The 72,089-nt window shown below is 46.7% G+C and overlaps 1 long non-coding RNA gene across 1 annotated transcript; it reads right to left on the reverse strand.

Moving 5' to 3' along the window:
• Positions 1-24,676: 24,676 nt before the first annotated feature.
• On the reverse strand, positions 24,677-31,624 carry LOC120935248. Its single transcript, XR_005748375.1, has 3 exons — positions 31,583-31,624; positions 24,832-24,948; positions 24,677-24,715 (listed from the first exon to the last, which is right to left on the reverse strand). It is a non-coding gene; the product is annotated as an uncharacterized LOC120935248 (long non-coding RNA).
• Positions 31,625-72,089: the final 40,465 nt, after the last annotated feature.

The raw sequence follows: 72,089 nt of genomic DNA on the forward strand, positions 1-72,089 counted from the left end.
AGTGAGGATGGTGGAGAACAAACAAGATGAAGACTGGACTGATCCTGAAGATCACCATCATTGGGTTATTGACTCCTCCCTCATTTTCACTTTCTGATAATATTCTGATACAAAATGATTTATTATGGTATCAAAATGAGTATACAAAGTACAGTCTTAAACGAACTATATGGAAAAATTGAACCATTTAGAAGAAATGAATTGCCATAAACAAATATAACAGACAGGACTCACAGTAGACAACATAAAATCACGACACTAGTCTGAATGTATATGGGTTCAGTCACGAGGGGGGCAACTAATGAATCAGGGAAGAAATACCTGATAGCCCCATCTTAATTCTGCCAATAACAGTTATGGTTGCCACCCCTCCCAAAGGTCTGTATCAGAGCATAATCTACCAACAACCGACATGATCTGAAGTCCTGTTTGGATGATAACAGACGACAAACTGGTAATGTACAGACAGCAAGTTGCTAATGCATTTGCATCCTATCCATCAGTATTGGGATTTCTGTGGCTAATTGCGTTTATACACCATCTGTAAACGCTATGAACAGTTTTGACTAACCAATGATACAACACTTCCTTTACCAATATCAATGGGACTGTCCATGCATGGCTGAAATAATCTCAACGGACTAATTTTTCTTCCTTGGTACATACTAATGGATTTTATAGGAATTGGCCTATCAGGACTGCATTGATTAACATTACTAACCCATTTCTGCTGAACAACTCCAATTGACTGCATAGCTTCCCAGTTTTTTGTACTCAAAGACTACTACAGTTCAAATCTGGCCCAATTAGAGTATTCTCATGGCCTTCATTTTCTATATATGAAGATGATATAATCTATCAAGTTCTGTAGAATTACTTCTACTGCTCCCCACCCCTTCTCCTCCCTCCCCACACACTGGGTTCAGCCACCAGTAAAAAGCACTTATTGGCAGAATTAAGACGGGGCTATCAGGTTCCCTGATTCATTAGTTGCCCCCCCCCCTTTTTTCCTTAAATAGCCAAATGTATTAATTGATTGCATGCAGTGCATGTGACTCGTGACTGAACCCATATACGTCCGGACTAGTGTCGTGATTTTATGTTGTCTACTGTGAGTCCTGTCTGTTTTATATTTGTTTATGGTAATTCATTTCTTCTAAATGGTTCCATTTTTCCATATAGTTCGTTTAAGACTGTACTTTTTTTATACTAATTTTGATACCATAATAAATCATTTTGTATCAGAATATTATCTAGATCATTATTTGTTGCTACTAGTAACCCCTTTCAGGCCTTCCCTTAGGCCACTCCCCTTTCCCCTTGTTTCCCCCTTTTTTTAGTTATGATTATGTGGTTACAGCAACAAAACCCAATTGGGTGTGTGATCAACTATAGGTACCCATATTAGTTGCCTATATATTAGTGGTTACCTTGCGCCTCTTCCCCTTTCCCCCAGTTCCCTGTATATTTGATATGTGTATATATAGCAGTGGGTAGAGGGGAGAGAGCAGAAGTCAGGAGTATGTAATGTACAACATATTGTATAAGATACAACAGATAGGACTATATAGTATCAGAATGATGTAATGTACAACACAGAGTATATAGTGTAGGGGTCAGGAGTATGTAATGTACAATATAGAGTATATAGTGATGGGGTCAGGAGTATGTAATGTACCATATAAAGTATATAGTGCAGGGGTCAGGAGTATGTAATGTACAATATAGAGTATATAGTACAGGGGTCAGGAGTATGTAATGTACAATATAGCAGTGTTTCTCAACTCCAGTCCTCAAGGCGCACCAACAGGTCATGTTTTCAGGATTTCCCTCAGATGAAACAGCTGTGGTAATTACTAAGGCAGTGAAACTGATCAAATCACCTGTGCAAAATAATGGAAAGCCTGAAAACATGACCTGTTGGTGCGCCTCGAGGACTGGAGTTGAGAAACACTGCAATATAGAGTATATAGTACAGGGGTCAGGAGTATGTAAAGTACAATATAGAGTATATAGTACAGGGGTCAGGAGTATGTAATGTACAATATAGAGTATATAGTGCAGGGATCAGGAGTATGTAATGTACATTATAAATTGTACAGAGCAGGGATCAGAACTCATAATATTGGTATTCAGAAATCAGTGGAAGATGAAGTGTTTACATGAGACAAGTTGCAGAGATCCCACACCGCTGCCTCCCATCTCCTGAGACTGCACTCAGTGACTTGGGTCTGAGACTATACAGACATATCCCTCCACCCAGCACAGTCAGCAAACAAACAACAGAACAAGTAATCCTGGGAGAATTGTCCTGTCAGAGATCATGCTAGACCCGGGAATGGGGCAGAAGACCCAAAGCACATACTCCAGGTGCCTAGGTAGTGCAACACCTATGGTGAAAATCAACCTTTTGCTGATCCCCAGAATCTCCATAAATCCAGTCTAGAGACATAAATTGTGTTTGCAGCACAGAGAAGGAAGATTATCACCCAGTCCCCGCCCTACTCTGGACCAATCAGTGACGGACACAGCTCCTTAAATCTTGACAAGTGGGTTATGTTCCCTGTTTAGGCAGAAACATGTTAAATAGTTAAATACATGTTACATTAACAGAGTTGAACAGCCCCGCCCAGGGGGCGGTCCCTCCAGACATAACCCTCCTCACTGTAGCATGCAGCCTCAGTTCATAATAAGCAGTACAAACCTAAAAAGGAGGGGTGAGAGCTGTGTCCGTCCATGGACTCAGAGAAAAGGATTTTACGGTGAGTACAAAAAAAATCCTATTTTCTCTTATTGTCCATGGACGGACACAGCTCCTTAAATCTTGACAAGTGGGACGTCCCCAAGCAGTGTCAAAACGAGGGGTGGGAAATATATCAGTAAAACCATTTTTAATTTCACCCCAAAACAAGCAGGGCTCCTCAACGGAGGAGGTGCAACTTTAAACAGCCGCCTGCAAAAACTGGCGGGCGAAAGAAGCATCAGAAGATGCACTCACAGTAACCATGTCAATTCTGGGAAAAAAAAACGTGAACGGACGAGCAAGTCGCGGCCTCGCGTAGTGAAACCGACGCATGATGTCTGAAAAAAAAAAACAGGAAACACCAATTGCCCTGGTCGAAAGTGCCTTGACCGGAAAGGGAGCCCGCCCCTTAAGAGCATAGGCCTATGTAACAGCCTACCTGATCCACCGAGAAATGGTGGTCGACCAGACGCCAGGCCCTTTTGTGGACCAGACACCGACAAAAAAGAGAGTCAGAACTCCGAAACGGAGCCGTAGCAGGCTGGTACACCTGCGAAGCACGTACCACGCCTAAAGTATGAAAGACAACCTCCATAGGATGCACCGGCTGAGGACAGAAGGATGGAAGAACAATGGCCTTTATATCTGCAAATGGCCGAAACCACCTTCAGAAGAAAGGAAGGTCTCGGGTGCACCTCCACCTATTCCTTATGGAGGATCAAGCATGGCGGCTTGCAAGACAAGACCGCCGCCTCAGAAACCCCTCTAACTGAGGTAAAGGCCACTAAAGGGCCACCTTCTGAGATAGTGTCAAGAGAGAATCTCTCTGATGTTACCAAAAGGAAGGTTCCAGAAGAACCAAGAGCACCAGAGTCAAAACTCATGGGAGGAGAGATGGGCCAAGAGGGGAAAGTATATGACAAACCCCCTGCACAAACAAGGGACCCACCAGGGAATGGACTGCAAAAAAGGCCACTGAAAGAACACAGCCAAGGCTGAAATCCGCCCCCAAACGGTGCTTTAAGCAACTTTTAGATCCACTCCAAGCTGTAAAAAAAACAGCAGGACCCTGGACACCGAGTACGTCTGTGGACGTCACTTCATCTCTTCGTACCAAGAGATGTAAGCCTGCCAGGCGCGACGGTAGATCCCCCAAGGAAGAAGACTACCGTGCCCTCAGCATTGTGGAGATGACCGAGTCTGACAGACCCCGGTCTCTTAAAGTCCAGCTTCCAATAGCCATTTTGAGCAAGTCAGTGACTGTACAACAGGATGAACCATGGGACCTCGAGACAGAGGTACCCTTCCGCCCTGGTAGACGAGCCAAGGACGCAGAGGCCAAGCTGGAGCGATTAGAGGCATCGGGATCTCCTAAACCTCCACTCAGTGGAGCAGCCGAGGAAGCACTACAATGGCAGGACGGCAAAAAATGCCGATACAGACCCCACAGGGCCACCAGCGTGACTGGCACGTCTGTACCAGATCACTAGACCTAGCCACTAGCTTTGACACCCTTGCGGTGGAGGTGAGTGGCCAGGTGATCCATGCCCTGTGAGGCTCACCTGCAAGGGAGCCCAGCACGAAGACCAGACACCCTGGTCCAGCATCTGGCGAGTCCAGTAACCCGCCTGCTGGTATACCTGAAGATAGACTGAAGTCACTGCCATGGCATTGTCCGGCTGAAACCAGATCGGACGACCTTGCAACCTCCTCTACAATGAGAAGAGACATAGCCTGATCGCCTAAAATAGGACAAAGACCGGTAGACAGGGTCTACAACACCTGGTGAACCCAGGCGGTCACCCACCCAGGCACTAGCCAGGGCCGTCCCTGGTAACTACCAAGACCAGACGAGAGCGGGCACATACAGGGAGGTGTGGCCGCAGATCCACACAAGTCCAGCAACTCAGACCCAACGGGACCCCCCAGGCCCACAACCCTTGAGGCTGGCATCCATCGTAAATACTGACCACTGGAAGGAAGAAAAACTTCCCGGACCGAAGAGTCGGGGATCTCCGTCACCAACTCAGAAAGACTCTGACTAGGCGGCGCACCGGAATCTGATGATTTCAGAGACAAGCAATTTTTAACACCTGGACAGTATTTCCCCCAGAAAACCCAAGTGTGGAGCTGAGCATACAGTACCACCTCGAAAGGGGACTCACCACACCGGGGGAGACTGCTCAGCACTGCTGCCCGTGTCCTGCACACCTGCTGTGTGTGTGTGGGGAGAAAATCAGGAGGAAGCTGTAAGGTGCTGCGTGTGGAGAACGGCGCTGCGCGCCGTAGGAATCAACGCTAGAGGCCGAGCGCAGCATATGGAGCCTGGCACGCCACAGGAAAATGGCCGACTGCCAAAATATGCTGTATCATGGCGGGCTACAACAAAATTTCCGCCAATGGGATTTTCAATAGAAACTGAAAATCCACCAAAAAATGGTGCCAGCACCGTCAGAACGGTGGCAAAACACAGAATTTCAAAAGGGGAACACCTAGAAAGGCTGCCCAGCACCCCAAAACGTCCAGAAAAGTGGACCCCTAGCAGTAAAATACACATAGCCCATCCGCACAGTCCCCTCACCCAGGTGCCCCCCCTCACCCGACAGCAATTAGCAGAGGGAAAAAAGGGAGCAGGGAAGGGAGGATACCCAAACCCCAGGAATGCTCAGCGGTACCACCCCCCTAAGAGGGAGGGACTGTACTTACCCGTCCACGCGACGACTCACTGACGCATTCCAGACAGGCATACAACCGCAATGGAGGTAGCCGTCGGCCCGGTTCACTGTGAGTGAGACAACACCACAGCCCAGTCATGTGCGGACCTCGGAGCAAAGCTCTCTGGCCACCCCAGGAGTCATGGGGCATGTCGTGGCAGACCCAGCCTCTTTGCAAAGGTGTGCCCACGCTCGCTGACCGAACTAAGACTACAAGGATCTAGAATATCCAGCCTGTCTCTCAGCCGACAGTTGATAGAAGTCAAAAAGACAAAATAAAAATAAAATATAATAAAATCTTTTCCTCAGGGCGCTGGGCCCAAAGGGAGCCATACGTCCTTCTCCTTTAGTAGGCAGAACGAAACTGAGGCTGCATGCTTCAGTGAGGAGGGTTATGTCTGGAGGGACCGCCCCCTGGGCGGGGCTGTTCAACTCTGTTAATGTAGCATGTATTTAACATGTTTCTGCCTAGTCCTCTCCTGTAAACAGGGAACATAACCCACTTGTCAAGATTTAAGGCGCTGTGTCCGTCCATGGACGATAAGAGAAATATATTTAGCGTTAACCACTTAAAGACCGGCCCATAGCCGAATGACGGCTGCAGGGCAGTTTGTTAATTCTGGGAGGGCGTACATTGACGTCCTCCTAGAATCGCACCCCCTGGGAGGACGTCAATAACTGAAAATGGCCCCTGATAGCGGCCGTTTACCACATGATCGCTCCATCAGATGATGGAGTGATCACCTGTAAACAAACCGGCATCATGTCATGACGCCGGTTCCTCTCTCCCCTCTGTGTACCGATCGGTACAGTGTGAGAGGAGAGGGGAGAGATCGGTGGCAGCAGCACTGTGGGCTGGATCTGTAGTGCCCACAGCGCTGCTCAGTGACAATTGCAGTCACATTCATCCATCCATCCCTCCATGCTTAGCCATGCTCTGCTGTACTCGGCCATGCTCTGCTGTACTTTACCATGCTCTGCCATACCCGGCCGCACTCTGCCATACCCTGCCACATTCTGCCATGCTCTGCTGTACTCGGCCATGCTCTGCTGTACTCGGCCATGCTCTGCTGTACTCGGCCATGCTCTGCTGTACTCGGCCATGCTCTGCTGTACTCGGCCATGCTCTGCTGTACTCGGCCTCTATATGTGGCCAGGCTGTGGAAGTCTCACACATGTGGTATCGCCGTACTCAGGAGGAGTAGGAGAATCTATTTTGGGGTGTCATTTTTGGTATGTACATGCTATGTGTTAGAAATATTGGCCCAGATTCAGAGAGCAGTTACGCAGCGCAACTGCTTACTTGCACCGGTGTAACGAGTTCTCCTGATTCAGAGAGCTCGTTACGCCGACTGCAGCCTAAGATATGCGTGGCATAAGGCTCTTATGCCCGCATATCTTAGGCTGCATTCTTGCGATGGCCGCTAGGTGGCGTTCCTGTTGTGGTCAGCGTATAGTATGCATATTGCATACTAACGCCGATTCACAACGTTACGCGAGCCCTGCGTACGCAGTTTACGTCGTTTGCGTACGTCGGGTTTCGCGTAAAGGCTGCACATGCTAAAAGCAGGGGCAGCCAATGCTAAGGATACCCGTCGTTCCCGCGTCGCGAGGTTTGAAATTTACGTAGTTTGCGTAAGTGAATCGTGAATGGCGCTGGACGCCATTCACGTTCACTTTGAAGCAAATGACATCCTTGCGACGTCATTTACCGCAATGCACGTCGGGAAAGTTTCCTGACGGAGCATACGCTCTACGCTCGGCGTGGGAACGCGCCTAATTTAAATGATTCTCGCCCCCTACGGGATCATTTACATTAAGCGCCCTTACGCAGGGCATTTTTGAAGAGCACCCACGCAAATTACGTGGCTACTGCTTCATGAATGAAGCGTAGCGCAAATAATTTGCGTAGGCGCAGGGTAAAAAGGGTACACTGCGCCTCCGTAAGGAGCGCGCAGCTGTACCTGAATCTACCCCAGTGTATAAATGGACAACTTTGTGTTAAAAAAATAAAAATAAATCAGTTTTAACCACTTCCCGCCCGGCGGCCGTCATATGACGTCCTTGAGTTTGTGCGGGGATATCTGAATGATGGGTGCAGCTACAGGCATTATTCAGATATCAGCTTTTTCAGCCGGCGATTCCCTACACCATAAGAATGATCCTAGCGGCTGTTCCACTGCTTGATCGTTCTTACGGGAGGAGAGAGGGGACGTTCCCCCGTCCCACCACCCTCCGGTGCTTCTACCGACTCCCCGCTAAGATCAGGATCGTTTTTTTGGGGGGGATTTCAGGCTTCCCAGCCTAGAAGTGAGGTGTGGAGTCTTATTGACCCCCCCATATCTCACTGTAAAGAGGACCTGTCATGCCATATTCCTATTACAAGGGATGTTTACATGAATAGGAATAAAAGTGATCAAAAAAATAGTTTTGGGGAAAAAGTGTTGAACTAAAATAAAGTAAAATGAACAATAAAAAATAATAATAATTTTTAAGCGCCCCTGTCCCCGTGTGCTCTCATGCAGAAGCGAACGCATACGTAAGTTCCGCCCACATATGAAAATGGTGTTCAAACCACACATGTGAGGTATCGCTGCTAACGTTACAGCGAGAGCAATAATTTTGGCACTAGACCTCCTCTGTAACTCAAAACATGTAACCAGTAAAAAAATAAAGCGTCGTCTATGGGGATTTTTAAGTAGCATAGTTTGGTGCTGTAACGGGAGGGCCGTGGGACCCAAAAGCTCTTACACAGATTGAGCCAGGAAATAAGGGACATATGTTGGATTGTTTTAACCACTTAAGACCCGGACCTTTAGGCAGGTAAAGGACCTGGCCAGTGTTTGCAATTCGGCACTGCGTCGCTTTAACTGACAATTGCGCGGTCGTGCAACGTGGCTCCCAAACAAAATTGGCGTCCTTTTTTTCCCACAAATAGAGCTTTCTTTTGGTGGTATTTGATCACCTCTGCGGTTTTTATTTTTTGCGCTATAAACAAAAATAGAGCGACAATTTTGAAAAAAATACTACTTTTTGCTATAATAAATATCCCCAAAAACATATATATATATAAAAAAAAATGTTTTCCTCAGTTTAGGCCGATACGTATTCTTCTACCCATTTTTGGTAAAAAAATTGCAATAAGCGTTTATCGATTGGTTTGCACAAAATTTATAGCGTTTACAAAATAGGGGATAGTTTTATTGCATTTCTATATATTTTTTTTTTTTACTACTAATGGCGGCGATCAGCGATTTTGTTTCGTGACTGCGACATTATGGCGGACACTTCGGACAATTTTGACACATTTTTGGGACCATTGTCATTTTCACAGCAAAAAATGCTATAAAAATGCATTGTTTACTGTGAAAATTACAATTGCAGTTTGGGAGTTAACCACAAGGGGGCGCTGAAGGGGTTAAGTACGACCTCGTCTGTGTTTCTAACTGTAGGGGGGTGTGGCTGTAGGTGTGAGGTCATTGATTGTGTTTCCCTATATTAGGGAACACACGATCGATGACGGTGCCACAGTGAAGAACGGGGAAGCTGTGTTTACATACAGCTCTCCCCGTTCTTCAGCTCCGGGGACCGATCGCGGGACTCCAGCGGCGATTGGGTCCGCGGAGCTTCAGACCGGGTCTCGGGCGCGCGACCCACGGCTGGGCACTTAAAGAGGACGTACCTGTACGTGCTTGTGCCCAGCCGTGCCATTCTGCCGACGTATATGTGCAGGAGGCGGTCCTTAACCACTTCCCGACCACCGCATGTAGACATACGTCGGCAGAATGGCACGTACAGGCACATTGGCGTACCTGTACGTCCCTGCCTAGACGTGGGTCGCGTTCGCTCCCCGGAGCTGAAGAACGGGGAGAGCAGTATGTAAACACGGCTTCCCCATGCTTCACTGTGGCGGCTGCATCGATCGAGTGATCCCTTTTATAGGGAGACTCGATTGATGACGTCAGACCTACAACCACACCCCCCTACAGTTGTAAACACACACTAGGTGAACCCTAACTCCTACAGCGCCCCCTGTGGTTAACTCCCAAACTGCAACTGTCATTTTCACAATAAACAATGCAATTTAAATGCATTTTTTGCTGTGAAAATGACAATGGTCCCAAAAATGTGTCAAAATTGTCCGAAGTGTCCGCCATAATGCCGCAGTCACGAAAAAAATCGCTGATCGCCCGCCATTAGTAGTAAAAACATAATAATAAACTATCCCCTATTTTGTAAACGCTATAAATTTTGCGCAAACCAATTGATAAACGCTTATTGCGATTTTTTTTACCAAAAATAGGTAGAATACATATCGGCCTAAACTGAGGAAAATTTGTTATATATGTTTTTGGGGGATATTTATTATAGCAAAAAGTAAAAAATATTGAATTTTTTTCAAAATTGTCGCTCTATTTTTGTTTATAGCGCAAAAAATAAAAACCGCAGAGGTGATCAAATACCACCAAAAGAAAGCTCTATTTGTGGGGAAAAAAGGACGCCAATTTTGTTTGGGAGCCACGTCGCACGACCGCGCAATTGTCTGTTAAAGCGACGCAGTGCCGAATTGTAAAAACCCCTTGGGTCATTTAGCAGCATATTGGTCCGGTCCTTAAGTGGTTAACATGGGTCTGTAATCAACAATATATTCAAGAATGTCTGCAAGAACTAATTACAGGTTGTTGATTCTGAACCCAACAGGTCAATAGAAGAGTGATTCATTCATGTGGGAACACAGACTGTTAAGGTGTTTAATGTCATCTGCTACTGTCATGTAAATGAACCTTAGTCTGACTCTCAAGAACCTTTCATTGTGTGATGCCAATTGACACTGTATTGTGTGAATTTCTATTGATGATAAATGTGTATTGTATAGCAGTTGAAAAAAGCTTATCTCAGAGTCACCTTGTCTGGGTAAATGGTTAGCTCATGTAGATTATCCTGGTGCCAGAAAGTCTGACTAAAAGATGTGTATTGAGCTCATTGTGTCATGTTGTGGGTGGAGTTGGGTCATTGTTCATTGTGGTTTCTATTAGGTAGATTCACAAAGAGTTAGGCCGGCTTATCAGTAGATAAGCCGACCTAACTCTGAATCTACGCCAGCGTTTGTTTAAACAAAGCTAAGATAGAACGGCTTGTGCCGTTCTATCTTAGCTTGCAATGTTTCTGTTGTCCGCTAGATGGCGCTTCCATTCCGGCCGGCGTAGATTATGCAAATGAGGGGATACGCCGATTCACGAACGTACGCCAGGCACACACCGTCGCATTACGTTGTTTCCGTAAGGGATAGGCCGCCTAAAGTTATTCCACCTATGAGGTGGAATAACAATGTTAAGTATGGCCGCCGTTCCCGCCGCGAGGTTTGAATTTTTTACGTTGTTTGCGCAAGTCGTCCGCGAATCGGGATTTACGTTGTTTACGTACACGTCAAAATCAATAGGCCCGTACGGCCTACTTAGCCGCAATGCGCACTGGGAAATGTAGTCGCCCGGCGCATGCGTAGTGTCAAAAAACGTCAAAAAACGTGAGGTCAAGCCTCATTTCCATACAACACGCCCCCCTCCAAGTCATTTGAATTAGGCACCCTTACCCTCGCTCGTTTTAGGCTACACCGCCGTAGATTAGCAGGTAAGTGGTTTGTGAATCACTAGCCTAACTAATTTACGGCGGTGTAGCCTAAAAAGGCTAGGCTAGGCCGCCCTAAAGTTAGGCCAAAGTATGTGAATCTACCTATAACTGTTTAAGAGCCTGGGTTTTACCATTAAACTGTCTATTCGTTTTGAACCAGAGAACAGAGCTGTGTGTGTCTCGTTTCTGGGGAATCCTATGGGTCGTGTTCGTCTGCTGGATTGTGGAGTGTTGATAAGCTGTCGTGGGTTGGTGGAATGGAATATCGTAAACGGCGTTAACCCCTGACCGTTACACGCGCCATTCTACGAGCGTGTGCAATTTTGAAGGGTGACATGTTGGGTATCTATTTATTCGGCGTAATTTCATCTTTCAAATTATGTAAAAACATTGGGCTAACTCACGCCCCCTTGAAGACGTTAACCTAACGAAACGTACGTCGGCTGCGTAGCCTGGTCACGTGTACTCCCTACGTCCAATCCGGTGATCTGGCTTGAGCCCTAAGCAAGTGGAACGCACGCTGCCACGGAGGTGGAGGAGCTTGTGCTATCCTTATGAGTCTTCAGTCCCAGTGCCAGGATGGGCACTTTTTAATGTAAGCGGCCATTTGGCCTTATGTTATCTTTTTATCCTATTAAAATAAATGGTTTGCACTATGGAAGCTTGGGATTTGTGTTTCATATCCCATCTCTGAAATGGAGGACAAGAGGTACTACATTAATTTCCTGTCTATGGCAAGTTGTGCAGGCACGATCCTGTCTAAGCTTATGTGATCTTTTTTTAGTTAAAAAGATCCATAGAATCTGGTAAGCACAATCCCCTTCTGTGCACTTTTGGGTGTCGTATCTACAGTGTTTTGGTGAAGGAATAAGATTGCACTTTCTGTATAACAAGTCTACTGCAGCAAGAATCCTGTTGGTGGTGGCTGTTTTTTGAAATTTAAACACCTGTTTTTTTTGGTTTCTACAATTATTGGGACTTTATTTGATCATTGACTGTATCAGTTTGTGATAATTGGACTTTTTTTGATCAATCATCAAGATTTTCTCACTGCTACACATTTTTTTCACAGGGGTGGATCATTTGTTGTTTCTTTATATTTATTTTCATATTTTATTGTGCTTTTCAGTTTCCACAATATTATTATAATGCCCCCTTACCACTTATCATTGGGCTAACTTTACTGTTTTGTTTTTTTAAAGCATAAAACTGTTTTCTCCCCCCCCCCCCAAAAAAAAACACGTTAGAAAAATTGCTGCGCAAATACCGTGTGAGAAAAAAAGTTGCAACGACCACCATTGTATTCTCTAGGGTCTTTGCTAAAAAAACATGCATAATATTTTGGTTTTTTTTACATGTAGGAGAGAAATGTCAGAATTGGCCTGGGTGCTCCAGGATGCCTGAAGGTGCTCCCTGCATGTTGGGCCTCTGTATGTGGCCACGCTGTGCAAAAGTCTCACACATGTGAAGGTGCTCCCTGCATGTTGGGCCTCTGTATGTGGCCACGCTGTGTAAAAGTCTCACACATGTGAAGGTGCTCCCTGCATGTTGGGCCTCTGTATGTGGCCACACTGTGTAAAAGTCTCACACATGTGGTATCACCATACTCTGGAGTAACAGCAGAATGTGTTTTGGGGTGTAATTTGTGGTATGCATATGCTGTGAGAAATAACCTGATAATATGACAATTTTGTGAAAAAAAAAAAATTGAATTTTTATAACAGCTTACCTGTAAAATCCTTTTCTTGGAGTACACCACGAAACACAGAGCCTCTATTCATTACACAGTGGGTTGTATAGCTCACCAGAGGTGATTGGACACTGGCACAACCAATGAAGTCAAGTTCCCCTCTTTATAACCCCTCCCCTAAGGGAAGTAGCAAAGCAGTAAGGATCCCATGAGAAGGGGGGGGGGCCTCTGTGTCCCGTGGTGTACTCCAAGAAAAGGATTTTACAGGTAAAAGATGCACTGCCCATGAAGCACTTATTGCCCTGGTCGAATGCGCCTTAAAAGAAAAAGGAGGAATCTTGTTACTTAAACCATAAGCTTGAACAATTACTTGTCGAATCCACCTAGCAATGGTGGATTTTGATGCCGCCTGGCCCTTCTTGGGACCATCTGGCACAATAAACAAAACATCTGTTTTACGTATCTGAGCCGTTGCCTGCAGATGAACTTTTACTGCTCTCACTACATCTAGGGAGTGCAATAACTTTTCCCCCGCTGTCTGCGGCTCAGGAAAAAAGTAAGATAAAACAATGTCTTGATTTAAATGAAATGTCGACACCACCTTTGGTAAAAAGGTAGGATGAGGGCGTAGTACAATTTTGTCTTTGTGAAAAATTAAATAAGGCTCTTTACAAGAAAGAGCTGCTAATTCTGATACTCTCCTAGCAGAAGAGATAGCAATCAGAAAGGCCAATTTCCTGCTCAAAAGAATCAACGGAATATGGCAGATAGGTTCAAAAGGTTGCTTTTGCAAGACTGACAATACTAAATTCAAATCCCAGGGACATAAGGGAGACTTGACTGGCGGATTGATCCACACTACCCCCTGAATGAAAGCCCGAACTAGGGAGTGAGATGCCAGCGGTCTCTGAAAAAAGACTGATAGAGCCGATATTTGACCCTTGATGGTACTCAGGGCTAATTTCATATCCACTCCTAATTGGCAAAAAGGTGAGAATCCTACTTATGACATACTTCTGAGGATTCCACCCTCTGGATTCACACCAGGAAACATACGCCTTCCAAACTCTGTAGTTAGTAGATAAGCCTGAAGGCTGGTTTCTAGCATTAATAAAAATGGAAACAACTGGACCCGAGAGCCCTCGCTTCTTCAAAATGTAGGTCTCGGCAGCCAGACCGTCAAATTTAGCTTTTGTAAGGAAGGATGAAACACTGGACCCTGTGACAGTAAGTCGTGATGAAGCAGAAGCTGGTCTTCCTACCGCCATCTTTATGATCTCGGCGTACAAGGGCCTCTTGGGACAATTTGGGGCCACTAGAAGTACTGGTATTCCCTCCTTCTTGATCCTGCCCAGTAATCTCTGTAAGAGAGGGATCAGGGGAATGCATAGATCAGTGAAAACTGATTCCAAGAAATTTTCAGAGCATCCGTTCAGTAGGCCAGAGGCTCTCTCATCCTGGAAGGGAAAAGACAGGAGGATGTTTGCCGTGCATGTGCCCCTCGTGATGTCTGCATCATGGGGTCAGACAGTCATGCCTGACTCCCATGTCACTCACCAACCAGCCAGCTGTCCCCATACATGTTCTGTTCGAATTCTGTTGGGATGTTGCTTTGACGGTATATGTAGCTGTCGTGGCTGGCCCCTGGGTGTTTGGCACGGACGTGCCATATGAGGCCTTGGGCATCGGCTATCACCTGTATGTTGATGGAATGCCACTGCTTACGATTACGGTATATGTGCTCTGTGGCACGGGGGGGCCGTAGTGCCACATGTGTGCAATCAATGGCCCCCACGGTGCGTGGGAATCTGGCAATTCTGTAGAGTGTGAGGATTGCGGGGACAATTTGGTGTACGCATCTGCTCATGGTGGATTGTGACATCCCAGCCACGACTCCACTTGTACGTTGGAAAGATCCACTGGCGAGGAAATGGAGTGTTGCCAGTACCTTGACCAGTGGCTGCACTGCATGTGAGCATTCTGTCTGGCTGGTGATTTCATCATGCAGGGCTGTGGCTAATTCCAGGATGGCATCAGGGCTGAATCTATAGATGCGATACACCTCCGATTTCCCCATGCCAAATATGTTCATGCGCGTTCGGTTTATCCTCTCCTGTGCCCTCCTCCGTGCCTGTGGACGCAGTAGTGCTATGACCATGGCTGCCCCTGGCATGTTGGCATACAGATGTGTTGTCCTGCAAGTGTGGTTGCTCAGCTCGTCCGTAACGGTGCTGCTGCAGCTGCTCTCCAGCTGACCTGTGCACGTCTGTTGCGGAGTTACACCTCCTTTATGGGGAATAACTTTACGCCGGACGTACAACTTACGTGCACCGCGCGTAGCCTGTGACGGGCGCACGCACGTTTGTGAATCGCCATATTTCCCTCATTTGCATATTTGAATGCCTAATCAATGGTAGAAGCAACATGCGTCCAGCCCATATTTGCGCCCACGCTACGCCGGCGTGTGCAAGATTCGGCAGCGTAGGATGGCCTGTTTTTAGGCGTATGTTGGTTTGTGGGTCTGGCGCACACATATCTGCGTAAAGTGATTTACGCAGACGTAAATTTAAAAAATCCGTGAAAGTATTCAGCAAAAAAGAACCGTCATAAACCCCTTCCCCAAATCACAAATCCAATACCCACATAAAACCACCGAAATCAACTAACTTCTCCCTTAAACTCATTTCAATCAATGACACTAAAAATATCATCAGTACGCTGCGAAACAGCACATCACCCAATGACATCATCCCCACTAAACTACTGAAAGAATGTGCCGATATATTGGCACGAGCTATCACGCAGCTCATAAACCAATCGTTCAAGGAGAGCACGGTGCCTACTTTGCTGAAACAAGGTATAATAAAACCAATTCTGAAAAAAACACCCTCGACCCCAAAGACCCAAACAACCGTCGACCCATAACAGGCCTAAATGTCTTCTCCAAGGTAATGTTGTACAACAGTTACAACACCATTTAGACACCCATAAATTACTCAATCCGTTCCAATTGGGTTTCCGTCCAGGTCATGAAACAGAAACAGCGCTGCTTAAAATATGGGATGACGCCCTCGAGGCAGCAGACGAAGGAGAATCTCGTCTTCTGATACTGTTGGACCTAAGTGCAGCTTTTGACACAGTAGACCATGGATTACTACTGACTCGGCTAGCTGAAGTAGCCAGAGTCACGGAAGGTGATTTAGCTTGGTTCTCCTCCTTCTTGGAAAAACGATCACAAACGGTGAAACTGGGGCCTTTCACTTCTGAAAAACGTACAGTGTCTTGCGGAGTCCCTCAGGGATCCCCTCTGTCGCCCGTACTGTTTAACATCTATCTCCGCCCTCTTTTCGAAATCATTAGTAACCAGAAGTTACTTTATCACTCTTATGCAGACGACACAACAAAAAGGATCATTATCTCGGACTAGAGAAATGCCTTACTTTGATAGACAACTGGATGACACAGAGTTATCTTAAACTCAACGGTTCAAAAACAGAACTTCTCCTGTTTCACGCCAACCGCAAAAAGCATCCCGCAACAACATGGACACCTCCGCCCATTCTGGGTAAATCGATCACCCCTAGCACCAAAGTCAAAAGTCTGGGAGTCATCTTCGACTCCAACATGACAATGGATGCACAAATAGGGTCAGTAGTCAGCGGTTCGCACCATCTGCTGCACCTACTATGCAGACTCACCTCCTTTATCCCGAAAGAGGACATTCCAGTCGTGGTGGGAACAATTATTAATTCCAGACTTGACTATACGAATGCCCTCTATCTCGGACTCTCCAAATACCAAATCACTCGTCTGCAAGTCGTTCAAAATACGGCCGCTCGATTAGTGACCGGCAAAAAAACATGGGAATCAATCTCACCTTCACTGAGATCCCTTCACTGGTTGCCAGTAAAATACAGAATCACTTTCAAGGCACTCTGCCTAATGCATAAGTGTATTCAAGGAAACGCCCCCCAATATCTATGCGAAAAAATAAAAGCTCATATCCCCAATCGCGTTCTGCGATCCACCAATCAAAATCTATTCCAGATACAAGTCCAAAGGAGATCGAAGATTTGAAGTCCAGGGACCTCGTCTGTGGAACGATCTACCATCCACCATTCGGTTGGAGGTGAACCACTTGGCCTTCAGGAGAGAGATTAAAACCCATCTCTTCTGAGGTCAAATGGGGCTCTACGCATGGAATCGATTCAGCGCCCAGAGGCGATTCAGTTCACATGTGTTGCGCTATATAAGTTTCTCACTCACTCACTCTATGATCCATCCTAAATGCTCCAGGTATTCTACCATCCTTATCACAGCTTGAATTTAATCCTGCCACTAAATGATCTATCAAAAGTAGGTCCTCTAGATAGGTCATTACCGCTATGCCCCGTGCCCTCAGCTTTGCCCACAGAGGGGCCAGAACCTTTGTAAATACCCGGGGCACAGTTGCCAAACCAAAGGGCAGAGCCACAAACTGGAAGTGGCGATGTTCTACAGCGAACCTTAGGAACTTTTGGTGAGTGGGATGGATAGGCACATGTAAATATGCGTCCTTGACAAGTTAGGTTCTTATTTACACAAGAAATAGCTGCATCTACAGAGGGCAGACTCCACTTCTTGGTAAACTTCTCCTCCATGGGATAAAGAACTTCAAATCTCCTAGGAGGTGAAAAACGCTTATCTGGATGTAGCCAGTCTGTGTAAATCAGGTTCTCCAGTAAAGGATGAACCGGAAAAGAGCATGCAGCCTGCGGGAATTTTAATGAACCCAGGGAGGAGACAAGGGATTCAGTTAATTCCGAAGAGAGTAATGTAGAGCATACTGCTTCAGAATAGCATCGCACCCGTGATTTCAGAACCTGGGAAGCAGAAAAGGGTTCTTCTGATATCCCTAATCCCTCTGACTCCTCATCCATATCCCCTGAAGGTGTTACATCATCCTCCTCAGATCTTTCTGCAAGGAGATCTAAAACAACAGAAGGAGATCTGCTTCGCTTTTTGTCCTTTTGTGAGGACTTTGCAATTAACGTAGCGATTCTCCCTTTTAAGTTGTTCAGGACTGCCGCCAAAGTGTCCTCAGTGACATATGCAGGCACAGGCACCACAGGAGAGGCTGCTACTCCTGATAGAGGCAATGGATCATCCTGTATAGGTGCTTCAGATATTACATAGAGACCGGTCATATGTGTGCCATAGAACATGACGTTCCCCGGCTGCCCCTGGAGCAATGGGGCCTGTCGTGTACAACCCAGAGCTGAGCTGAGGGCCGGCACACGCTCGATGGCCAAACATGGGGGGACTACAAGAGTCAAGACCCAGCCTGTCACCCAGTCGGCAGTTGATAGAAGAATCACAGGATCCAAAAATGCAGGAACAAAAAAACAAAAAAAAAACAAAAAAAAAAAATCGCAAGAAAAAATCTCCAGAGTACAGGACTCCAGAGTGCCTGTCCTCTCCTGACGTTAGGCACAGAAAAACTGAGGCTGCTAGAGCGGGGTGTGGGTTATACCTGGGAGCCACGCCCCCTGGGAGGAGCTGCACTGAGGAAAGTGTTGTTAACACTTAAAGTGCTTTTTTTCTGCCTAACTCTCCTGGAAGGAAGCGGATATAACCCCAAGGTCAAAGGCTGCTGTGTCCGTCCATGAACGGAAGAGAAAAAGTGGCGTTTGGGAACCTGCCACAGAGGTACCGCACAAACTCACGGAAGGGGGCAGAATCTACCAACTGAAAAGGCAGCAGTTGAAGTTCTAGCAATTTAGCCAAGCTATCATTCAACCGCTGGTCATGTGGATGGCTGGGAGCGAACTTCTTTCGCTGGTGCAGCAGCTGGGGCAGGGAAATTTGCCTGGTACAATCGGACATTGGTGTACCGAAAGAAGATTTCCCGCAAGTACGTGCAGTGACACACCTAATTCTACACCTTCAGTCCTATCAGTGCAGGTTTCTGAGAGGACTGAAGGTATAGTGAGGTTTGAGATCCCAGCTGATGAGGAGCAAGGGGAGGTCTGCTTTGTTCTTTGGTGTGGATCTTTTATGTACGCTTGCCAACGAACTGCATGGCAGGTCGACATATGTCTGGTCAAGCATGTGGTGCCCAAGCGGGTGATGTTTTGGCCATGCGAGATACGCTTGAGGAGCTCTGCGGTGTGATGCAGTTGGTGTGCTGCCCTTAAGCTGGCCCCTGGAGGGCATCCTGCTTCGTTGGAGATGTGCCTCCTCCTCCTCTCAGGCACCCACGTGGAGTCAGTGACCTCATCATCCCCTCCCTCTTCATCGCTGGAGCAAACCTGGCAGTATGCTGCAGCTGGGGGAACATGACTGCCAGATTGCTGTCCATCTTGGACATCCCCTTTCTCTGGGCTCATGTTACTGCCTTCCTCTAGCTGGGTACCATCATCAGAGCCTTCAAAACGCTGGGCATCCTCCTGCAGCATGTACCAACACTGTGGTCAAACAGTTCGGGGGACTCCTCAGGGGGACTAGGAAAGGAGTGACTGATGCCATTGACCCGAGGGAAGAGACCGCTTTGGCAGCTGCTTTGGCAGACAAAGTACCTTGAGCCTGGGTGAGAGAGGATGAGGATGGCTTGGTCATCCACTCTACCAACTCTTATGCATGTTGCGGCTCAACATTGCCAGCTGCTGAAAAAAAGGACAAGCGTGTCCCATGGCCACGTGCTGATGAGGATGCACCGCTGGACGCATGTGGCTCTCCCATTGATTTTCTATTCAAATATGCATAAAGCAGGTGTAACTCAGCACCAGACGTGCACAGGTCAGCTGGACAGCAGCTGCAGCAGCACCGTTACGGACGAGCTCAGCAACCACACTTGCAGGACAACACATCCGTATGCCAGGGGCAGCCATCAGGAATTATGGGGCCCCTTACACAGCTTAAGGCATGGGCCTGGGGGGGGGGGTGCTGCCGCGAATTGAGAAGAAACAAAATAAAGAAAAATATATATAAAATATATATAAAAAAAGGAACTAAAAGGAATAAAAAAAAGAAATAAAAAAATATTATTATTTAAAAAAATAAAAAATAAAAAAAAAGTGACTTGCCATCTGGGGTCCTGTGCTCACACACACCACATCCACTTCACATTGGATTAGCCCAAGTCCACCGTGCAGGACTTGGGAGCAGCAACGCCACGCCAAGGCCCCAATGGTGTTACCACATTTACACGGTCGTGGGGATAACCTCTCCCCGACGATCCAAGGTGACACGCCTTGCTGGCAGGTATGTCACCCACACATTCACACACCAGTCACACTGTAGCCTGCACTCCTGACTTTGTGCAGTCACTACAAAAAACAAAAAGGGTTCATGCCATTGGCCGACATGGCATGCCCTTACTGGAGGACGGCACATCCTTCTGTGCACGACACTCCAAAATAAAAAATCTCATAATCTGAGCAAAAAATAAATAAAAAAAAGCACTCATTTGCCCTGTCGTGGGCCAGGCATGGTGCCACGGCTCCTCAGTTGTCTGGGGGGAGCCTCGGGTGGGGCATCAGGAGGAGGATCATCCCCAGGTCTGCCACTCCTGGCAGGTGCTGGCTGCCTGCCCTCCAACGCAAGGGCAATGCGGTTGAGGACCGCGTTCATCTGCGCCTGCATCCGCAGCTGGCGGGTGGTGGTGTGCCGCTGGTGGCGCCTGCTCTGCCATCCCTCCACCTCGATGGCAGCAGTGTTGGCCTGTATAGCCACTCCCAGGCTTTACACCTCTCCCACGAGGCCTGCTGTTGTGGCCTGCAGCTCCCCAATGCAGGTCACCATGGCAGCGCAGTTCGCACATCCTGCAGGCTGTCAGAGATTGAGGGGCTCTGATCAGCCTGCTGTGTGAGGCACTGCTGCACAGTGGCTGCAGTGCCCTGCACAGCCACTGTGCATTCAGCCTGGGTCTTGGCTGAAGAGGCCAGACTGTCTGCCACACGGCGCAGGTCACCGGAAATAGCACCCATGTGATGCGTCTGGTGGCCCTGTTCCCTCACAAGCCCGGGAACACCCCTTGTCTTCCGCAATGCCTTCCTGGGGGCAGAAGAGGCTTGGGGCCGTCTGTACAGGGAGGCCCTTGAGGGGCTTTCCCTGATGGGGGAGGCCCTTGAGGGGCTTTTCCTGATGGGGAAGGCCCTTGAGGGGCTTCCCCTGATGGGGGAGGAGGGTGAGGGGCTTCCCCTGATGGGGGAGGAGGTTTGGAAGGGTCCAGGGATGATGTTCTCCTCCTCGAGGTAGACACCTTCCTCAAGATCCTCCTCAACTTCCTCTAGAGGAGAGGTGTGGGCACACTCCTCTGGGGATGGCGTGGGTCATCCAGCAGCTGATGATTGCCCAGCTCCCTCCAGCACATCTGTGGATGACACAAAGCATTCACATGTTGGTGGACCCACACACTTGTCACATGTTCCCTTGCACCCCCTCACATGCTCCACACCGGATAGGGAATAAAACACATTTACCTCTCCTCAAGGCCTGGTCACCGGAGTCAAAGCCCTCCAGGCCCTCCACTTGCTCCCTCTCCAGACATCTGGCAATCACCTCCTCATCGGCAGTGAGCCTGATAGTACTGGCTGGTCCACCTCCCGTGCCTCCTCATCCTGGCCAGCTTGTCTCTGACCAGACGACACAGGTCATTGATTTTTTTTTACCAATGTCCCTTGAGGTCCTTCGCTCATGTCCAAGGGCATTGACCTCCAGGGTGACCTCCTGGAGGATCTCCTCCTTCCTGACCTTGCTGGTCATGCCACTCTGTGCCCTAAGGAGGTACACATCGTACCTTGAGAAGGCAGTGATCAGGATTGCCTTCTCCTCCGGTGAAAATAGTTTTTTCCTCCTCTCCCTCTCAGTCACAGGAGCAGACATCGCTCAGAACGCAAAAGTACCTACACCAATGGTAGAAAAGCTGCTGGTGTACTTTTGCGCTCGACGGGCGCATGTCTGGGCGTATTTATGCTCTGGGCGTAGGCGGTGGGCCGGCGTATCTTAGGGGTTACGCCGGGCGTAGTTGTGAGCATACGTCCACGTCACGCGACGCGCTCGGACCATCATTTGCATGGGGTCACGCCCACTTACACTTATGCTGGCCTGCGCCTTCAAAAATACGTTACGATGGCTCATCTTGGTGAGCAATGGTTTGCTGAATACAGTGCATGCCTCTCCGCGTTGCGCCGGCGTAGTGTAAAAAAGATACGCTATGGCGGCATAAATATGCGCCGATGTATGAGTATCCGGGCCATTGTATTTGATGTATTGGAATAGGTAGGTAAAAAAGGAATTGTCTACAGTCCGCTTTAGCTGCACACTGAGCCCAGTATACACTACACTGACTTAATATACTGCAGCGAGAATAACAGGAAAACTCTGAAGTGATATATAGCTAAACTGAATACAGTGTATGTATACATATATATATATATATATATACACACACACACAACTCCTAGGATGCATATATATACTAAATGCACTGACTGCAGCTACCTGAATGACCTGCCTGCTCTAACTAAAATTAAATGACACTCTGACTCTCTCTATCTCTCTCAGACTTTCACAAGTCACATTGCCGCAACACACTACACAAGGCCAACACGCAGGCGTCCTTATATAGTGTGGGGCATGTCCCTACTCCCCTGAGCCATGATTGGCCAAAGGCACCCTTCCTTTGGCCAATTATGGCTCTCTGTGCTGATGGCGCTATGATTGGCTAAAGCATGCGGGTCATAGTGCATGCTTGGCCAATCTTCAGCCAGCAATGCACTGCGATGACAGTGAATTATGGGCCGTGACGCGCCACTCGAATTTGGCACAAACTGCCCATAATGTTCAAAATTTGGCGAATGAGTGAACAGCCGATGTTCGAGTCGAACATGAGTTTGACTCGAACACGAAGCTCATCCCTATTGGCTACACATCATGGCTTTCATACGCAGGCTCATTTGGCGATCCCTACAGTTTAGGTTCCACATCCACTGCAGGTTTATTAGTGGGGTGCAGAATTTGGCAGCAGACGCTCTGTCTCGTTTTTGATTTCTCGTCCTTTTTCCAACAGCTTCCCGATGCAGACCTCTGTGCCACCCCGTCCCTGCATTAAACACGCACTGGGCAGGGGCATTAGGGTTGATTGACAGGTGACTGTCTATCAACACAAGGAGGGCTTACAGTACGGCCTGGAGAACATTTCAGTCTTTCCTAACTCGGTACCCTAAGTCGGATTGTTTTTATAATCACTACCTTTTGTCTTTTGTGGCCTACTGTCATTTTCAACTGAAATTGTCCCACAATACCATCAAGGGGTATTTGGCAGGTAGCCAACATTTTATTTCTCTACTTCATCCCGGTAGGCAGTCATTGTTTGCAGCTCATTCTGTTAAAGCTATCCTCATGGGTATTCAGAAGAGCAACCCCCCGAGCCCTACTAACAGGTTGCCTATGGCAGGGCACATCTTCCGGGCCATGTCGGATATTTTGTCTAGGTCTCCTTTTGGGCAGCTACCTAGCCTGGTGCGGAAGGCGGCTATTTAGCATTTTATGGTTTCCTTAGACCGGGGGAGTTTGCTTGTACGGGAGATAATTCCTATACACTGATTAATCAGTCGATCAGGTACCCTGACCATTTCGTGTTACACCTAGAGGCATGTAAAACGCAGCAAACTGGGGCTGGTACCGATATCAGGTATTTCAAGATTGAGGTTGGTTGGTGCCTGGTTTCGGTTTTACTCATGGCCCAGTTATCAGGGGAACCCAGGGCTAGTCCTCTTTTGACGGTTAACGGGGCCCCTCTGACCTCTGCACTTTTCATAAAGTATTGTTGCACCCTCTTAGGGAATCTGGGGTTGAATCCCATGTCCTGCTCAGGTCATTCATTTAGGGTTGGGGCCACTTCTGCGGTATTGCGCCAGGGTGTCCCGATTCACATTATTAAAAGGTTAGGCAGGTGGAGGTCATCATGCTACTCCAGGTACATCCCGGAGCCACTCATTGAGATGTCTCAAGCATTTGTTCATTTGGCCAATTAATTTGTATTGTTTCAATAAACCTCCTTTATATACTCATCCTAATGTCTTTTGTTTTTACCCCCTTTTAGGCATACTGACCACGGCACACCCCAGGTAAACTTTCAGCTTTCTTCTGTTTCCTTCCCCTAGTTCCACAAGAGGCTCTGAGTACAAATAAACTGTGTCTGCATCACAGAGAAGGAAGATTATCACCCAGTCCCCGCCCTACTCTGGACCAATCAGTGAGCAGTATGGGTGGAGGAATGTATTTAGTGTTAATGACCCACCTGTGCTGATCTCTGTAGGAGTGTCCTCCTCTATAAATGTCCCTGTTATTCCATCCTCCTCCATAGACTGCTGATCATCCCTCACATACGTCTCTTCTTCTTCTGATTTCACCTCAAATTCTATATCGATTGGATCTCCACTCTAAACCAAGACAATGAGAGAGAATATCATCAAGGTATAAGCTTTATTACTGTGACATCACATCTATAAAATCGAAACAGCCCTCCACAAGTCCATGTCTAGATGCTCCGTCCCACCAACCTTTAAATAAGGAGGGATGGTGTGACCTTCCTGTGTGGAATCCCGGGAATACAGAGGACGGGGACATCTCTCTGGTGGGTTCCTGGTATTAGGTGGCTCCATCATATCCTTGTGTCTTTCTGATAACTCCTCCATCACTCCATACTCCTCATCCTCCTCTTTTATCTCTTCTTTAACCTCAACTTTAGAATCTCTCAGGTCTCCACTCTGAATATAGAATAAAAATGACATCAATGGTAACAATGCAGATAATGTACAGATCCTAATGATACTATCAGTGATTGTTCCTCATCTACCTGATGATGGTGGGGGATGGTGTGACCTTCCTGTGTGGAATCCCGGGAATACAGAGGACGGGGACATCTCTCTGGTGGGTTCCCATTACTGGATCCATCTGTAGGAAACACACACACTGACTGAATACATTGTTTCTATGTGTTTATCAGATGATGGGGGATCTAGGTGGAGCCTCCGTACTGCTCTCTCCTTTACAATAAAGTCTCCTCTTACCCGGTGATGTGAGGGGCGGCTGATTGTCCATCATGATGTCCTTCCTAACACCGCTCATGTCTCCTGTCAGCAATTTGATGATCTCTATAGTGACTTCTAGAATCTTCTTTCTCTATTCTATCAAGGAGGGAAGTGGAGGCAATGTGATTATCATAGGATATCCAGATTTCACAGGAGTAAAACTCTAGATTTGAACACATATAGTAAAATCAAATGACATTCCCAGAATCCTCCTCACCTCACCAATCAGGTCTCCATTTTATTAAAGCCCCACTTCAGACGGAGATATAATTTACCCACACAGGACCCCCACACTATGCAGGATAAAAGCTTGTTGCAGGTATTCTGATGTCATTACATACAATGCAGGACCAACAGTCCCACTTTGCTAGTGAGGATGCCAAGGCTCTGCCCACATCCTAAGAGCATCAGAAAAAAAGCCAGATAGATGGACATTAGGAGGAGGAGCTGTGAGGTCAGTGATGTCATAGGATTCTCTGACTCTGGATGGAGGGACCGTGGGAGGAGGAGCTGTGAGGTCAGTGTAATGTCATAGGATTCTCTGACTCTGGATGGAGGGACATTGGGAGGAGGAGCTGTGAGGTCATTGTGATGTCATAGGATTCTCTGACTCTGGATGGAGAGACATTGGCAGGAGGAGCTGTGAGGTCAGTGTGATGTCATAGGACATATAGGCTTTGGATGGGGAGATTTGAGGGGTCCTCTATATGAGGCTCCCGTGCAAACCAAATCATTGTTCCTGGGTGTGTCCTACCTCTTCTAAACTGAAGAGTGAACTTTGACCTTTACCATACAGAAATCTGTCAGGAATGTGTGAAAATAAGCTCTCATGTGACGTGCGGAGGAACGGAGTGTAAATAGTGGACAATTTGGGGACTATTCTATCTTCCGGGTGAATTGAGAGAAGTCCAGCCTTTTCCCCTCAGACGTGGCTGTGACTCCCCAGATTCTATGCATAACTAATCTTTGCATAACTGATTCTATGAATCAGTCGCATAGATACGACGCTCATTCGGACTTACGACGGCGTATTTGGAGATACGTCGTCGTAAGTCTCTCTGAATCTGGGCCAATAAGTACTACTCTCCTGTGGAAGGGCGGATCCCCAAAGTGGCCCTCGAAACACTACGGTTGCCAGCACATTTGACAGGCTTGGCGTTTCCCAACTTCTTTCTATATTATGTGGCATCCCAGCTTGTGCACGTCCATGATTGGCTGTGCCCGGCTCTGGCTAATGCCTGTACCTCTACGGAGGGGGCCATCGCATCTTCCCTGGAAACTTTGCACAATATTGTAACGGAATGACCCGGGACAAACAGAGACTTTGGAAGGATGAGGGGTACTCCTGTGCCAGCGTCATTAATAACTCTTATGTCTAGGGTCACCTTATGTCCAATAGGGCCATAGGGTGACTGAGAAATTATATCCTAAATTACAGGACAGGGGACATTACTGATAGCTCATATTGCAGGAGATATTGCAAAGTGTTGGTTTATTCTATGACTCATCTCTCTGTGTAGACTGTTGACATGCTAATTGAGTCTGGTCCAGGATCTCTCATTATGTATGCTAAATACTGTTGTGTGTGTGGAATGGAACTTGTCAAGCTGTATGTGGAGACAGAACGTCTGTCTAAAGATGTAGATTGAGGGGTATTCATTGTGTGATGGTGTTTTGTTTGAATTCTGTTAATGAAGGAATGTGCAGTGAATAGGTCATGATAATTATAGTGCGTCGCCGAGATGTCTGGAATGTTTAGCAATTAGCCATCTGAAGGTGTATTGAAGCCCCCCCAGGGTGTGATGTGTGGGTGGAGAGTTTGATGGTTCCTTTCATGCTTGAACTGTATATAAACTTGAGAGCTAGCCATTAAAGTTGTCTTGTATTTGAAACCAGAACACAGAGCAAGTCTCGTTATTCTGGGAAATGGGATGTCTGATGTCTGTTGGAGGGTTGGAGTGTCAGATGAGCTGTCGTGGGTTGATGGAAGGTCGTAAACGGTGGTCACCATTACAAATATTATCTACAGTGGCCGGGTCTCTAACCCTGCCCTGGAACCTCTATACTTGCCACTCCCCTTTCCTCTATATTGTCACGAAGATAGTCAAACACACCTGGCTGAAGTCCCCCAAGAACCCCCTGTGGTTTAACCCTATTCTGCAGGAATTATACTCCCTTCCTGACCCCAATTGCTGGTACTCTAAGGGGGTTAAATATTTATGTCACCTGTACAATGCTCAGGGCTTTAAATCTTTCTCCCAGTTACGTTTAGACTTTAACCTACCAAGATCGTACCTATTCTACTACTACCAGCTCAGGCACGCTATTGGTGCCCAGTTTGGCTCCCTGGACGATCCCACTGACCTGCCCCCCATTGGAAAAACTGCTCAGACAGCCAGATCCCACTAAACTTGCCTCTACCTACTATGCAGCCCTAATGACTGACTTTAACCCCCCGGGTATCACAAAGCTCAGGTAAAATGGACCTCGCTGGACATCTCCCTGGTAGACGAGGACTGGTCAGAATTTAGTGATACGTATAAAACCTCTGTCATTTCTTCCCGGCACTGCATCATACAGGTCAAAATTTTCCATCAAACCCACCTCACTCCGGCTAGGCTACACAAAGTGGGTCTCTTGCCCTCGGCTGCCTGTTTTCTCGGCTGTGGCCAAGAGGCCCATTTTCTACACTTCTGGTCATGCCCGATAGTCCGGGACTTCTGGGAAGAAGGGGGTGCTTTCCTCTCATCAGCTTTAGGCCTCCCAAACATAATCCACCCCAAGAACTGCCTAATAGGCGTTTTTGGTGACTTACACAGGTCATCCCATGCCAAGAGACTGCTCCGCATACTCTATTTGTATGTTAAAAAAGCTATTTTACTGTCCTGGAAGGGCGCACAGACCTCTCTGAGGTCTCTCTGGTTAAAAGGTATTAATGATGCTATCCCACTGTATAAACTTACTTTTGAACTCCGGAAACGGAACAAAACTTTTCACAAAATTTGGGGTAGATGGTTGGCGAGTCCGCTAACCCTCTCCCAGCACTGATTGTATTATCCTTATTTGACCATTGAGGGGCCGTGCCTTGGGGATTCCTAATGTCTGGTCTTCTGCTATTGTTATGCCTAGATAGTGTACCTGCACCTTTTACCATTGTGCCTACTATATGACTTTTGCGCTGATAGTTATATATTTTTTTGTATTTGAGCATACTGCCTAATGTTTTCTACCTCTGTACGACCAGGTTGACTGGTGTTCTTGTTTTTATTTTATTTTTTGTGCTGTGTTGTATTTTTTTCCTGTTTGTTGGTTTATCTTAAACCTAATAAAAATATTGGCCCGGATTCACATACATCGGCGCATATTTATGCCGCCGTAGCGTATCTTCTTTACGCTACGCCGACGTAGCGCACAGAGGCAAGCAGGGCTGTGGAGTCGGTAGATAAATGTTCCGACTCCGACTCCTCAGTTTTATGTACTTCCGACTCCGACTCCTCTGTATTAATATGCGAATGTATTTTATACATTCCTTGAGGGAAAGAAACGCAACCTACCACAGGACTACTGGCTGGGAAGCCAACAGTCTACTGTATTGCACAGTTTAAGCAAAAGACAAACACAATGTAAGCAAAAGACAAACACAATGAAAACAATCAAGTGGCTGGATAGTAGCAGCAGGCATAAACATCAGGAACAGGATCTTTACCAGTTCAAAAATACAAACCACATTATTTGGTTGTTTTAGAACAAAAACAAAGCTCATCTATAATGAACCAAAAACAAAATCTGTAAAACCTAGAAATGGTTTATATTAATCTTGAAATGTAGTTCTAGGCTTAGCAAATGCAAATCAATTCAATGTAGAGTTCTAAGGAAGAGAATTGCCTCTGCCAGATCCTCTTTCATAGAGGCTCTTAAGTCAGACTTTATTATTTTTAGGGCTGAAAATAATCTTTCGACACTGACTTGGGTGGGTGGCATTGCAGTAACTATTCTGGCCACATCACTAACGATCTCTGGATAAACAAGGATGGCTTCTTCAACAGTAAGTTTTGATGAGCGATCATACTTTTCAACTTCTTTTAGTGCTTTATAAAACTCCTGTTGGAATTTTTTTATTTGGACACTTACTGGTTCTCTAACATGCGTTCCCTGTAAAAGCAGAACACAACACTATGGAAAGTATAAGTATTGCAGCTCCTAATTGTGCGTTGCGTGCCATATAGTGAAGCACATGAAAAGCATGCTTCTTCACGGTCACTTAACGTGTTCATTTTGCGGTTACGTGAGGCACTGCATGCATTGGTCTTTATTCTTACAGTAGAGAAGTCATTAATTATAACTTTTTGTGAATTGGGACATTTAAACTTGCTTTTTTTTTTTTTTTATTCCAATCTAAATTTAGTAGGAGTCGGAGTCGGAGTCGGTGCATTGTTTGCCGACTCCGACTCCAACTCCAGGTACCCAAAATTTCCCCCGACTCCGACTCCTCGACTCCGACTCCGACTCCACAGCCCTGGAGGCAAGCACTGGATTCACAAAGCCAGGGGTCCCAAAGTTGCATCGGCGTGCCTTAGATTTCGAAGGCGTAAGCAGGAAAAGGGTGCAGAATGGAGGATATGGGGTGCAGGAGAAGGGTGCAGAATGGAGGACATGGGATGCAGGGGAAGGGTGCAGAATAGAGAACATGGGATGCAGGAAAAGGGTGCAGAATGGAGGACATGGGGTGCAGGAGAAGGGTGCAGAATGGAGGACATGGGGTGCAGGAGAAGGGTGCAGAATGGAGGACATGGGGTGCAGGAGAAGGGTGCAGAATGGAGGACATGGGGTGCAGGAGAAGGGTGCAGAATGGAGGACATGGGGTGCAGGAGAAGGGTGCAGAATGGAGGACAGTAATACAATCCCCCCCTCCACCTGAGTCCTCCTGCATGTCCTGTACATCTCCCCCAGCAGTGTGTGAGAGCAGAGTGGATGGAGAGGACGTCTTATGTACATAAAGCAGCATGTCCCTCCCTGGCTCCCTCCAAGCCGCTGTCCTGCCCAGTCCTCCCCCGACTTCACAGGTTGGGTGCCTCCTCCTCCCTCCTCACCCTCCCACCTGGCCCCGCTCCGAGCCACATTCCTGTCTGAATAATGTGTCCGGGTTTCAGGCAGAAACATTATTCAGACCAACAGTGAGAATGGGCTGACAAGAGCCCAGGGGCCAGGACACCACTTCTAGTCACCATGGTGACCTGGGATTTGTGCCCTGACTTCAGGTGACCATAGATACATGGAAATTCAGCTGGTTCAGCAGGGATCGTCACATTTCCATCCATGTGTGGTCACTCCCGGATAAAAGTCACTCGATCAGCGGCTGCAGCCAATAGCTTCATCACTGATCTGTGTATTCTGAGAGTGGAGGAGCGCCCCCCATTGTCAGAATACAATAGTGCAGAGGGGAGGATTCCCCCATCCCCCTCCTATGTGTAGATGGGGGAATCATTAACTAATTCCCCCCTGAAGGTCTCCACACTATATATGTGTGCAGGGCCACTGATAAGCCAGTACAACTGGCCCTGTTGTAGGGGGCCCCGGGCCAGCAGGGGCCCGGATGGCAACCCCCTTTAAAAAAAAAAATGTTTTTTATTTATTTTTTTAGGGGTCCGGAGGTCCCCAGGGGCCCGGAGGCCCACAGGGTCCCAGATGACAACTCCCCTTTTTTTTATTTATTTTTTATAAAAAATATATATATTTTTTTTAATATATTTTTATTTTAATTTTTATTAAAGGGCCATTTTTTTTTTTTTTTAGAGGTCCGGGGGCCCCCAGGGCCCCGGATGGCAACCCCCCTTTTTTTTATTTATTTTTTATAAAAAAATATATATTTTTTCTAATATATATATTTTTTTATTTTTTATTAAAGGGACAATTTTTTTTTCTTAGGGGTACGGGGGTCCCCAGGGGCCCGGAGATCCCCAGGGCCCGGGATGAAAACACCCCTTTTTTTTATAAAAAAATAAATACATTTTTATATATTTTTTTATTTCATATATATATATATATATATATATATTATTATTATTATTAAAGGTCCCCCAGGGCCCCCTTTTTTTTATAAATTCTTTTTTTTTTTCATATTTTTATTTTTATTTTATATATATATATATATATATATATATATATATATATATATTAAAGGGATCATGAGGTCTCCATGTGGCAAACCCCCCCCCTTTTTTTTATAAATGTTTTATTTATTTTTTTAATTAAAGGGCCCAGAGGTCCCCAGGGCCCTGAATGGCAACCCCCCCACCCTTTTTTTTTATAAATGTTTATTTATTTATTTTATATATTTTTTTATTTTTATTTTTTCATTTTTATTAATAATTTGTAAAGGGCCCCCCTCCGCTTCTCAATTCGCGGCAGCCCCCCCCCTCACGCTTCTCAATTTCAATTTTAGACGGCAGCCCCCCCCCCCCCCGGTTCTCTGCTCCAGGTGCCTACCTATGCCGCCAATCCCGTAACGTGCTGCAGAGACAGTTTCAGGGGTGGAGCTAAAGGCGGGACCAGGGGTGGAGCTGAAGGGGGCCCCGTCAGGTAGGCTGTACGGGGCCCCATGATTTCTATCAGCGGCCCTGTATGTGTGTATCATCATCTGCTGGAGATAAAAGACGTCACAGTGACTATGGAGGAAGAGGACGGACATGACGGGGTTACTGGGTGTAAATAGAAAATAAGATCTTATTACCTCCTCTGCTGCCACTTCCAACGTCTTCTCTCTACTTCTTCCCGACTCACCTCTCACCCGAAACTTCCTGCCTGTACCTGACATCACTTCCTGTCTTCCATAGAGACTTACTGTCTGCCATCTTGTGGAGTTCAGAGGAACTGCAGAAACATCTCGTAGTGTGAACACGGCCTTGTGCTGTGTGTATGTACTGTATATCCTTATAGATGGGTCATCTCCACTCCCACCAAGGGGGATAGAAATATATTACTGCTCGGGGGGGGGGGGGGACATTTTGGCCCCTTTGATTTTGCAGTAAAATTGATGTGAGATTTAGTCATGTAGAACATCTGTTATATGGATACAAAGAACCCCAGCCGAGAGTAAAGGGTGGAAATGGCTCCTGATCCCCAGATTTGGGCAATTATGTCCCCAATATAAATAGAAAAAACCTGCGCTATGTGTAACAACTCAAATACCTCCAGAAATAACTTCTACCGGACTGCTGCTGTAACAAAGGTAAGTCTTCCCTTTATCACCTAGAAGAGCATTATGTGTCACAGCGCTGTCCTATTGTGTCCTATTGTGTGTGCACATAAATTATCACAAATACACTAAAATATGATGGGGCGTGGCACAGCTGCCGAGGTGAGTGGACACTGAGCTCTGTGCTACTGCCGATTATCAGCTCTCCCTCAGCAGCCAGCAACTGTGTGGGGGCTTCCCTGCAGTCTGCTCCTCCACCCGATCAACACTGCAGTGGCGCCCGACAACTAGAACGATGACCCGGCAGAATGAAGAAGAGGCCGGGGCACCAGCCGGCCAGTTTAGTCCGGTGAACTGGAATGCCTAGGAGTCCGGTATACCTAGTTCCCTTTTTAATTGTGCAAACGATTTTAGTTCACCGTTGTCATACAATTGGTGTAGATATGGGAGTCCAATTTTTGCTCATCTATACCCATCTTCCAGGTGGAAAAATTCCTTCAGACAGGGATTGAACCACAATGGGGCATTGTGATAGATAGCAGGGAGTTTATGTAACAAAACGTTTTTCTTTAAATATAGACGCTTGCGTTCGGCTTTTTCCAGCGTATAGTTACCCCTGCTATGTGAGGGGTATCCTATGTTAAGTATGGTCGTCGTTCCCGCGTCGAGTTTTGAATTTTTACGTCGTTTGCGCAAGTCGATTCAGAATACGGCCGGACGCAAGTTGCGCTCACGCCGAAACCAATGACGTCCTAGCGACGTCATTTGGAGCAATGCACGCTGGGAAAAATCGCGGACGGCGCATGCGCTGTTGGATCGGCGCGGGGACGCGCCTGATTTAAATTGAAGACGTCCCCAAGCTAAAGATCCGCTAATCTATCTGAATCTACTCCACTAACTTTCACACAAACTAGTCAATATACACTTATTGTATTTTTTTTACCAAAGACATGGAGCTGAATATATTTTGGCCAAAATGTATGAAGAAATTCAATGTTTTTATTTTTCTGTTGGATGTTTTATAGCGGAAAGTAAAAATATTGTTTTTGTTTTTAAATTTTAGTTTTTTTTGTTTATATAATAAAAAATAAAAGAATGCAGAGGTGATCAAAAAACACCAAAATAAATCTCTATTGGTGGGAATTAATAATGGAATGGAAAACACGGTACAACACTTCATCCATGTCTTTGGTGATCTCTGATCTCCTTATGAACTGTTTCTTACATGATGAAGATCAGCCATGGAGTATATCTGAGGTGTATATCAGGGTGTGCTTCTTCCCCACATGAGACCTGTGATGTCCAGCAACATTCATATACAAGACATTTCCCACACTCAAGGCACTAATAGCCGGATTCAGGTAGGGGCGCGTATCTTTAAGGTGGCGTAGCGTATCGTATTTACGCTACGCCGCCTTAAGTCAGAGAGGCAAGTACTATGGGCCTAATCCTCAAAAACCCGGCGCAACGTAACTTTTTCCATTTAACTTTTTCCATTTAAGTTACACCGCCGCAAAATCTCTAACTAAGTGCCGATCCACAAAGCACTTACCTAGAAATTTTGAGCGGTGTAACTTAAATCCGGCCGGCGCAAGGCGTTCCTCTTCTCCAGGGGGCGATTCCCATTTAAATGAGGCACGCTCCCGCACCGGCCGTACTGCGCATGCTCGTGACGTCATTTTCCCGACGTGCATAGCGCAAAATTACGTTACGTCGGGCTTTGTGGATTGCGACGGGACAATAAAGTTGCGTCGGGTAAAAAAAAAAGATACGGCGCCAAAATTTTTTTTTAAAATTTAAAAAAAATCGCGTCACGAGCAAGAAAGGTCTGTTTTTACAAGGTGTAAACAGTTTACACCTTGTAAAAGCAGCCCTAATTTTGCGTTTGCAAAATAAAACTTACGGAGAAAAAACAAAGCTGAAAAGCTTCGTGGATCTCCGTAAGTCCTAATTTGCATACCCGAGGCGGCATTTCGACACGAAATGCTCCCAGCGGCGGATGCGGTACTGCATCCTAAGATCCGGCAGTGTAATTCAATTACACATGCCGGATCTTCTCCCTAACTATGGAAAACTGATTCTGTGGATCAGTTCCATAGTTAGGAACAGGGATACGACGGAGTAACAGCAGTTACTCCGTCGTATCTCTTTTGAGGATTTGGCCCTGTATTCACAAAGCACTTGCCTCCTAACTTAGGGCGGCGTAGCGTAAATGTGGCCGGCGTAAGCGTAAGCGCGCCTGATTCAAATGAGGATGGGGGGGCGTGTTATTTAAATTACTCGTGACCTGACGCGATTGACGTTTTTTACAAAACGACGCATGCGCCGTCCGTGTACATATCCCAGTGTTGGGACGTATTGGTTTCGACGTAAATTACGTCCAGCCCCATTCACGGACGACTTACGCAAACAACGTAAAATTTTCAAATTTCGACGCGGGAACGACGGCCATACTTAACATTGGCTATGCCACCTAGGGGGCAGCTTTATCATTACGCGGCGTATCTCTTACGAAAACGGCGTATCTTTACTGCGACGGGCGCACGTACGTTCGTGAATCGGCGTATCTAGTCATTCACATATTCTACGCCGAACTCAACGAAAGCGCCACCTAGCGGCCAGCCTAAAAATTACACTTTAAGATACGACGGCGTAGGAGACTTACGCCGCTCGTATCTTAGCCTAATTTAAGCGTTGCTGGTTTCCAGAATACGCTTAAATAAACGACGGCGCAGATTCAGAGTTACGCCGGCGTATCTACTGATACGCCGGCGTAACTCTCTATGAATCTGGCTATAATACACCTCAAGGGTTGTGTGGGATCCCTGAAGTACAGGAAGACAGAACTTCAGTGAGGAACAATTCCCTCACTCAGGACAAGAATACGGCTTCTCCCCCGTGTGAGATCTCTGATGTGTGGAAAGATTGGACTTATATGAAAAACATTTCCCGCACTCAGGACAGGAATACGGCTTCTCCCCAGTGTGAGATCTCTGATGTTTGTAAAGACTGGACTTCTCTGAAAAACATTTCCCACACTCAGGACAGGAATACGGCTTCTCCCCGTGTGAGATCTCTGATGTTGGTAAAGATTGGACGTCTGTGAAAAACATTTCCCGCACTCAGAACAGGAATACGGCTTCACCCCTGTGTGAGTTCTCTGATGTGTGGAAAGATTGGACTTTTCTGAAAAACATTTCCCACACTCAGGACAGGAATACGGCTTCTCGCCCGTGTGAGTTCTCTGATGTTTGTAAAGATCGGACGTCTGTGAAAAACATTTTCCGCATTCAGGACAGGAATACGGCTTCTCTCCTGTGTGAGATCTTTTATGCACATTAAGATTGGATTTAGAATGGAAACGCTTCCCGCACTCAGTACAGGAAAACCTCTTCTCTGTTGGAAGGATGGCAACGTCCCTCACAGTCTGAGGTTCCTCAGGATAAGAGGAATACGATGGTCCGGCACCGTCCCGCACAGTCTGAGGTTCCTCAGGATAAGAGGAATACGATGGTTCGGCACCGTCCCGCACAGTCTGAGGTTCCTCAGGATAAGAGGAACACGATGGTCCGGCACCGTCCCTCACAGTCTGAGGTTCCTCAGGATAAGAGGAATACGATGGTCCGGCACCGTCCCGCACAGTCTGAGGTTCCTCAGGATAAGAGGAATACGATGGTCCGGCACCGTCCCGCACAGTCTGAGGTTCCTCAGGATAAGAGGAATACGATGGTTCGGCACCGTCCCGCACAGTCTGAGGTTCCTCAGGATAAGAGGAATACGATGGTCCGGCACCGTCCCTCACAGTCTGAGGTTCCTCAGGATAAGAGGAATACGATGGTCCGGCACCGTCCCGCACAGTCTGAGGTTCCTCAGGATAAGAGGAATACGATGGCCCGGCACCGTCCCGCACAGTCTGAGGTTCCTCAGGATAAGAGGAATACGATGGTCCGGCACCATCCCTCACAGTCTGAGGTTCCTCAGGATAAGAGGAATACGATGGTCCATCTACACTGTGTGGTGCCGGATGGACATTTGAGGTAGTCAGGTTTTCACCTGGACTATACTGTGTGATGTCCTCATCTTCTACTTTACAGTCTGGAGACAAAGTGAGACAATCCTCTGAGGTTTTCCTCATCTCCCATCCATCTACTAAAATAGAAATACAAAGATTATTACTAGACATGAGCTGATTGGTTCCCCTAAACCAGGACTCCGTCCACATCAGGCAGCTTTGTCTCTGATGATCTTACAATTCCCCCCTCAAGGTAACTAGTAAATGGGTCCTCTGATCTCCTACCAGATCATTTCTTTATTCATGGACCTTAGTCAGAGAGTGAGGAAACAACGAGAACTGTCTTTTATAGGAGTGACAGTGATGAGGGGATTATAGGATGAGTGTAACCACCCCTCTATCACTCATTGTCAATTTTCCAACATAAGAAGTCTGGCAATTAATTATTTAGTCCATTAAATTAGTCATGAGAAACAGTGGAGCTGATCCCCACCAGAGGTCAGAGAGTGAGGATGGGGGGAGAACAACGAAGATGAAGACTAGGCTGATCCTGAAAACCACCATCATTGGGTTATTGACTCCTCCCACCTTATTACTTTCTGTTAAAGGTTCCAAAGTTTGAGGATGTTATTAAACAAACTGTATAAAAGTCTCACACATGTGGTATCGCCTTACTCAGTAGCAGAATGTATTTTGGGGTGTAATTTGTGGTATGCATATGCCATGTCAGAGAAATAACCTGTTAATATGACAATTTTGTGGGGGAAAAAATCTTAAAGCGGTTCTCCACCCTAAAGTGGAGTCCCGCTGATCGGAACCCGCCCCCCCCTCCGGTGTCACATTTGACACCTTTCAGGGGGGTGCAGATACCTGTCTAAAGACAGGTATTTGCACCCACTTCTGGCCCGGCATTCACGGGCAAAAGACGGGCATTCCGTCACATCCCGTCGCCCCCCCCCCGTTTTGTGCTGGGAACACTCGGCTCCCAGCACACAGCGGGAGCCAATCGGCGGGCGCGGCGCGACTTGCGCATGCGCCGTAGGGAACCGGGCAGTGAAGCCGCAGCGCTTCACTTCCTGGTTCCCTCAGCGTGGATGGCGGGGGGAGCAGCAGAGAGACGAGCGATCGCTCGTGCTCTGCTGCGATCAGCGCTGGACTCCAGGACAGGTAAGTGTCCTAATATTAAAAGTCAGCAGCTGCAGTATTTGTAGCTGCTGGCTTTTAATATTTTTTTCCCATGGCACATCCGCTTTAATTTTGCAAATAATTGTGGGAAAATATTAGAATTTCAAAAAACTCACTGTGCCTCTTAATAAATACCTTGGGATGTCTACTTTCAAAAAAGGGGTCATTTGAGGGGTATTCGTACTTTCCTGGCTTGTTAGTGTCTCGAGAAATGAGATAGGCCGTCCGTACATCAGGTGTGATCAGTTTGATTGGACCATAGCTTGTAGACTCTATTAGCCAGATTTATAAACACTTACGACGGCGTATCAGTAGATACGCCGTCGTAAGTCCGAATGCGGCGCCGTCGTATCTATAAGCGCATTCTCAAACTGAGATACGCTTCACTGTTGCTAAGATACAACCGGCATAAGTCTCCTACGCCGTCGTATCTTAGCTGCATATTTACGCTGGCCGCTAGGGGCGTGTACGTGGATTTACACGTCGAATATGAAAATGACCTAGATACGCCGATTCACAAACGTACTTGCGCTCGATACGCTGTTTACGTAAGGTGTTTTTCCGGCGTGAAGATAAACCACCAAAAAGATGGCACAGCCCTTGCAAGGTATGGACGACGGAACAGCCGTCGTATTTTACGTAATTTGCGTAAGCGTACGTGAATGGGGCTGGGCGTAGGTTACGTTCATGTCGAAAGCAAGGAGTATTTGCAACGTGATTCTGAGCATGCGCGCGCATGCGCCATACCAACGGCCCTCATTTACATGGGGTCACAGGTAATTTACATGGAGCACGCCCCCTACCTGCCTATTTTTGAATTAGGCGGGGTTACACCGGGCCGTTTGCGCTACGCCAACGTAACTTAGGGAGCAAGTGCTTTGTGAATACAGTACTTGCCTCACAATGTTAATTCGGCGTAGTGCAAATGGGATGCGCTACGCCGGCATAAAGATATGCGGATCTATGTGAATCTGGCCATATAACTTTCACATAGCCCCAATACTATACACCGATAACGTTTTACCAAAACAATGTAGCAGTATACATTTTGGCCAAAATTTATGAAGAAAAAATTACTAATTTGCAAAATTGCAACCAAAAACAAAGAAAAATGTGTTTCTTTTCAAAATGTATATGTTTATGTAATAATAATGATTATCATAGATGGTATTTTCCAAAACAATAATCACCAATATCAGCATCAATTTCCGCAATAATAACCTCCAGCATTAGTGTCAGTTTCTGCAATAATAACCTCATGTGTGTCAGTAGCAGGGAAAATAACTAGGGCTGTGGAACTTAAAGATTAATTCCACGATTAATCTTTAATTTTTTTGATCGATCAAAATTCTTTTGATTGGTACTAGTGGTGCAATGGATCGTAAATGATCCATTATCCGAACGAGTCACCATATGCGGATCGGCACACCACGTGATCCACGGAGCTCCTCTGCTGCCTCGGCCATAGGAAAAGCCGCGGCTTCGGCCTAGCTCGCGGAGCGGGCGGTCATCTTGGTCCACCCAGCGGCGGCCTAGGTGAGCCTAGAGTGGCGCGCTGATGTCATCACCCGGCCTCAACTGCTCGCATTCGGGGGGCTTCTCTGGTAAGACTAAGCAAGCACTAATTTTCCTATACAGTGGGGGAGATGTCTGTGGATATTCCAGTGGGGAGATGTCTGTGGATATTCCAGTGGGGGAGATGTCTGTGGATATTACAGTGGGGGAGATGTCTGTGGATATTACAGTGGGGGAGATGTCTGTGGATATTACAGTGGGGGGAGATGTCTGTGGATATTACAGTGGGGGGAGATGTCTGTGGATATTACAGTGGGGGGAGATGTCTGTGGATATTACAGTGGGGGAGATGTCTGTGGATATTACAGTGGGGGAGATGTCTGTGGATATTACAGTGGGGGAGATGTCTGTGGATATTACAGTGGGGGAGATGTCTGTGGATATTACAGTGGGGGAGATGTCTGTGGATATTACAGTGGGGGGAGATGTCTGTGGATATTACAGTGGGGGGAGATGTCTGTGGATATTACAGTGGGGGAGATGTCTGTGGATATTACAGTGGGGGGAGATTGTGGATATTACAGTGGGGGAGATGTCTGTGGATATTACAGTGGGGGGAGATTGTGGATATTACAGTGGGGGAGATGTCTGTGGATATTACAGTGGGGGGAGATTGTGGATATTACAGTGGGGGAGATGTCTGTGGATATTACAGTGGGGGAGATGTCTGTGGATATTACAGTGGGGGAGATGTGGACCATAATACAGTGGGGAGATGTCTGTGGATATTCCAGTGGGGAGATGTCTGTGGATATTACAGTGGGGGGAGATTGTGGATATTACAGTGGGGGAGATGTCTGTGGATATTACAGTGGGGGAGATGTGGACCATAATACAGTGGGGAGATGTCTGTGGATATTACAGTGGGGGAGATGTCTGTGGATATTACAGTGGGGGAGATGTCTGTGGATATTACAGTGGGGGAGATGTCTGTGGATATTACAGTGGGGGAGATGTGGACCATAATACAGTGGGGAGATGTCTGTGGATATTCCAGTGGGGGAGATGTCTGTAGATATTACAGTGGGGGAGATGTCTGTAGATATTACAGTGGGGACTATATATGGTGGTGATCCGAAAAATTTACGTGTGTTATAATTAATTGAAATTAGTCGATTAAAAAAAACGAATAATCAAACACGAAAATTTTAATCAGTAACAGCCCTAAAAGTAACCCCCAGCATTGGTGTCAGTAGCAGGGAAAATTATCCCCAGCATAGGTGGTTAGAACCGTGTTTCCCCTGAAAATAAGCCCTACCCCAAATATAAGACCTAGCGTGATTATTGGGGAAGGCTGCAATATAAGCCCTACTCTGAAAATAAGCCCTAGTAAAGTACATGAAAAAACTGTGGTCTGTTTTGTAGGACAATCGTACTGGTATGGAGTGCAGTGTCTCCCCTTGTGACTGTATCATAAAATACTTTATTAGCAGCCGCCGCTGTCCCGCCAGAGGTTTTCTTCTCTCCTCCTTGCTGACATCTGCGGCCCCTCCCTCTTCAGTGCACGCAGCGGGCTGACGTCAGCAGGGATCTCGGGTCTTCCCCCCTCTCTTCTCCTCCCAGCTGACATCTGTGGCCTCTTCAGTGCACGGAGCGGGCCGACATCAGCAGGGATTTCAGCACGGAGAAGAGCAGATCAAGTGAGCAACCAGGGGAGCTGTAAAAAGGTATTCTCCATGAGACATTTGCAATGGGAGACACACTGCACCTTATACCAGTGTGATCCTTTTATAAAACCGATTACGTAAATTTTAAAAAGGACTTAAACCAGGATGTTTTTAAAACGATGTTGAAAATTTACTCCTGACCTGACAGGGAGAGAGAGAACACAGGGGACACAGGAACTTTAAAAAAATAAATAAATATTGTTTTATTCCAGGATTTTTAGAACATACTGTAGAGAGGGGTAAATTACACAGCACAAGCACTGTGCTTTAAAGGAACAGGATTTTTTTATGGTTACATCTACTTTAAGATTTTCATTGTACATACCGTATATAAATAAGTCCTACCCCGAATATAAGCCCTAGTGTGTTTTTTGTAGACAAAATAGAAGACCCGGTCTTATTTTCGGGGAAACACGGTAGCATTATACTTTCTAAACCCCTTTTCATTGGCAGATTCTAAAAGCTCCTTCCCAACGCCACTTATGCTGACCAACCTGTGTTAAATACAAAAATAATGTACTTTATATACTTACCTATTTGTAGTTCACTCAGGTCCGGTTATGTGATCTTCCCTGTGTCAGCCAGCAGTGGCTGCAGGGCAAAGGAAAGAACACTCCAACAACTGCTGGTAACGCCTGAGTGCTGATGTTACCCATAGATGTCCATGTCCCAGATGTTGCCAGCGATCCCTCCTCTCCATTAAATATGCTGCTGGCTCACACTGGGGAGATCACATGACCAGACTGGAGCAGCCTGAAAATAAGTTAGTCAGCATAGGAATTAGGAAGGGAAGGGACATTTCTTATGCCGCGTACACACCATCACTTTATGTGATGAAAAAAAACCGACGTTTTGAAAAACGTAAATTAAAATGACCGTGTGTGGGGGAAAACGTTGTTTTATGTCTTGTGAAAAACGACAAAAAAAATTGAAGCATGCTTTAATTTTTGGTGTCGTTTTTCAAAACGTCGTTTTTTGTGTCAATTAAAATGATAGTGGGCCAGATTCAGATAGATTATGCGGATCTAAAGATCCGCTAATCTATCTGATTTACGATCCGCCTGTGCAATTTTGCGAGGCTAGTGCAGTATTCACAAAGCACTTACCTCGAAACTTGCATCGGCGGATCGTAACTCCCCCGGCGGAATTCAAATTCCGCGCCTAGGGGGAGTGTACTATTTAAATCAGGCGCGTCCCCGCGCCGATATAAATGCGCATGCGCCGCCGGCTAAATTTCCCGGCGTGCATTGCTCACACTGACGTCGCTAGGACGTCAGTGGTTTCGGCGTTATGGTAACTTGCGTCGGGAAGAATTCTGAATCGGCGTACGCAAACGGCGTTAACATTTAAAACTCTGCGCGGGAACGACGGCCATACTAAACATAGGAAACGCTGCAGGGTAACTATCCGCCGGAAAAAGCCGAACGCAAACGACGTGAAAAAAAAGCGACGGGCGGGCGTTTGTTACTGAATCAGCGGTTCTCCTCATTTGCATATCCGACGCGTAAAAAACTGAGGCGACACTTAGCGGCCGGCGGGAGATTGCAGCCTAAGATCCGACGGTGTAAGTCACTTACACCAGTCGGATCTAAGGGAGATCTATGCGTAACCTGATTCTTATGAATCAGTCGCATAGATCCGACCGTCGGATCTCAGAGATACGACGGCGTATCAGGAGATACATCGTCGTATCTCTTTGTGAATCTGGCCCAGTGTGTGGGCAAAACGACGTCTAAAACAACGTTTTTAAACCCACGCATGCTCAGAAGCAAGTAATGAAGCTAGCTTCAATGGAAAAGAGTGCTGAACGTAACCGCGCTTTGCTAGAGCATTTTGAAAAAACGATGGTGTGTAGGCAACGTCGTTTTTGAAAATGAAGTTTCAAAAGCGTCGTTTTATTTCATGATTTAAAACGTCGTTTTTTTTTTCAAGTGATGGTGTGTACGAGGCATAAGGCTAGTTGGGTTTATGCTGTAATTCTACTTTAATATTTTTGCAATGATGATCAGTGTGGTGATGCCATTTAGATATCCTCCCCATTGGTGACCAGCGGCATTTAGTGAATCCCTCCCCATTGTTAGTCAGTGACATTTAGATATCCTTCCCATTTTTAGTCAGCAGCATTTAGATATCCCTCCACCATTGTTGGTCAGTGGCAATATTAATTAACCACTGTCAGGGCTGAGCTCAGCCCTTTCTTCTCTGAGCTGGCTGCTCAGCTGTGGGCTAATTGTCAGCTCCTTTCTCTCCATAGTGACTCACCGGTTGATGATATCCTGCTCGTCAGTCCTGGTTACTTAAGCCGTCCAGTCCAGATCCTCTCTGCTTTCGCCTTGGTCACATCTCTAGAGACGCTTTCCTGTGTTCCGGTAAAGACTTGGCTGATGTTCCTTCTGGCTCCTGATCCTGCTTGCTGTTCTACCACGCTGGTCTCTGGTTCCCTGATGTTTTGGCTTGTCTGACTAACCGTTTCGTTTCCTGAACTCTGACTATGTTTTGAGTATGTTTACTCTGTTTACCTTTTTTATTATTATTAAACAAGTGTGATTTAACTGTATTTCTGTGTCGGTCTGATTCTTGGTTTTTGACAACCCCTTTATGCAGTGATATTAAGGGGGTTAACTCTGGCCACTAATGCAGCACAAAGGGGTTAATTGTCACAGCCACAGCCACTGATCACTAATACATTCGCCCCCATCACTAACCCCTCCCCCCACACTCCCTAAGGTGATAACCAGTCCAGTTCCCAGTAAAGATGGTGACGGAGTCGCTGTAAATGAACAGAACTTTACACTTACTACTTCTCCTCCTCCTCTGCCTTCTACTTGTATTGCGCAGTCCTTTATACCTTCTCCTCTGTGGTACCACTATCTCTGTCCCCGCCTCTAAATGATGTCATGTCACAGGGCGGGACTAGAAATCATTTATTGGGCGAGGATCCCTCCACCTGACAGAGTATGTATGTCTTCCAGTAGTGCCGGTGACTTGTCCTCAATGTTCCCCTATGGGGGAAGTTCCTCCACCGACTGCGCAGGCGCAAACTTCCCGACGGAAATCCCCGAACCTCGCCCGGCATCCAGGCTCATTCTTTAACATCCCCGTGGATTGGAGGATGTTAAAAAAAGAGCCAGGAGGCCGAGCGAGCGAAGCGAGCCGTCCGAGCGCAGCGAGGACGTGAGGCCGACTGGCCACTTACCTCAAAATCCACGTCGCCCTGGATGCCGGCCGCCGTTCAGGGATTTCCGTCAGCAAGTTTGCACCTGCGCAGTGCTTGAAGGAACTTTCCCGAAGGCTGGAACCATCTCAGCGCATCAGTTTGCGCATGCGCTGGAACTTCCATGATACATGGAACCAGCACGTCAGATCACCGGCCGGGTGAAGGAGGAGCTCAGGGACCAATCCATCACTCAGCTCCCCACGGCAGCTCTGCAAGAGCAATGTGTGTGCCGAGTGTGTTGTGGGCCACAGCCACAAACAGTGCACTGTCTGCTGTGTATTTTTATCCAATGATCACCTTCCCTCAGGATGGCTTTTGCAAGCACTGCAGTGTGTGATCACTGCACTCCACCTGTGGCCCTCTCTAGGGAATTGTTGGGTCCTGGGCTCCTGCCCCTTCCACCCCACCTTGTCTAGGCCCTGACCGAGCATAAAGTGTAAGGGTCAGGACTCATAATATTGGTATTCAGTAATCAGAGGAAGATTAATTTTTTACATGAGACAAGTTGCAGAGATCCCACACCGCTGCCTCCCATCTCCTGAGACTGCACTCGGTGACTTGGGTCTGAGACTATACAGACATATCCCTCCACCCAAAACAGCCAGCAAATAACAGAGCAAGTAATCCTGGGAGAATTGTTCTGTCAGAGATCATGCTAGACCCGGGCATGGGGCAGAAGTCCCAGAAGTCCCAAAGTACATACCCCAGGTGAACATTTTGCTGCCAGCTGATCCCCAGAATCTCCATAAATCCAGTCTAGAGACATAAATTGTGTCTGCAGCACAGAGAAGGAAGATTATCCGAGAGAAATACAGGAATACAGGACGGGGAACACAGCTCAGCAAAGTGACCAGGGGATTACAGGCTGATATCACCCAGTCCCCGCCCTACTCTGGACCAATCAGTGAGCAGTATGGGTGGAGGAATGTATTTAGTGTTAATGACCCACCTGTGCTGATCTCTGTAGGAGTGTCCTCCTCTATAAATGTCCCCGTTATTCCATCCTCCTCCATAGACTGCTGATCATCCCTCACATACCTCTCTTCTTCTTCTTCTGATTTCACCTCAAATTCTATATCGATTGGATCTCCACTCTACATCAAGAAAATGAGAGAGAATATCATCTATAAACTTTACTATTGTGACATCACATAAAAAATCCACACCTCATCTCTACAAGTCCATGTTCTAGATGATCCATCCCACCAACCTTGTAACAGTGAGGGATAGTGTGACCTTCCTGTGGTGAATCCCGGGAATACAGAGGACAGGGACATCTCTCTGGTGGGTTCCTGGTATTAGGTGGCTCCATCATATCCTTGTGTCCTTCTGATAACTCCTCCATCACCCCATACTCCTCATCCTCCTCTTTATACTCTTCTTTTACATCAATATTATCATCCCCAAGGTTTCCACTCTGAATATAGAATAAAACATTCATTGTAACAAACATGCTGTGTATAAATCATAACCACCAATAATTGTTCCTCATCTACCTGATGAAGGTGGGGGATGGTGTGACCTTCCTGTGTGGAATCCCGGGAATACAGAGGACGGGGACATCTCTCTGGTGGGTTCCCATTACTGGATCCATCTGTAGGAAACACACACACTGACTGAATACATTGTTTCTATGTGTTTTATCAGATGATGGGGGATCTAGGTGGAGCCTCCGTACTGCTCTCTCCTTTACAATAAAGTCTCCTTTTACCCGGTGATGTGAGGGGCGGCTGATTGTCCATCATGACGTCCTTGTAAAGATCCTTGTGTCCTTCTAAATACTCCCACTCCTCCATGGAGAAATAGACAGTGACATCCTGACACCTTATAGGAACCTGACACACACAATGATACAGTCACCATCCAGACACATCCCTTGTCTGTTACTGAATAATGTCCCAGAATTCCCGGCACCGCTCACCTCTCCTCCATCATCTCTCTGGTGACTTCTAGAATCTTCTTTGTATTTCTCTATTCTATCAGGGAGGGAGGTGGAGGCAATGTGATGGTCATATGTTCTTCAGACTTCACTGGAGGAAAATTCTAGATCTGAAAACAAATAGTAAAATCAAGTGATATTCCCAGAATCCTCCTCCCTGTTCTGTTTTTCACTTTAGGCTGAGGTATGATTTACCAAACAGGACTCCCGCACTACGCAAGGTAGAATCTTCTTGCAGGTATTCTGACGTCATTACAAACAACATGGGGCCAACAGTCCCACTTTGTAAGTGAAGATGCCAAGGCTCCGCCCACATCCTAAGAGCGTCAGAAAAAAAGGCAGATGGAGGGACATTGGGATGAGGAGCTGTGAGGTCAGTGTGATGTCATAGGACATATAGACTCTGGATGGAGGGACATTTGGATGGGGAGATTTGAGGGGTCCTCTATATGAGGCTCCAATGCAAACCAAATCATTGTTCCTGGGTGTGTCCTACCTCTCCTAAACTGAAAAGTGAATTTTGACCTTTACCATACAGAAATCTGTCAGGAATCTGTGAAAGTAATCTCTCATGTGATCAGGTGACGTGCGGAGGAATGGAGTGTACACACCAGACAATTTTCTCCAGAGCTCCTAATGGTGGGGATGGATTTTGCTGTGTGCTGGGGCCAAGTTTCCACCCCCCAGGGTCACTGCCGGTGTGGAGAAAAGCTGTGTAAGAGGATATGGAGGAGAGATGAGGAGGAGATCCAGGAATCAGGATAAAGGTCAGGACAAGCAACAGACGAGCGCATCCAAGAGATGAAGCCGGGGTCACTACACAGAAAATCAATCCAAGGAAACAACAGGCAGGACGAGGAATAGCAAGAAGGAGCTCAGAGACAAATGAGAATATTTCTCAGCCAATGGGAGAATATCTCAGCATGAATTAAATTGGTTCTAAAGGCTCAATATTTCTTACCTTCATTCTATGCATGATGGTAAATAACCTTCTGTGTGCAGCAGCCCCCCTTATACTCACATGAGCCCATCATGAATCAGCGATGTGCAGCTGTCAATCACAGCCAGTGTGCTAATGAGGAGAGAGGGAGGGTTGGGCTGAGCTGCGGCTTTGTGTGTGAATGGACCTGCAGAGCAACAGGTTGGGAGTGAGCCTGCTCGGGTGCCCCCAGATCAAGCTGCTTGCTCTGGGGGCACTTGGTAGGAGGGAGAGGCCAGATGCGTCAGCATTCCATTTATGTTTGATCACTGCCGGATAAAAGTCCCTCAATCAGCGGCTGCAGCCAATAGCTTCATCACTGATCTGTGTATTCTGAGAGTGGAGGAGCGCCCCCAATTGTCAGAATACAATAGTGCAGCCACGTAGGGTTGCCACCTCATCACATTAAAACTGAACACATATGAATTACACGGGTTCTGAGACTAATTTAATGCAGATAAGGCAGCAAGGGAGTTTATTTACAACCTTAATCACCCACAGAACCCGTGTAATTAATTTGTGTTCTGTTTTAATGGGATGAAGTGGCAACCCTAAGGCTGATCCTCCCTGAAGGGGTTAATCTAGTTTTCCACACTATATATGTGTGTATCATCATCTGCTGGAGATAAAAGACGTCACAGTGACTATGGAGGAAGAGGACGGACATGACGGGGTGTGATGAACTAAGAGTGCAGAGAGAGCACACAGAGGCAAATCACAAGGAACCCGACACACAGGTGTTTATTGGGGGACTTGGGGTACAATCAGGAGGAGAATTAGTCCACAGAACAAACAATAGACACAGCAATGAAGAGCGGTCCTCAGGGTGGCAATATGGGATATCAAAGGGGAGGTAGTTAGGGTTGCCACCTCATCCCTTTAAAACCGAACACATATGAATTACACAGGTTCTGAGGCTAATTTAATGCAGATAAGGCACCAAATGAGTCTAATTACCACCTTAATTAGCCACATAACCTGTGTAATTAATATGTGTTCGGTTTTAAAGGGATGAGGTGGCAACCCTAGAGGTAGTCCACATGGCAAACAGAAGGCACAGCAATGAAGAGTGCTCCTTAGGACAGCAATATGGGACAGTAAAGGGATGATCCACAGGGCATAGCAGTTTTTGATACAGGGGGGGTTAAAGTCCTTGGCACACAGGCAGAGCAGTGTTAGCACAGCAGGGTAGCAAGACACAGTACAACAAAACATTCCTCTGGGTGGCAATGTAACACCACACAGAAAGTCCACGTAGGACGGCCATGTCCCTGATTACAGGATCCCGTACTAAGGGATAGGGACAGATAGGGCTAAGTTCAGAACAGGGCTGAGATTCAGGCAGGGCTAAGTCCAGAACATGGCAGAGATCTGAGCAGGCAGGGATAGGGGCTAGTTCCTGAAGCAGGGCCAGCAGGTGAAGTCCATGGGCCCTTGGAGGGGGGCTGGGAAGCTCTGGACACAGAAATAGGAAAAAAACTGGGCTATGACTAAGCACTAGATATTAGTGTGAAACGCGTACGCTGTATATCCCACTGTCTGCTGTGATTTGTAGTGCCTTTATCCTTTTACCAATAAAGGCAACCAAAAAGTTTTTTCGGAGTGCAGCTGTCCATATACATTTTTTTCCTATTTTTGCTTTGTGCATTGCCAGCACCCGTGGCTTCTGAGAGGACATTGATTGCCAATTGCATCCATCTGGAGCGATAACCTCCCTTTCCCAAGCCTCACACAGAACAGACAATACAGAACTAGATGTCCCAGCAGTCTCAGGGTGCAGAGAGCAGCACACAGTCCATACCGATCCATCAGACTCAGCAGTTCTAAGCACCTTCCAGCTTCCTTCTAGTGAGGTCTGTGACCATCAGCCCCTCTCTGTGTCCATCATGGAAGACGACTCTCACCAGACTGACCCCCTTCTTTATTATCTGTGTTCTGAATTCAGTCAGAGACCTCACCTCAGATTCAGGGGGTGCCGAGGTGTCTGGTTCTATCCCACCACAATATACAATCATTTATGTTCTTCTTACTGAGGGGGCCTCATGTCCTCCGGACCCCGGAACTCACACACCACATTATACAGATACACTGACTGTGTTATACATTGCATCCGGATTAGAGATTATCAATTTCATAAAACTAAATACAAAATATTTCTGACCTTTGTTACAAGGGGGTTACTCATACCTCCCAACATTTAAAAAGTCCACTGTTGAGCGGGGGGGGGGGGTCGAGGTTGTTGAGCAGGGGTGGATGCCTCTCACCTTTGCACAGCATGTCTCCTTACATTCAGCTATGCCCGCCTCCTCCTATAGGCTGCCATTCAGCTCCGCCCGCCTCCTCCTATAGGTTGCCATTCAGCTCCACCCGCCTCCTCCAGCAGAACTGCCCATTCGGCTCCGCCCGCCTCCTCCTACAGTACTGAGCAGGGGGGGGGGGGACTCGGATCCTCACAGTGCGGGAAATGTAACCCGACTGCGGGAATATGCAGTCAGTGCGGGATAATCCCGCAGAATCCGTGCTTGTTGGGAGGTATGGGGTTACTGGGTGTAAATAGAAAATAAGATCTTATTACCTCCTCTACTGCCTCTTCCAGCAACGTCTTCTCTCTACTTCCTCCCGACTCACCTCTCACCCGAAACTTCCTGTCTGTACCTGACATCACTTCCTGTCTTCCATAGAGACTTCCTGTCTGGGTAGCAGTGAGATCACCACCTTGTGGAGCTCAGAGGAACTGCAGAAACATCTCGTAGTGTGAATGAACACGGCCTTGTGATGTGTGTGTATGTACTGTATATCCTTATAGATGGGTCATCTCCACTCCCACCAAGGGGGATAGAAATATATTACTGATCAGGGGAGGGGGGAGACATTTTGGCCCCTTTGATTTTGCAGTAAAATTGATGTCAGATTTAGTCATGTAGAACATCTGTTATATGGATACAAAGAACCCCAGCCGAGAGCAAGGGCGGATCCAGAGTCTAGTCTCGGGAGGGGCACTGCCAGAAAATAAGGTGTTGCTTACAGAACTCAATTAGGTGTCGGGTGTGTCCGCTAAATGCAATGTTGCAGTACCGCTAAAAAATCAATGATTGCCGCCATTACTAGTAAAAAATATTTAAATATAAATGCCATAAATCTATCCCATAGTTTGTAGACGATTGTCAGGAACTGCAGACATGGTACAAGAGATGGTCAGAGACTGCAGACATGATACAGGAGATGGTCAGAGACTGCAGACGTGGTACAAGGGATGGTCAGAGACTGTAGACATGGTACAAGAGATGGTCAGAGACTGCAGACATGGTACAAGAGATGGTCAGAGACTGCAGACATGGTACAAGAGATGGTCAGAGACTGCAGACATGGTACAAGAGATGGTCAGAAACTGCAGACATGATACAGGAGATGGTCAGAGACTGCAGACGTGGTACAAAGGATGGTCAGAGACTGCAGACATGGTACAAGAGATGGTCAGAGACTGTAGACATGGTACAAGAGATGGTCAGAGACTGCAGACATGGTACAAGAGATGGTCAGAGACTGCAGACATGGTACAAGAGGTGGTCAGAGACTGCAGACATGGTACAAGAGATGGTCAGAGACTGCAGACATGGTACAAGAGATGGTCAGAGAATGCAGACATGGTACAAGAGATGGTCAGAGACTGCAGACATGGTACAAGAGATCAATGCAGCCTCATCAGTGCCCATCATTGCAGCCTCACTGTACATATGAATGCAGCCCCACTGTATATATGAACGCAGTCCCACTTTTGTATATAAATTCAGTCCCACTTTTGTATATGAATGCAGCCCCACTTTTTTATATAAATGCAGTCCCACTTTTGTATATAAATTCAGTCCCACTTTTGTATATGAATGCAGCCCCACTTTTTTATATAAATGCAGTCCCACTTTTGTATATAAATTCAGTCCCACTTTTGTATATAAATTCAGTCCCACTTTTGTATATAAATTCAGTCCCACTGTGTATATAAATTCAGTCCCACTTTTGTATATAAATTCAGTCCCACTTTTGTATATGAATGCAGCCCCACTTTTGTATATAAATGCAGTCCCACTTTTGTATATAAATGCAGTCCCACTTTTGTATATAAATTCAGTCCCACTTTTGTATATACATTCAGTCCCACTTTTTTATATAAATGCAGTCCCACTTTTGTATATAAATGCAGCCCACTGTATATATGAATGCAGTCCCACTTGTGTATATGAATGCAGTCCCACTTGTGTATATGAATGCAGTCCCACTTTTGTATATAAATGCAGTCCCACTTTTGTATATAAATGCAGCCCCACTTTTGTATATAAATGCAGCCCCACTTTTGTATATAAATGCAGCCCCACTTTTGTATATTAATGCAGCCCCACTTTTGTATATAAATGCAGCCCCACTTTTGTCTGTGAATGCAGTCCCACTTTTGTCTATGAATGCAGTCCCACTTTTGTATATTAATGCAGTCCCACTTTGTATATGAATGCAGCCCCACTTTTGTATATTAATGCAGCCCCACTTTTGTATATTAATGCAGCCCCACTTTTGTCTATGAATGCAGCCCCACTTTTGTCTATGAATGCAGTCCCACTTTTGTCTATGAATGCAGTCTCACTTTTGTCTATGAATGCAGTCCCACTTTTGTCTATGAATGCAGTCCCACTTTTGTATATTAATGCAGCCCCACTTGTATATTAATGCAGCCCCACTTTTGTATATTAATGCAGCCCCACTTTTGTATATTAATGCAGCCCCACTTTGGTCTATGAATGCAGCCCCACTTTTGTCTATGAATGCAGTCCCACTTTTTCTATGAATGCAGTCCCACTTTGTCTATGAATGCAGTCCCACTTTTGTATATGAATGCAGCCCCACTTTGTATATGAATACAGCCCCACTTTGTATATGAATGCAGCCCCACTTTGTATATGAATGCAGCCCCACTTTGTATATGAATGAAGCCCCACTGTGCATGGCACTCACCATGGCATTGCCTCGATCACACACACCAGGTATCTCCTCTCCCGACATGTGTCGTGGAACAAACATGAGCTGTAGGTCTGTGTTCGGCAGGGCAGTGTGCTCTAGCAAGGTCCCACCCTAGACGGGCTTGTGTGATAGACAAAATACTGATTCAATCAGTGTTCCATCTCCATCTACTATCACACAAGCAGGTCTAGCACAGGCAGCACAGCCGAACACAGACCCAGCTCTCACACACAGCGAGAGATGCCCGGTGTCATACACGCAGGAGAGAGGGGGAGCGCTGCAGTCAGCTACAGCTCAAAGCAGCCTCAGGACAGGCAGCCTACCGGGCTGGGCCAGTCCGGCCCTGGTGATGACAGAGAGAGAGTGAGAGACTCGGCAGCAGCAGCTGCAGGCACCGCAAAGCAGTTTTAAAAAAAATGATAAAAATATATATATTTTTTTTAAAAGCCAATGTGACATGATTGTCTCGGGGGGGGGGCAATTGCCCTGTTGCCCCCCCCTGGATTCGCCATTGGCCGAGAGAAAAGGGTGGAAATGGCTCCTGATCCCCATATTTGGGCAATTATGTCACAAATATAAATAGAAAAAAACCTGCGCTATGTGTAACAACTCAAATACCTACAGAAATAACTTATACCGGACTGCTGCTGTAACAAAGGTAAGTCTTCCCTTTATCACCTAGAAGAGCATTATGTGTCACAGCGCTGTCCTATTGTGTGTGCACATAAATTATCACAAATACACTAAATTAAATACAAATACACCCTTACTTTTCAATATATTTATAAATGATATTGGGTCTGAGATCAAAATTAACATTTCTGTCTTTGCAGATGACACCAAGCTATGCAGTGGAATAACGTCCTTACAGGATGTCTCCAATTTACAAGCCGACCTCAATGCTCTGTCTAATTGGGCGACTAAGTGGCAGATGAGGTTTAATGTTGATAAATGATAAATGTAAAGTTATGCACTTGGGGGCTAAGAATATGCATGCATCATACATACTAGGGGGAGTACAACTGGGGGGATCTGTAGTGGAGAAGGATCTGGGGGTTTTAGTTGATCATAAGCTCAATAATGGCATGCAATGCCAAGCTGCGGTTTCCAAAGCGAGCAAAGTCCTTTCTTGTATTAAGAGAGGTATGGACTCCAGAGACAGAGATATAATTTTGCCCCTGTACAAATCATTAGTAAGACCTCATCTGGAATATGCAGTTCAGTTTTGGGCTCCAGTTCTCAAAAAGGATATCGGAGAACTGGAGAAAGTGCAGAGAAGGGCAACCAAACTGATAAGAGGCATGGAGGAGCTCAGCTATGAGAAAAGATTAGAAGAACTAAATGTATTCACTCTTGAGAAGAGGAGAATAAGGGGGGATATGATCCACATGTACAAATATATAAGAGGTCCATACAGTGAACTTGGTGTTGAGTTATTCACTTTACGGTCATCACTGAGGACAAGAGGGCACTCTTTACATCTAGAGGAAAAGAGATTTCCCCTCCAAATACAGAAAGCTTTTTTCACAGTAAGAGCTGTGAAAATGTGGAACAGACTCCCTTATCAGTTTGGTTCTGGCCAGCTCAGTAGATTGCTTTAAGAAAGGCCTGGATTCTTTCCTAAATGTACATAATATAACTGAGTACTAAGATTTGTATGTAAAGTTGATCCAGGGTAAATCCGATTGCCTCTTGGGGGATCAGGAAGGAATTTTTTCCCCTGCTGTAGCAAATTGGATCATGCTCTGCTGGGGGGTTTTGCCTTCCTCTGGATTAACTGTGGGTATGGAGTTGGGTGTATGGGATTGTACTGTGTTTTTTTTTTTTTTTTTTTTTTTTTTTTTTGTGGTTGAACTGGATGGACTTGTGTCTTTTTTCAACCTGACTAACTATGTAACTATGTAAAATATGTGGAGACATTCATATATAAAGTGCTAGGGACTCAAATAATATTCTCTGCAGATCTACTGCTTCCACTTTGCACCTACTTCATTAGTAATCCTTATAATATTTGCTTCTATATTAAATAAACAAAAAATCTGTGCAAAGTCATGTAATCATACAATATTTTGTGCTCAATATAGTGTTCTCTGCACGTCTACTATTCTAGTTGATAAAGGGAATACTTACCCAGGGCCGATCCGAGACGGGGTGCAGGGGGTGCACTGCACCCAGGTGCCAGAGGGGAGGGGGCGCCAAAGTGTCAGGAGCACCGTTGGTCAGTGTGTTGCCAACTAGTCGACATTTATTTTGCTTTCCCGAAGCCTCTCCTCTGCACATGGTTGTAAATAGTGCTGAGCGCTTCACGTATGCATGTCAGCAAAAGGTGCCTGAAACCCGGACACATAGCAGCCAGCAGTTCAACTGTCCTGTGTCCCCGGCCGCATCTAGAACGGCGCGCCGGCGCATCATTTCCAGAGCCCACCGACATCAATATACACTGCCTGTGCAAGAGCTGGGCAGCGGGCGCCCTGTGACTGGCTGAATGAGCGTGCAGTGGCGGTGCTCGGGTCTGTGATTGTGGAGACAGGGCTGGACTGTGGGTGATCGCGGCCGCCCGGAGTCCCGCCTCCCTGCCTGGCGCGCTGTATTACTCCTGATTGAGGTGAGGACTGCGGTCTCTCTGCCATCCGCTCTTCCACCCACCCATCTGTCAGCCCACCTCCCCCTCTGTCAGCCTGCCCTTCTCTGTAAGCGGTGCTCGGGTCTGTGATTGTGGAGACAGGGCTGGACTGTGGGTGATCGTGACTGCCCGGAGTCCCGCCTCCCTGCCTCACGCGCTGTATTACTCCTGATTGAGGTGAGGATTGAGGTCTCTCTGCCATCCGCTCTTCCACCCCCCCATCTGTCAGCCCGCCCCCCTCTGTAAGCCACCCCCTCTCTGTCAGCAACCCCCCTGTCAGCCCCCTCTCTGTCAGCAACCCCCCTCTATAAGCAACCCCCCTCTTTGTCAGCAACCCCCTGTCAGCCCCCCTCTCTCTCAGCAACCCCCCTCTATGAGCAACCCTCCCTCTCTGTCAGCAACCCCCCTGTCAGCCCCCTCTCTGTCAGCAACCCCCCTCTATAAGCAACCCCCCTCTCTGTCAGCAACCCCCTGTCAGCCCCCCTCTCTGTCAGCAACCCCCCTGTCAGCCCCCTCTCTGTCAGCAACCCCCCTATATGAGCAACCCTCCCTCTCTGTCAGCAACCCCCTGTCAGCCCCCCTCTCTGTCAGCAACCCCCCTGTCAGCCCCTCTCTGTCAGCAACCCCCCTCTCTGTCAGCAACCCCCTGTCAGCCCCCTCTCTGTCAGCAAACCCCCCTGTCAGCCCCTCTCTGTCAGCAACCCCCCTCTATCAGCCCCCTCTCTGTCAGCAACCCCCCTGTCAGCAACCCCCCTCTATCAGCAACCCCCCTCTCTGTCAGCAACCCCCTGTCAGCCACCCCCCTCTATCGGCCCCTTTCTCTGTCAGCAACCCCCTGTCAGCCCCCTTCTCTGTCAGCAACCCCCTCCTCTGTCAGCCCCCCTATCAGCCTCCCTCTCTGTCAGCAACCCCCTCCTCTGTTAGCAATCCCCCTCTATCAGCCCCCTCTCTGTCAGCAACCCCCTGTCAGCCCCCTCTCTGTCAGCAACCCCCTCCTCTGTCAGCAACGCCCTCCTCTGTCAACCCCTCTCTGTCAGCAACCCCCTTGTCAGCCCCCTCTCTGTCAGAAACCCCCCTCTATCAGCAACCCCCCCTGTCAGCCCCCCTCTCTGTCAACAACCCCCCCGTCAGCCCCCGCCTCCTCTGTCAGCCCCCCTCTGTCAGCAAGCCCCCCTGTCAGCAAGCCCCTCCTCTGTCAGCCCCCTCTCTGACTGGCGCGCTGTGTTACTCCTGATTGAGGTGAGGACTGAGGTCTCTCTGCCATCCGCTCTTCCACCCACCCATCTGTCAGCCTGCCCCTCTCTATAAGCCGCCCCCTGTAAGCCCGCCCTTCTCTGTAAGCATCCCCCCCTCTGTCAGCAACCCCCCCTGTCAGCCCCCCTCCCTCTGTCAGCAACCCCCCCCCCCCTCTGTCAGCAACCCCCCCTCTATTAGCCCCCTCTCTGTCAGCAACCCCCCTGTCAGCTACTCCCTCCTCTGTCAGCCCCCCTCTCTGTCCACTACCCTCTCTCTGAGCCCCTCTCTCCCTCTCAGCCCCTCTCTCTGTCCACTACCCTCTCTCTGAGCCCCTCTCTCTCAGACCCACCTCTCTCTATCAGCCCCATATCTCTCTCTCTCTCAGCCCCCTCTCTGAGCCCCTCTCTCTCTCAGCCCCTCTCTCTGTCCACTACCCTCTCTCTGATCCCCTCTCTCTCTTAGTCCCCTCTCTGAGCCCCCTTCTCTCTCTGAGCCCCACTTCTCTCTCTCAGTCCCTCTCTCTGCCCACTACCCTCTCTCTGAGTCCCTCTCTCTCTCTCAGCCCCCCCCTCTGAGCCCCTCCCTTTCAGCCCCTCTCTCTGTCCACTACCCTCTCTCTGAGCCCATTTCTCTCTCTCAGCCCCACCTCTCTCTCTCTCAGCCCCACCTCTCTCTCTCAGCTCCACCCCTCTCTCTCTCTCTCTCTTTCAGCCCCTCTCTCTCAGCCTCACCTGTCTCTCTCTTTCAGCCTCACCTCTCTCTCTTTCTCTCTCAGCCTCACCCCCTCTCTCTCTCTCTCTCTCTCTCTCTCAGTGGTGGGCACTGGTAGGCTGCATTTGGTGGGCACTAATAAGGCTGCATTTGGTGGGCACTAGTAGGCTGCATTTGGTGGGCACTAGTAGGCTGCATTTGGTGGGCACTGGTAGGCTGCATTTGGTGGGCACTAGTAGGCTACTATTGGTGAGCAATGGTAGGCTGCAATTGGTGGGCACTGATAAGGCTGCAATTGATGGGCACTGATAAGGCTGCATTTGGTGGGCACTGATAAGGTTGCATTTGATGGGCACTGGTGAGGCTGCATTGATCTCTTGTACTATGTCTGAAGTCTCTGGCCATCTCCTGTACTATGTCTGCAGTCTCTGACCATCTCCTGTAGCATGGTAGAAGTCTCTGACCATCTCCTGTATTGTGTCTGGGGGCTCTTTCTAAACAGAATCTCTAACAGAGGCCCTCTCTGTGTCCATTAGAGAGACCTCCCTCTAGGTCCAATTAGAGTACTCTGCTTCTCTTCCTGTATTTTGTTTATTGTTAAGAGATCGTGGGAGGATCCCAGGGTAACAATGACTCCTTAGGGGAGCATCTCTGTGTTTGAATCGTTGCCTTAGAAACATTTGTAAAGGGGGAGGGGTTAGTAAGGTGACCACGCCCTTGTAGGGGCGCCAGAAATATTTCTGCACCCAGGCGCATGTGACCCTAGGATCGGCCCTGTACTTACCTTTGTTACAGCAGCAGTCCGGTAGAAGTTATTTCTGGAGGTATTTGAGTTGTTACACATAGCGCAGGTTTTTTTCTATTTATATTGGTGACATAATTGCCCAAATCTGGGGATCAGGAGCCATTTTCACCCTTTACTCTCGGCTGGGGTTCTTTGTATCCATATAACAGATGTTCTACATGACTAAATCTCACATCAATTTTACTGCAAAATCAAAGGGGCCAAAATGTCTCCCCCCCAAGCAGTAATATATTTCTATTCCCCTTGGTGGGAGTGGAGATGACCCATCTATAAGGATATACAGTACATACACACACAGCGCAAGGCCGTGTTCACACTACAATATGTTTCTCGGGGCTGCAGTACCTCTGAGCTCCACAAGGTGGTGATCTCACTTCTACCAAGACAGTAATTCTCTATGGAATACAGACAGGAAGTGATGTCAGGCACAGACAGGAAGTTTCGGGTGAGAGGTGAGTCGGGAGGAAGTAGAGAGAAGACATTGCTGGAAGAGGTAGCAGAGGAGGTAATAAGATCTTATTTTCTATTTACACCCAGTAACCCCGTCATGTCCGTCCTCTTCCTCCATAGTCACTGTGACGTCTTTTATCTCCAGCAGATGATGATACACACATATATAGTGTGGAGACCTAGATTAACCCCTTCAGGGGGATCAGTTGATGATGAATATATCTTGCTTCCAAAGCTGGTCATACATGGTTCAGTTTTATCGTTCAGCCAGCGGGGTGAGTGAAAAAAACTGAACCGATTCCCCCATCCACACATTGGAGGGGGATGAGGGAATCCTCCCCGCTGCACTATTGTATTCTGACAATGGGGGGCGCTCCTCCGCTCTCAGAATACACAGATCAGTGATGAAGCTATTGGCTGCAGCCGCTGATCGAGTGACTTTTATCCGGCAGTTAGGATTGCCACCTCATCCCTTTAAACCCGAACACATAGTAATTACACAGGTTCTGGGGCTAATTTAATGTCGATAAGGCACCAAGTGAGTTTAATTAGCACCTTAATCAGCCAGAGAACCTGTGTAATTAATATGTGTTCGGTTTTAAAGGGATGAGGTGGCAACCCTACGCGGCAGTGACCACACATGGAGGGAAATGTGACCGATCCCTGCTGAACCAGCTGAATTTCCATGTATCTATGGTCCCCTTAAGTGACTTCCTCCCCTCCCCCTCATCTCCTTCATTATGTAAGTCATGCTGAGTAAGGATGGGCTCCAGCGTGTTCGCATAGAACACGTGCAGAGCTCGCCAGGAAGTCTGCACGGCGCTGCGCTAATCACAGCCAGGGAGACATTGTCCCGATGCTCGGCTGCAAAGATCGGGAAATGTCTCCCTGGCTGTGATTAGGTCACGTTGCCGAGGTTCTCACCTTTTTTTTCTCTCAAAATGATTCTTTATACAAGTGATTTGCACTTTAAGCTCTGCCTCTTCTAATGCCGCGTACACACCATCACTTTTTGTGATGAAAAAAAACGACATTTTTAAAAACGTCATTTAAAATGATCGTGTGTGGGGAAAACGTTGTTTTATGTCTTCTGGAAAACGACAACAAAAAAATTCGAACATGCTTCAATTTTTTGTGTCATTTTTCAAAACGTCGTTTTTTTGTGTCATTTAAAATGATAGTGTGTGTGGGCAAAACGACGTTTAAAACAACGTTTTTAAACCCGCGCATGCTCAGAAGCAAGTTATGAAGCAAGCTTGAATGGAACAGAGTGCCGTCGTACGTGCTGAACGTAACCGCGCTTTGCTAGAGCATTTTGAAAAAACGATGGTGTGTATGCTCCGTCGTTTTTTAAAATAAAGTTTCAAAAACATTGTTTTTTTCATCACATAAAACGTCGTTTTTTTCTATCACAAAAAACGTCCGTCTGTACGCGGCATGAAGATTTCTTCTCCGTCCCTCCACAGGTATGTCCCATCTGAGTCACATCCACCCATAACTGACAGCTGGAAACTGTTTGCTGTCACTGTGTCTGTGTGTCTTTTGGTGTCACTTTCACCATCTGTTCCCCGTCTCCATCATTATGATGTTTGTGTTGCTCTGTAGTGTCTTACCAAAGTTTTATGTGCTGACCTTTAGCTAGATTCAGGTACCCTGTCCTAACTTTGCGGCAGCGTAGCTTAGCGTGTTTAGGCTACGCCGCCGTAAGTTAGCGAGGCAGGTACTTGATTCTCAAAGTACTTGCCTGTTAAGTTACAGTGGCGTAGCCTAAAGCGGACGGGCGTAAGGGCGCCTAATTAAAATGTGTCTAAGGGGGCGTGTTTCATGTTAATAGGGCTTGACCTGACGTTTTTTTTTTAACTGCGCATGCGCCGGGCGCCTACATTTCCCAGTGTGCATTGCGGCTAAGTACGCCGCACGGGCCTATTGATTTTGACGTGGACGTAAACGACGTAAATCCCTATTCACGGACGCAAACAACGTAAAATTTTCAAATTTCGACGCGGGAACGGCGGCCATACTTAACATTACTATTCCATCTATTTGATGGAATAACTTTAGGCGGCCTATCTCTTACGTAAATGGCGTAAATGTACTGCGGCGGCCGGGCGTACGTTCGTGAATAGGCGTATCTACTGATTTGCATATTCTACGCCGACCGCAATGGAAGCGCCACCTAGCGGCTATCCGAAATTATGCAACCTAAGATAGGACGGCGCAAGCCATCGTATCTTAGATATGATTAAGCGTATCTCTGTTTGAGAATACACTTAAACATAGGTCGGCGCAGATTCAGAGTTAGGTCGGCGTATCTACTGATACGCCGACCTAACTCTTACTGAATCTGGCTACTTATCTTTACAGCTCTGCTCTCTTGCTGGTCTGACTTTAGATATGAAAGGTTTGCTCTGATTGTCAGCCATCCTTATATTATCTCATGATTCATGAATTCAAATCCACTTTATTTTTATTTTCCTTTTCTTATTTCATACATAGATATGCCTATTCGGCATCCATTGCAATTCAATTAACATGCATTATACAACATTTTTACATTCCTATAATATTCCCATGTACATCTCTTTATTTATTATATCCCACTCAAATGTATGAAGTCCCCTTGCTGAACCCTACACTTTGGGCACATAGGAGTGTCCCTTCTTCCCCATCTATGTAATTGTGGTGCTGTTCTGTAGGCCCTGTGTAGGATAAAGAGTTGCGACAATTTGTGCGACGCAGAAACGGACACCACCGGGACAGATTCAAGCGCCCTCTCCCACTGGTCTCCGTCTACCACTCCAATGTCTTCCACCCACTTCCTACGGCTTCTAAGGGAAGCATGGTTCTGAATTGTTGCTAGCAGTCCCTCGCAGCGATCGTATTTGTTGTTGTTTCTGTAGGGCATGCCGGAGCTGGAGATACCGATAGAAGCCCCGCGGGGCTAATTGGTATTCCCTACACAGCTGCTCGTAAGTTTTCAGTACCTCACCCCTGTACAGCTGTGAAAAGAACCAGATTCCCCTTTTTTTTCCAGGAAGTGAAGCCTGCTAGATCCTGTAGCTCTGCATATCTAGGATTGTTCCATATTGGAGTGAATGGTAGCACACCCTCTGTCCCCAAAGTTTTCCGTAGCTCCCCCCATACCTTTCTGAGAAGAGTTCCTGTGGGTGCTGCCTGTGGAATACTGGGCAAGCCCATCTCAAGATGAGAGGCTGCCTTTAATGAGGGAGCAGTACCAATCACCAAGTTTCTATTCGGATCCTCTCTTTCTTCCTGTCCCCATCTTGCCAGCTGTTGTATCTGAGAGGCTAAAAAATAAGTTTTTTAGGATGAGGTACCGCCAGTATCCGGGGAAACCATCACACCCAGATAGCAAAAACTACTTGATATAGTAATCTGCTCTGCTCCTACCGGTAACTGCTCCCTCGACAGATCTATAGGCATTAATATTAATTTGGACCAATTTATATTAAACCCAGAGAAACCTCCAAATTCTCCTATTATCCCCATTGCTGTTCGCAGCGACGCTGCCGTATCACCTAAATATATAAGTATATCATCTGCATATAAGGAGATCTTTTCTTCCCTCTGGCCCCTGCGACCACCTCCGATGTAGTTCTGAGCAGTATCGCCAAGGGCTCAACTGCCAGGGCGAACAGCAATGGGGATAACGGGCATCCCTGCCGGGTGCCTCTATGTAGCTCAAATGTGAGGGAGAGGTTATTGTTGACACTGAGTCTAGCTCTAGGTTTGGAGTAAAGAACCTTTACCCATGTTATAAACCTGCCTCCCAATCCAAACCTAGTTAATATTTCCAGGAGGTAGGGCCACTCCACGCTATCGAACACTTTGGTAGCATCCAGTGACAGAATAGCCCTACCCCCTGGATTATCCACCGGAACCTGTAAGTTCATATATAGTCTTCTTATATTATCGGCCATTGAACGTTTAGGTATAAAGCCAGACTGATCTCGATGCACCAGCCTGTCTATAAACTGCGATAATCTTTTGGCCAGAATTTTTGCTAAAAGTTTGACATCCGTATTTAGTAAAGAAATTGTGTGGTATGAGTCTCGGGACAACTTATCTTTACCTGGTTTAGGAAGTAGTATAATTATAGCCTCCTGCATACTGTCAGGTAGAGTTCCCGTATCCACTGCCTCAGATAGTGCTTCCAACAGGGGCTGCAATATCACCTCTCCATATTGAGAGTATACCTCCACTGGCAGTCCATCTGGACCTGGGGATTTATGTTGCGCTGCCCCTTCCAGAGCTTCCTTCAGTTCTGCCAGTGTAATAGGGAGATTTAGCATCTCCCTATCCTCTTCAGCCAGTTGGGGGATAGGGCAGCCTTGGAGAAACAAGACCATCTCCGAATCTACAGTCTTGGTTGTAGCAATAGGAGGAAGGAGATGGACAGCCGCACTCCGAAATAACTTTTCAAAAAAGTTGTCTTTTATTTTCAAGCAGGAACATGCATAATCACCACAACCATAAACCAGGACAGCCGACTAGTTTCGCACTCTTGCTAGTGCTTAATCTACAGTCTTGGTTCTGGAGGAATATAACTCCCTATAAAACTCATAGAAATCATTTAGGATGTCAGAGCTACTAGTGTACGACTGTGCATCTCCCCGGACTCCACCCTTATAGCCAAAATATTCAAGGAATCCTTTTGCTCCCTGGCTACCAGTGCTAGAATGTGTCCCGTATTTTCCCCTTCCTCGAAGTGGCTCTGTTGGTGAAAGAATCTCCTCTTCTCTGCTGCCGTCAACAGTACCGAGTTGTACAAGGATTGCGCCTCAACCCAGAAATCCTGATTACTCTGAGAGGGGTCTGTTACTAGCGCTTGTTCTCTGGTTTTCATTTCATCCCGGACTTTATCCTCCCATTCCCTAGAACGGGCCTTAATGCCCAATATTTCCCTAATTAGGCACCCCCTCAAAAATGCTTTTAATGTATCCCATACCACCCCTGCGCTAGCAGTACCCCTATTAAATTGCCAATACTCCTGTAGCAGGCCTACCGTCCCATCCGGAGATGGGAGTAAGGTCAGCCAGAATGGATTCACTTTCCACAATGGGCGGCCCGTTGCAACCGTGGCATCCAGTCTAACCCAGAATGGAGAGTGATCCGACAATAATCTTGGCTCATAGGCCGAGTCCCTTACCCTTTGCATTAATGCTTTGTTTCCCAGGCCCAGGTCTATTCGAGAGAGTCCGCCATGCGTGGCCGAGTGACACGAGTAACATCTCTCGTCGCCATGTCTCTCCCTCCACACATTGCGGAGTCCCACTTCTGAAAGCAACAAAGCAAACGTAGTTTTGCCAACCATCTGTCCTGTCGCCTTCAGTATCAAAGACATTCTATCTAGTCCCCGATCCAAGATGTTATTAAAATCCCCCAATGCCAGCACAGGGGTATCTGGGTATAAAGCCATGAATTGTGCCAGATTTCTCAGGGGTACCACAGAAAACGGGGGGGGGGGGGGGGATATAGATTGCAGCAATGATACATATTAACTTATTAAGTTTGCATAACAGGAAAACGTATCTTCCTTCTTCGTTCACCTGTTGTTGAATATATGGTACTGCCTCGAATATTTGCGTGAACTCAGCCGGTGGATAGAGTCAGGCCGCAGATGCGTTTCCTGTAAGCATATTATCTGAGGCTGCAGCCTATCAAAGTATCTAAACATTGCGTTCCTTTTATCTCTGTCCCCTAAACCCCTGATATTCCTTGTCATAAGTAGTACTCGCTTCTTTGTTACCTTATTCATTGAGACTTATTAAAACAAATTATGCTTAAAACTACTAAAACAACAAAGGAAGAAAAGCTTGCAAAATTTCCCTTTGCTATGGTGTTTAGTAAAATGATCTTAAAGTGTAAAAACAATAAATCTGACTGTAGTCGTGTTTCTCTATTAATACACATATATCGCCACCTTACTGTTTGTGATTGTGTTTGTAGATTACTGTTTACTTGTGATTTGTCCCCCCCCCCCCCCTCTGGCCCATCTAGGCAGATTCATTAATTAACAAAAAAACACCCACAGAAATCCGCGCGTAGACGATATGCGGTGACGATGACGCAGCCCTGGAAGTTCAATGCTTCCACGCATGCGAGGGATGGCGGCCGATCGGACATGTACGGTGAGTCTATACAGACGACCGAACATGTCCGACGGACAGGCTTCCAGCGGACATGTTTCTTAGCATGCTAAGAAACATTTGTCCGCTGCAAAACGGTTGGCTGGACAAATGTCCGCTGGAAACCTGTCCGGTCGGCCGTACACACGACCGAACATGTCTGCTGAAACTGGTCCGCGGACCAGTTTCAGCAGACATGTTCGGTCGTGTGTACGGGGCCTAAGAAGTCCTGAATACAACACTTAAGATGATGCCATGTGTTAGTTGGAGCGGACTGTGATGAATAGGGAAAAAAAATTATAAGAAAAAGCGTAACACAAAAAATTATAGAACACAGATTTCTGAGAAAAAAAGGAACATGTTGGACCCATGGATTAACTTTCCGGGTCAAAACTATTTAACTGTTCACTCGGATGCAGCTGGCTGCTGCTCAAAATGTAATTAAAGGGCTCAAGTTTGTGACTAAGAGGGCATCCCCTCCTCCACCCTGGACTTGAAATTCCTAGACAAGCCCACCAGGTTCAGGCGTGTTTATTAGAGTTTTTTGCAGTGACCATACTCCATTCTGACTCCACAGGTTGCGCTTTTTACAGTGGATTGGAGTTATTGTCCAAGTCAGGGACAAATTTGCCATTCCTTAAGCAAGGATAGGCTTTTTTCTAGTGATGTCACAACATGCGTGGTCCCGTCTTTGGTGATAGTGATGTTTGTCGGGTACCCCCACCTGTAAGATATCTGGTGATTCCTGAGTGCCTTGGTGATGGTGACCAAGCTTCTCCTTTTTTTCAATGTATACTGTGACAGATCTGCATAGAATTGCAGGTGCTGGTATTGGGGTGAGATGCGTTCCTTAGTACGCATGGCTGCCATGAGCTGCTCTTTGCCGTGGTAAAAGTGTAATTTCAATTACATCTCTCGGAATTTGATCGGGAAGGTAGGATGGTTTGGGGAGGCGATGGATTCTGTCTATAGTGACATCTAACACGGTCAGACGAGGAAGGAGTTCTGTAAATAGGATGGTGATGTAGGCCTTCAGATCCCCTGTTGGACGGACTCAGGGATACCTCTTATTTTGATGTTGTTCCTCCTGCTCCTGTCCCCCGTGTCTGCCATTTTTGCCTTAAACCCTCCATCTCATCCTTATTCTTCTCCTGGGCATCCACTAAGTCATTTATAGTGGATTCAAATTCCCCCATTTTACATTCGATGTGATCCACCCTTGACTCCACCTCCTGTATGTCTGTGTGAAACTTCTGCATGCAGTACATCATGTCGGCCTGTATAGTGCTTCGTAATGAGAGCAGCATATCTTTCAGCACAGTGTCCATGACAGCCTGATTAGTGGTGGGGAATTTCTCAATTCTGTCTGGTAATTTCCTGGTGTCTTCCCCTGAGTCAACCTCTGGCCCTGTCATGTCACCGGACTGCATTCAGGGCCATCCAACCTGAATCTAGCCTTGGCTGGGCTAGCTGATTGTGGTTTGTCAGGGCAGGATTGGGGCTTACAGGGAAATGGGCAGTTTTGCTGCGGAAGGTGGATGAAGGTGGAGGGGAACGAGCGTTATGTGCTGGGGTTGATGAGGCGCCGGCACCATCTTGCCTACCTCCTTGCTGCCGATATGAGTAGAACTCTGTCGTTTTTTGCGGCTTTCTGTTCTCCTTTCGCTTCTTGGTCATGGTCATCCGGCCATGTAGGGCGTCTGCCGCCAGGCTAGTGTGAGTGTATGTCCCCTGTGAAGCCGTTCTGTGCCTCTGTGTGTCCCATTATTGAGGAGCTCCGCTCTCAAGCAGCCATCACGGTCCGCGGTTAGCCAAGCCCCCCCACTTTCTATCATTTAACTGCCAAACACTCCAATCATCCTACACCCTCTGCAGCATCTGCAATCCACAGAACTTGGTCTCCAATCCTCTTCTTCTTAAAACCAGCCTCCTCTTCTCCTGTGCCCTCTGGAATGCCCGCTCTCTGTAACAAACTCATCTCACCCCAACATCCTCTTTATCACAAATCCATTTACCCTATATGCCATTACTGAAACCTGGCTTCATGAATCCGACACTGCTTCTCCTACTTCCCTCTCCCATGGTGGCCTTCTCTGGACTCGCTCCTCCAGACCAAGTGAATGGAAGGGAGGAAGAGTGAGAATCCTTCTAGCCCCACACAGCACCGTCACCCTCCTCCTTCTCTGATGCCGCGTACACACGGTCGTTTTTTGTGATGAAAAAAAATGAAATTTTTAAAAAACGTCATTTAAAATTACCGTGTGTGGGGAAAACTTTTTTTTAGGTCTTCTGAAAATGACCAAAAAAAAATTCGAGCATGCTTCAATTTTTTTATGTCGTTTTTCAAAACGTCGTTTTTTGTGTCATAAAAAATCACCGTGTGTAGCTAAAACGACGTTTAAAACAACGTTTTTAAACCTGCGCATGCTCAGAAGCAAGTTATGAAGCGAGCTTGAATGGAACAGAGTGCCGCCATACATGCTGAACGTAACCGCTTTGCTAGAGCATTTTGAAAAAACGATGGTGTGTAGGCAACGTAATTTTTTAAAATGAAGTTTGAAAAACTTCGTTTTTTTTTCATCACAAAAAAGGACCATGTGTACGCGGCATGACACTCTCCTCTTTTGAGGCACATTGTATTTGGCTTCTTTTCCCTTTTCTCTAAGAATTGCTATAATCTACTGGCCACCTGGACTGGTATCAACCTTTCTTGACGACTTCTCTGCCTGGCAACCCTACTTTCTCTCTTCTGAAATCCCCGCTCATCGTCTGCCACCCCTTTCTGCCAATCTATCCATTGGCTGCCATTCACCCAACAAAATAAATTCTAAATACAAACAATAACTGACAAAGCCAGCCACACCTACATCACTAACCTAGTCTCACCATACCAACCAAATCATTTTCTTCATTCCTCCCAAGTCCTCCTGCTCTCTAGCTCTCCTGTCACCTCCTCCCAGGCTCACCTCCAGGACTTTCCCAAGCCTCTCCCATCCTATGGAACTCCATACCCCAATCTGTCTGACTATCTACTACTCTGTTTGCTTTTAGATGATCCTTGAAAACCCTCTTTTCCAGAGAAGCCTATCCTGTCCACACCTAACATCTGTACATTTATTTTCTCCATCAGCTCATCCCCCACAGTTTGTAGTCGCTAACGAGCAGGGCCGTCTGATTCATCCTGTGCTGCGCAAATTGTTGGTGCTTTCTAAATCCTGCATAATAATAATAAATGTGTTTCCATGGGGGTAGTAGTTCTTGAATGTACAGAAACTCTCCTATTACCCCCCTCACATCCACATCCACATCCTATTATTGTGTGACCAATACCATCCAAATAATTCTTACTTTCATTTCCCAAAGTTATCCGTCTACAAGGAGACCTGTATAGATCAAATGATGGGACCAATGAGGATGGAGGAGGACCGGAGTCACATGACTGAGAAGATACTAAACCTCACCCTGGAGATCATCTACCTGCTGACCGGAGAGGTGAGGAGGATTCTGGGAGGTCACGTGACATCACTCTTATCTCTATTAATAAAACACAGACCTGACCGGAGAGGTGAGGAGGATTCTGGGAGGTCACATGACATCACTCTTATCTCTATTAATAAAACACAGACCTGACCGGAGAGGTGAGGAGGATTCTGGGAGGTCACATGACATCACTCTTATCTCTATTAATAATACACAGACCTGACCGGAGAGGTGAGGAGGATTCTGGGAGGTCACATGACATCACTCTTATCTCTATTAATAATACACAGACCTGACCGGAGAGGTGAGGAGGATTCTGAGATTCTAACATGATATTCCTATTGGTTCCTCAATACAGAGATTTCCTCTTGTGAAGTCAGGTGATCACATGACCATCACAGTGCCTCCATGTGACTCCCTAAAACCTGAGAGACACAACATGGAGAAGATTCTAGAAGTCACCAAGAAGATGATGGAGCTGCTGACAGGAGAGGTGAGCGGTGCTGGGAATTCTTTTTTGTAATTAAAAACAATATGAAGAGGGTATATAGGTATTACAGCATGCAATAGCCAATAGATATACAGCATACTCGCACAGTATATGCAGTAAACTGAAATAAGTCAGGGCAACCCTCAAAGTGCTGGACTTTATTGAATAGATCCAGTTTGTCAGTTAAAGTGGAAGTCCAGCCTAACACTAAAATTTCTACATCTACAGACATCAATGATCTAACACTAACCTATCTAGCCATGTGAAGAAGAAATGAGTATGCATACCTTTTTTGAGGCCACTCCAGCCGTGCAAGCTCTGCAGAGGACACAGCTGACTGTGAAATGAATGGGAAGTGACATCACCCATAGAGTTACTATGGGGCTTCCATTGTCGGATGCCTCCTCTGCACCCTCCTCCACAGCTTAGTGGGGGACCGGAGCGGACTGGAGCTTTAGAAAAGGTCTGTATACTGATTTCTTCTTTGCAGGGCTAGATAGGTTAGTCTTATGCCGTGTACACATGATCGGAATTTCCGACAACAAATGTTCGATGTGAGCTTTTGGTCAGATATTCCGACCATGTGTAGGCTCCATCGGACATTTGCTGTCGGAATTTCTGACAACAAATGTTTGAGAGCTGGTTCTCAATTTTTCCGACAACAAAAGTTCTCTTCGGAAATTACGATCGTGTGTATGCAATTCCATCCAAGCTCTGAATCAAGCAGAAGCACTTAACTGCCTATTGAACTTAATTTTTCTCGGCTCGTCGTACGTGTTGTATGTCACTGCGTTCTTGACAATCAGAATTTCCGAAAAGATTTCTGTGACCGTGTGTATGCAACACAAGTTTGAGCCAACAATCCTGTTGGAAAAAAATCCACGGTTTTGTTGTCGGAATGTCCGAACGTGTGTACGCGGCATTTGATTGTGGATGTCTAAAGATGTAGAAGTTTTAGTGTTAGGCTGGACTTCTACTTTAAGTTAGTGGTAATATCTCCAGGCCTCGATCCATAGTTATAGTATGTATGAATTGGCTATGGGATGGGTGGGGGGAGAAGTAGAAAGCCAAAACCTAGAGATTACTCTTCTAGCTGCTGTTATGATATGACTGGCCAACTTCTATGATTGTTTAGAAATGTTTAAAAAAGGGTAACCCCAGAAGGTAGTGGACGGGGTTGTCAGTCAAGGGGGCATCAATGATCTTTCCAAGCATGGACATAACATAAAGCCAACAGATCTGGAGATCAGGACATCTCCACACTAAGTAAAATAAAGAGCCTTTGTCTTGGCCACACCTCCAGCAGGAGTCGGGTAAAAGAGAGTTAGTGGCATGGAGCACCTCAGAAGTCTTGTACCAGTCCATCATAACTTTGTAGGCGTTCTCCCTATATACCACACGTCTGGAGGATTTAGAAGCCACATTCTCTCCCAAGGTTTCATAGGGATAAGGCGTTGGTGATTTTTGGGTCCACTTCCATGTATATGCCTTGTGTAATAGTTTGAGGATATGAGGTGTAGTTGGTGTGAGCCTTGGATTCATATGTGCTCAAATTTATTTGGGCAGTCTAAAGATAAATAATGGAGAGAGGGAGGAATTGAATATAAGAAATAAAGAGGTTATTGGCAATGTGGTGCTTGGAGTGGAATTCCCCAAAGGGTCTTCTTTGTGTGTAACCAGATCTACAAAATGACACCACTGAAATCCATTGGTTTCGGGCAGGGCAGAATTCTTCCATAGGACAGGGAGTCTGGGATTGAAGGATTATATAAAAGGTTATGCAGAAGAGAACATGGTGAAGAAAGAAAATACTGTGTATGACATTTTTGCCATATGGGCAACATAAATAGCATAGGGGAGAAGGAGGAGGATTGTTTCAGTGAAGTGGATGAGGTGGAATCGGCTGACCATTATAAAGAGCATTGGTGTGTGGGAGGAGATAAGTCCAAATTCTATTTCAGACCAACAATTGGGTGTATGATGGACAGACCAGGACATAAAAGTGCGGAGGTGGGAGGCATAATAATATTTGAACAGGTCAGGGGCTCCCAGACCGCCCCTAGATCCAAGTGAAAGAAAAGTAGATTGTGCTATGTGATGGGTCTTATGGTGCCATATACATTTACCAAAGGTACTTGGGAGCAATTTCAGCCAAGAAAGAGAGACCTGACCTGGGAGAGTGTTATGTACTGAATGTACCTTGTAGTAGAGCCTGACTTGTAGGAGAAGACCTCTCTTACAGCCCTGGCTCAGGAGTCACTGGAGTGAGGACAGTGACCTCGAGAGCGCAGTGAGGTAGGATTGCCTGAAGCAGTGTAGTAGCTGGCACAGTAGCAGGGTGATGATCCTCCTGGAATGGCTGAAACTGCAGGCGGCAGCAGAGGTGGTTTCAGGTCAGCGACCTAAGAGCTGGCGGATAAAGGATCAGCAGGAAGCTGGAGAAGGGAGAAACAAGTCGGGTTAGGTGCAGTACAGAGCAAGCAGCAGACAGTAGCAGGGTCAGACAAGCCGGGTCGGAGCAGGTAATCAGATGGTTAAAACACAGGAGGCTGAAGCGTAGTCAGAAGAACTGGTGGGGTCTGGCAGCAGGTAAACAATAGAAGACTGAGCAGGGTCAAGGCAAGCCGAATGTCAGGGTTGGAGATAGCGGATGGTCAAGCAGAGCCGGGTCGGTGCAGGTAATAGGCAAACAGATATGTTACTGGGTACAGAGCTGCAGATCAAACAGCAATGTACCATTGCAGCTGCTGTCCTTTTAAAGGCACATTAGCGCCAAGTAGCGATAACGTGCACACACGTGCACCCATTGCGCGTGCCCCCTCTGTACAGTCACTCATAGGTGCCATTGTCTAGTCTGCACAGCATTGCGCACACGCAAAAGCATTTGTTCAATACCAGCAGGTCCCTGACAGAGTCTCAAATAGGTAGAGCGGTTTGGGAGGGAAATCGACATTTTGAGGACATTAACCCTGCCTAGCCAGGAGATATTATACTGTAAGTGTCCCATTAATGCAAGTATAAGTGTAAGTCTCAAAGTAAAGAGGGGAAGTTAGCTTATGAGGAGTAGGTGTCACATGAATACCCTGGTATTTGAGGGAACAGATACACAAATGAAATTAATAAGCTGATTGTAAGGTGGCTGCTGTTGATAGAGAACCTCTGTCTTGAAGTATTAATCTTATACATCCAACCAGAGAGATGTCCCCGTCCTCTGTATTCCCGGGATTCCACACAGGAAGGTCACACCATCCCCCACCATCATTAGATAGATGAGGAACAATCACTGATAGTATCATTAGGGTCTGTACATTATCTGCATTGTTACCATTGATGTCATTTTCCATATTGCAGAGTGGAAATCTCAGGGATGATAATATTGATGTTAAAGAAGAGTATAAAGAGGAGGATGAGGAGTATGGAGTGATGGAGGAGTTTTCAGAAGGACACAAGGATATGATGGAGCCACCTAATACCAGGAACCCACCAGAGAGATGTCCCCGTCCTCTGTATTCCCGGGATTCCACACAGGAAGGTCACACCATCCCTCCCTGTTACAAGGTTGGTGGGACGGAGCTTCTAGAACATGGACTCCTAGAGATGATGTGTGGATTTTCTATGTGATCTTATATGTTACAGATGATATTCACTCTCATTCTCTTGGTTTAGGGTGAAGATCTGATAGATATACAAGTTGAGGTTAAAGAAGAAGAGACTTATGTGAGTGATGATCAGCAGTCTATGGAGGAGGATGGAATAATGAGGATAATTATAGAGGAGGACACTCCTACAGAGATCAGCACAGGTGGGTCATTAACACTAAATACATTCCTCCACCGTAGAGTTGGGTGAACAGTTCAGCCTGAGCACGAGTTGTTCACCCTTCAATGAACACCCAAAATTTTGGGGCGTTTGTTCGGCCCGCCGAATGACCACGGTGTACTGTACCGCCGCACAGTGCATTGGAAGCCCTGATTGGCTTAAGCAATGAAAGCTTTGCTTAATTAGGGCACAGAACACTGTCAGAGCCATGATTGGAGGAAGTAATGATGACTGTGACGGTATTGGTATGATATCCCCGTCAAACAGTCCCTTCTTCCCATAACAGAACATCACAGAATCATCCACACATGAGACAAGCTTACTGCTGGAACCAGACAGACTTTTAATGGTATAACACAGAGCTTATATGTGGTTACAACTGTTACAATGACAATCTCCGCCCCCCCCCCCCCCACACAGTGGGGGGTCTTCAATACAGATCCTTTGAAATAAGGATATTTCTTTGAACTAATCAGTATCTAGCCGGTTCGGCTCCGCTATGTTTAACCTGATCAGACACATTCCTTTAGATAAAGACATCAGTGGAGTTAATTACTACACTGAAGCAATCAGAATAATTAACATACCACTTCTCTAATCATTTAGCCTGATGAAACAATACACATCTTTTAAGGGTAAACACAGATCTTCACACAACACAATAGATCAATTAACGTTTAGAATAGTGAGGGGACATT

This window comes from Rana temporaria, chromosome 4 (genome assembly GCF_905171775.1).
Source record: "Rana temporaria chromosome 4, aRanTem1.1, whole genome shotgun sequence".
Classification (NCBI taxonomy): Eukaryota; Metazoa; Chordata; class Amphibia; order Anura; family Ranidae; genus Rana; species Rana temporaria.